The 51,410-nt window shown below is 40.3% G+C and overlaps 1 protein-coding gene across 1 annotated transcript; it reads right to left on the bottom strand.

The window, feature by feature from the left end:
• Positions 1-4,881: 4,881 nt before the first annotated feature.
• LOC308702295 (uncharacterized protein) lies at positions 4,882-31,157 on the bottom strand. Its single transcript, XM_081385005.1, has 6 exons — positions 30,999-31,157; positions 19,453-19,770; positions 18,155-18,466; positions 16,855-16,965; positions 15,274-15,341; positions 4,882-6,349 (listed from the first exon to the last, which is right to left on the bottom strand). The coding sequence occupies exons 1-6, from the start codon at positions 31,048-31,050 to the stop codon at positions 6,296-6,298; spliced, it is 915 nt and encodes a 304-aa protein (XP_081241131.1). The 5' UTR covers positions 31,051-31,157; the 3' UTR covers positions 4,882-6,295.
• Between the last annotated feature and the right edge of the window lie 20,253 nt (positions 31,158-51,410).

Raw genomic sequence — 51,410 nt, 5'->3', positions numbered from 1 at the left:
CCTACTTATGAACTTTTGCATGTGACAGTGAAACTCCACAGAGTCAATCTCTTGGAGGAACTGATTTCCCAATTCAAGGATGAAGCGATGATGTCCTACCCTGTGAAATACAGCTTCATTCATGAAATGGGGGCAGATGCTGATGGCGTGTCCAGGGATGTATATGCTGCCTTCTGGACAGAGTTTTTAGACTGTGCAGCAGAGGGTGCAGATGTGAGGGTGCCATCACTATCCCCAAAATGGCAAGAGGAAGAATGGAAATCTGTTGGTAGGATAATGGTCAAGGGATTAAAGGACCATGGATATTTTCTCAAGCCTTTACAGCAGCAATCACATTTGGTGAACACACTGTCTCACCTGATTTATTGTTTGACTCACTAATGTTGTATCTTAGTCAGTCTGAGCGCGATCTCTTGTCCACTGCTTTGCAAGACGCCCTTGATGGTGATGATGAAGATGAGCTTCTTGATCTTATGGATCGCATGGGAGTAAGAACAGTACCAACACAAGAGAACTTGAAAGCTGTGCTTCTCCAAGTGGCCCACAAGCAAATAATCCAGCAACCAAAATATGCACTGGATAACATTGCAGCAGTCGCAGGACCAACTCTCAGGGAGTTCTTCCCCAGGTTGCTGGTTATGCAGAAGATGTATGAGGATCTTAAACCATCAACCCGAAAGGTATTAAAGTTGATCACGGCCTCTCCAGCTACTCTAGCAGAGAACCAAAGTTTGCGATTTTTACATCAGGGGATTGGATGAGATAGGCCTCCGGAAGATGTTGAGATTCGTGACAGGGTCTGATGTCATCTGCGTTAAAGACATTCAAGTCATATTCACCCCTTTGGAAGGGTTATCAAGGCAGCCTATTGCACATACTTGTGGCCCAACTTTAGAGCTGCCATCAACTTACAACAGCTATCCTGACCTCCGAGCTGAAATGGAGGCTATACTGTCCAGCGACTTCTATGCAATGGACATTGCATAAAAGTGTCTCAATCACTCACATGTACACACTCTTCCCTCTTGCCCAGTTATAGCCTTATCAGTGCCATCTGTTTACCTTTAGATAGTGTGTGAATGTGAGACAGAGCACATAGGGGAAGTAATTAACTCAGGTGGTGCATTATGAGCGCAGGGTGATTTATTTTTTTATTTTATGTTTTTCAGTTTCAGTTTTATCCAGCATGTCATTACCAAACTTACTGTGGAAACATGTTTACTGGCTGATGAACATTTTGTTGATGGACTCCCAATATATCCAGTCCATAGAAACATGTACACATGATAACAAGATACAATAATGATAATGATACAGGACCATTCAAAAGCCATTTAGGTTGCCCTGTTTGCAGTGGGCCCAAAGTGTGTCAAATCACATTTGTGACCCTGGATCACAAAACCAGTCTTATGTCGCACGGGTATATTTGTGGCAATAGCCAACAAAACATTGTATGGGTCAAAATGATAGATTTTTCTTTTATGCCAAAAATCATTAGGATATTAAGTAAAGATCATGTTCCATGAAGATATTTTGTAAATTTCCCACCTTAAATATATAAAACATTTATTTTTGTGAATGGATGCAGCACTATCGCCAATAGAAATGGACAACTTAAAAGGCGATTTTCTCAATATTTCGATTTTTCTGTACCCTCAGATTCCAGATTTTAAAATAGTTGTATCTCGGCCAAATATTGTTCTATCCTAACAAACCATACATCAATGGAAAGATTATGTATTCAGTTTTCAGATGATGTATAAATCTCAATTTTTAAAAAATTACACATAAGACTGGTTTTGTGGTCCAGGGTCACATTTGGTCATGCTGAATAGTTCCACCATGAGGACAAATTTGCCATTTTGACAATGGCAACATGTTTTGCAATGTTTCATATGCAGTTGCTGTTATTACCAGACTTAAACTGTCTGTAGAAACATATTGAGTGGCTGAACATTTTGTTAATATACTTTAAGATCCACTTAACCAAAAAAAAAAAAAAAAAACAATTATAAGCCTTTTACACAATGTATGTTATAAATGCATGTGGATACATTTTCATTTTTAAGTGATTTAGATAGGTGTACCAATATTTTAAATGTACTTTTATGTAAGCCATTATTTCTGTTAGCAGTTTAGGAGCATACTTTTTGAGACAATTTAAAAGAAATGTTCTTGTAAAGTTGCATTTTCATTGAGAAATTATAATTAACTTGGACCCTGAGGTAATGTCAGCTCATGTTAAATCTTAATATTGGCATTGTTTGGAAATCTGTTCTAACATACAGCACTGTACATTAGAAGGTGTTCTGCTTTTTACAAATAAAAAGCACAGGTTTCTCTCTTGTTTTGTACAGATCGTACAAATCGGGTCTTTACTGCAGATAACACACATGGATCTTGTCTCACACAGTAGAATTACTGAGTTTTGACAACTGCACTGCAGTTCCTGCATTCATCAGCACTCTTTAGACAACATATTTAAACAGTCATCTCTACAACCAAATAGGCCTATTTCCTACATACACAGTAAATCACACTGGGGAGAAAAAATGTTGCACTGCACTGGTTTAGCATGTATTTATATGATGCCAAATTACTGTGTAAAAAAAAAGTGCTTTATTTGCAGCCCAGAGACACATGATAACAAGATACAATAATATGTTTGATATAAAGGCCATCCAGACCACATCTGGTGATACGAAATAGTTCCACCATAAGGACAAATGTGCCATTTTTGACAATGGCAACATGTGATACCTTTCATTTGCAGGTACAGGATTGTTCCCAGTTCTGTGGTTGAGATGTACTTTTTACATAATGATGAATAAAAAGAGATGATATGGAGCTCAGTTGGGAGATGTCAATTATGAAAGAGCTGTCTATTACTGATTGCTTAAACACAGTACTTCTGTCAAACATTTACAGTGAATGTCATGGTATATAACCTTTTCCGTCCAAACTGCAATTCTGTTGTTTTTTTGGCTATGAGTGTGTGCTCACATTCAGTCGTGTGGGTACGTATGTAAGCACGTAAGAACATGTAAAGATCAATGGCTTCCTCTTCAGAGGTTGGTGGATGAAGATGGCAAGGCAACAAATGTCAAACACTGTATTATCACAGGGATATGGTCCTCTCTCACGACATTCCTCCCTACAAGCCTGTATCTTCTGTTGGGATGCCTCTTTAAGGTACTCCCTAGCACCAAAAAGTTGGGGTAGGGTGTACATCATCACTGGACGTCCACCTGGAGACACAACATTTCTGGATGGGCGAATTCTGTGAGTGTTCCAGAGGTGAACAACATCCTGCAGTTCTCTCTAAATATAAAGAAAAAGAGTGGGAAGAAAATTAGTCCACACCGTTGCAATACCACCTGCAGGCAAAATAAATGCTTATGGTCCAGTATGATGCAGTAGAGCCGTTTCTCAAACAGTTTCATGCATGTTAAATTCTATATCTGAAAACAATAAATCTCTGTATGTTAAGATTTGTGTTATATGATCAGGGTCAGTCATAAGTCATCCCCCTCTCACATACTGTGTCCCACTAATGCAAAGAAACAATTTTCTTTCATCAAAATGTACATAAAAGTACCAGAATGAAATGAATAAAAGTAGGCTACTCATAGTGCGGTACATTTTCCTTGTCAGTGCTTTACATTGTTGTAGATGTAGGCTGATGCTAATTCTAACTACTTATACTGAGATCCACTTATCTCTTAAAAAGTCAACTATATGTTGGAAAAATTGTGATCTACAAATTAATTTAATAATCTAATTAAATAACTAATGGTTATCGCCCATTTGCTTCTGTTATGGAACAGTTGTTAGACCTATGAAATGAGATAATTATGCTGCATGTCACAACATGTTGGCGTATTGACAAAATCTATAGCTGAATAAAATATCCCAATTTACAATTTACTAAAGCACATTTCTTACCTCTATTATTTCAAGACATGTGAACTGTATTAGACTTTGTCTAGGAAGTCACCGGAGAAGTCGTCAGAATCTTTTAGATCTTGAAATAGGTTGATCCAGAACTGTGCATGCTGCTTCCTCAAAAATCCCCACCAATGCTCTATCCGTTGGTTATGATTGCTTGAGCCATACAAATAGCAATTTCTCGAAAAGTCGTCCGTATGATCATGTCTCATGAACATCTGCATCTGTTCCATGTAACTAAGTCTGAGCGAATTCGGGTGGCTGTCCCATTCCTTGATAACACCGCATCAAAGTATCCAGCGATGACCTTGGGATCACTACTTGTAGAGTATGCATGTAGCCATATCATCATTCGTGAAAACCCGTCGATTGCACCATTGATGCAGATCCCATATGGTTTGAGTTATAATAAAATAAAATAAAAAGTTCGGGCCTGGATTATGATACAAACGTCGCCGAAGACGATTCCGGCGCCTCAGTTGCACTCCATGGGGATCCAGTATTTTCAACAATTGCCTGATTGTCTCTTGTGTCACCACGTAGCCAGCCTGAATGCATTTCAGATGCATCATCTTATATCCGTGAAGCATACCATATCGGTTCAACTGATCCTGGAGAAACACAGCAATGTCAAGCAGATCAGAATGTTCTTTTCGTCTGAACAGGCGCAAAGTGTTGAGGTGTCTGCGCAAAGTTGACACACTAATAACAATACCATTTATATTACTTAAAGACAGCAGTATCTCCCAATGTCTCAAACCCAAAGTAAAATAAAACCGGATTAAACTTGAAAGGCGGGACATGTTTACTTCCATGCAATCCAGCTAAAATAGAGCTCCTGGCAGGATTTTGAGGAATCTCATTAATTCAGAAAACCGAATTTATGAAAAAGGATCTCATAATTCTGAGATAATTAACTCAATAATTCAGAAAAACAGAGCAAATACATTTTATTTCAAGAAAAAAATATCTCATAATTTTGAGATAATTAAGTCATTAATTCAGAAAAAACAGAGCAAAAACTTTTTATTCATGAAAAATGATCTCGTAATTCTGAGATAATTAACTCCTTAATTCAGAAAAGTAGAGTAGATTTTTTTTCCTGAAGTGAATGCAATTTAACTTGTAACTTGTGTAACTTACCCCCCAAAATGAAACTAAAGAAAATATTAACAACCATCAGTCATTTACATACTATACCATGAATATTACAACAGTAAATCATGCATTTGCTTTATTAAAATGATTGTTAAAACATTGACAGATAAAGACGTGATATGATTTTTAAAGGGTGTGACATCTAGAATATCTTTAACGTTTGTGCATCGAATCTTAACTGCTTGATTTTTTTTATATTTTGTGGCAAAATGTATTGGCCAGCTTTTTATATAAATTGGGATTTATAAGCATGTCCAACTTTATTTGCACACATACAGTATACTCACGTAGAGCAAAAATAGCAAATCTCAACTGCTTGATTGCTTGTATCGTCACAAGTTATTATCGCCCAGCTCTAATCTGATAAATGTGACTATAAGGCATGAATATATTATAAACATTAACATCATGATTTTCTGTAAAGCTGCATTGAAACAACCTGCATTGTAAAAATCGATAAAAAAATGTATTTGACGACTTAAACTGACTATATGATATTGTATTTTATCACACACTGAGAGTTGTTTATCTGTTAGATTCAGTATTTCACAGAAGTCAGTCTTTTTAAAGCTAAAGTCAGACTGTGAGTCTTCATATGAGCAGGAATGGAAATAAAGCCCTTCAAACACAGTAACGAACGACACCTCAGTGCAGGGATGGGCAACTTCGGTCCTGGAGGGCCAATGTCCTACAGAGTTTAGCTTCAACCCTAATCAAACACACCTTAACAAGCTAATTGAGGTCCTCGGGATTACTAGAAAGTTACAGGCAGGTGATTTTTTCAAGGTTGTAGCTAAACTCTGTAGGACAGTGGCCCATCCCTGCCTCAGTGTGTCTGTCAAACATCGACCACAAACATCCAGCAGTAGAAGCTCATGCAGAACCTGTTTGTCCAACAACAAATCAATATTCTTATATTTTTTAAATGAGGAGGCAAAATGTTTCTTGTTGTTTGTTGTTTTGTGGATTTCTTAAAAAGGGAGAAAAAAGGCGGCTTTAAAAACAAACATGAAAAAGATTTGAATCATTTGTTAAAAGTCCTTGTATTAGAAGCACAGAGAGAGTTTCATTAGTCCGTCACTGAATATCACACTTCAACAATATCAAAACTAAAAACTAAAGAGCTGAGAGGAACTCCAGCGGTTCCTGTGAAAGCGATCACACCGCTGGTCTGGTTCTTGAAGTTTGATCATTTTCTCAAGGCGATCGGCGCATACACCACATGATCCTCCTCTTTATCATCCTGTCAAACACACAATATATAATAATAAATGTCCTTGAAGTCATTTTACAATATGCAGATATAAAACCAGCCTCAAGTGTTTCATAAAACATTGTTTCCTTCCGTTTGTTTTTTAATGCTTCACTCTAAAAACTGCTGGGTTGTGTTAACCCAATTTTGGGTCAAATATGGTCTCACCCAACGTTGGGTTAAAAAATGCAATTTAAAAATGGACAAATTGCATTTTGGACAAAATCAAAAATGGACAAAAATGCAATTTAAAAATGGACAAATTGCATTGGTTACATTAAAAATGTAAACCAACGGCTGGGTTTGTCCATTTTTAAATTGAATTTTTAACCCAACGTTGGGTGAGACCATATTTGACCCAAAATTGGGTTAACACAACCCAGCAGTTTTTAGAGTGTTGTAAAATAAAAACAAATCCAATTCAAATGACAGAATTGAGTTGGACTGTGATGTCATCAACTGACACAGGGAATACTTCATCAGTGGCTCATTTCAAACACTGAAAATATTAAAGGGGTCATGAAATGAGAAATCAAAATTCCGTTGATCTTTTAACATATAAGAGGTCATTATACTATACTATAAAAACATCCTGTAAGTTTCAGAACTCAAAATGTTCTTGTTGGTCTAAAAACAGCTTATATTGAAGCAAATCCATCTAAACGACTGATTGTGGAATATATGATACTTTATTATGTAGTTGTAACGATGAGGCAAGGAAGAAGTGGAGAGAGAATCCACATGCAAGCACTACTTTAATGAAACAAACAGGTAATCCAGGGCAAACAACAGAACGTGGAACTCAGGACAGGAACAAGGAAAAGTTAACAGCAAACAGTTACAACGACCGACAAACAACAGCTGAAGCAGAGAGGTTTAAATACACAGGCAAACAAGCTAAACAAGATAACAAGGGGGCGTGGCTAATTAGAAAAACCTGGAGAGACTAATAAACAAGAAAAACTACAAAGGACTACAAAACATGGCACAGAAAAGGAAATAACAAAAGTGCACACAAGACAAGGAGAACACAAGACAGGAATCATGACAGTAGTAGGGTAGCTAAACACCACCTCTGGAGAAGAAGATCAACGCCTGCTTCTTGCTTATTTAGCAATAAGCCCCGCCCACTGATTCCTGCATGCCAGTTAGTGGGTAAATAACGAGAGACGCAAACGTAGGTCAATGCAGAAACCGTACTCGGTTACTAACGTAACCTCGGTTCTCTCTAGAAGAGGGAACGAGTACTGCGTTTTATCAAAACGCTACGGGAAAAGTCTCTTTTCACGAAACACTGAAGCAAAAAATTATCCTTTAATTTTCATATATGTAAAACGCGTTGCGGCAGCAGCAGACAGCTATGGCGAGACGGCTTGCTCGCTCATTGGCTGCTCTGCGGCAACTGCTTAAGCCTATCGAGCGAGGCCTGGGATGACATCAGGCCAATGAGGGCGCTTCGCGCCCTCCTCGCCACTTCCCGCCGAAACGGGCGTGGCTTACCTCTATAAAAGGAGCTCGAGAAGGCTGACTCACTTGATTTTGATCGCCGAAGCGAACCAGAGTGAACCGTACGCACGGCAGAGAACGCAGTACTCGTTCCCTCTTCTAGAGAGAACCGAGGTTACGTTAGTAACCGAGTACGTTCTCTTACGAGAGTCCTCTCGTACTGCGTTTTATCAAAACGCTACGGGAACCCCTTGCAAAACGCCGTGCGTGCTGGGATAAAAACACTGATCACCGGAAGCTTTTTCAGGCATACAGTGCATAATCACCAGATAGACTCACACAGAGTCAGGGAATAAGGGTGAGAGCCTTAAATCCCTATATTTTAGCGTCGTAGAAAAAACATGTCCACAGACGCAAGTATAATCATCACATAGACAGGGTAGGGAACCTGAACTAATGTGGAAAATGTGGGTCTTACACAGTTCTGCCCAAGATAGTCGGTAGCGCATAGCGCATGAGTTTCAGCGGTCTGATTAGACGGCTGAACAGATTACACCGACAAAAGCTTAGCCTGCAAGGCGGGAACCTCTAGGTTATAAAACCTGATAAATGTAGACGGCGAGGCCCAACCTGCCGCCGTACATATATCCTGTAGGGAAATCCCGCTGGACCAAGCCCACGAAGAAGCGACGCTTCTCGTAGAGTGCGCTCTGACTCCCAAAGGGCATGGAATGCCCTTGGCAGTATAAGCCAGCGCTATGGCGTCAACTATCCATCTGGATAGACTTTGTTTCGAAACAGCCATTCCTTTGGAACGTCCGCTGAACGAGACAAAGAGCTGCTCTGTCTGTCTGAAGACAGCAGAGCGGGACATATAAGCTCTTAAAGCCCTAACAGGGCAAAGAAAACTCGAGTCCCCTTCCTCACTCGATGCCGGCAGGGCAGCCAGGGATATAACCTGAGCCCGAAAAGGCGTGTTGAGGGATTTCGGCACATAGCCATGCTTAGGTTTGAGTATGACTTTAGAGTCATTAGGACCAAACTCCAAGCACGCCGGGCTCACAGAGAGCGCGTGCAGGTCGCCTATGCGCTTCACTGAAGCGAGAGCCATCAAAAACACTGTTTTGAAAGACAAATGTTTGAGGCTAATAGACTGGATAGGCTCGAAAGGGGCACCTTTCATGGCCGCTAGGACCGTAGAAAGGTCCCACAAAGGAACTGAAGGAGGTCTGGGTGGATTCAGTCTCCTAGCTCCCCTGAGGAAGCGGATGACTAAATCATTCCTTCCCAGCGACTGACCCAGCGTTGAACCAAAGAACGCTGAAATAGCCGCCACATACACTTTGAGCGTGGAAGGGGATCTGCCCTTATCCAACAGCTCTTGTAGGAAGGAGAGAACCTCCGTTACCTCACATTCGAGGGGTGAAATGCTCCGAGCTGCACACCAGCCGGAGAAAACCGACCACTTCGAAGCATAAAGCCGCCGTGTCGACGGTGCTCTAGCCTGAGTGATGGTATTCACGACTCCCTCTGTGAGACCAACGGGTATCCGTTGAGCACCCACACATGAAGGGACCACAGTTCCGGGTGTGGGTGCCAAATCGAGCCCCCGGCCTGCGAGAGGAGATCTCTCCTCAACGGCAGCGGCCATGGAGCGATATCTGCCAACTGCATCAGAACTGGGAACCATGTTTGGTTCTCCCAGAACGGAGCTACAAGCAGGACTGGGCATTTCGTTTCCCTGACCCGTTCCAGCACCTGTGGCAGGAGGGAGACGGGGGGAAAAGCGTATAACGGGCAGCGCGGCCACCTCCGGGACAGCGCGCTGTCGGTCTTTGAAAAGAACGCGGGGCAGTGCGCGTTTTCGCGGGACGCGAAAAGGTCCACCTCCGCTCTGCCGAATCTCTCCCACAACAGCCGGACTGTTTGTGGGTGTAGAGACCATTTGCCCGGGGGAACATTGTTCCTGGACAGTCTGTCTGGGCCCACATTCTGAAGCCCAGGTACATGCACTGCTCTCAGCGAGCGTAAGTTGTGCTGAGCCCATAGTAGGAGGCGTTTCGCCAGCCTGTACAGGGATATGGATTTCAGACCGCCCTGGCGATTTATTGCACTGCCAGCATTTCTAGGCAGTTTATGTGAAGGAGCTTTTCTCGTTCCGACCACAGGCCGAAGAACGGTCTGCCCTCGAGCAGAGCTCCCCATCCCGAGGTGGATGCGTCTGTCGACACCATCCTCACTCTCGAGGAAGTCCCCAGGCTTACACCTGATTGGTACCAGTCGTCCGCCGTCCAAGGCGTCAGGGCTGAAACACAGCTCTGATCGACCTTGAGGCGTAATCGACCGGTCGCCCACGCTCTGCGCGGTACCCGCGTTTTCAACCAGAACTGCAGCGGGCGCATGACGGAGCAAGCCCAGCCGGAGAACTGACGATGCTGAAGCCATGAGACCCAGCATCTTTTGAAACTTCCTGAGCGGGGTGACAGCGCCGCGGCGGAAAGACCTCGCCGCGCGCTGAATGATCAACACGCGCTGTGGTGACAGCCGCGCTGTCATAGACTGTGAGTCCAGAACGACGCCCAGAAACAAAATCGTTTGGCTGGGGTTCAATGAACTCTTTGTCCAGTTGACTGTGATACCAAGATTCTCGAGGTGATCGAGTAAAATGGTTCTGTGCTCCACGAGCTGTGATCGTGATTGAGCTAGGATCAACCAGTCGTCCAAATAGTTCAGCACTCGCATGCCTCTGAGTCTGAGAGGAGCGAGCGCTGCGTCCATGCATTTCGTAAATGTACGGGGTGCTAGGGACAAGCCGAATGGCAGGACTGTATACTGGTATGTCTGACCCTCGAAGGCGAATCTCAAGTATCGCCTGTGGTGTGACGCTATTTGTATTTGAAAATACGCGTCCTTCAGATCTATTGACATGAACCAGTCTTCTCGGCGAACATGCGCGAGAATTTTGCTGGTTGTGAGCATTTTGAAACTGCGTTTCACCAATACTCTGTTCAACCGTCTTAGATCCAGTATGGGTCTGATACCGCCGTCCTTTTTGGGGACTAGAAAGTATCTGCTGTATAGCCCCCCTTCGCTTAGAGCTGGGGGAACGCGCTCTATCGCCCCTTTGCTTATCAGTTTTGATATTTCGGCTCGAAGTAGGTGAGCTACTTCCAACGAGACCGTAGTTTCGACGCGCGCTATGAAGCGGGGAGGGCGTCGACAAAACTGTAGCGAGAAGCCTCTCTTTATAATGCCTAGCACCCAGTCCGAAACCCCTGGGAGCGCTGCCCATGCTTCTGCATGGCTGGCTAGGGGCTGGATACGGAGCGCACTCTGATCGCCGTGCGACAGAGGTGCTTCGGGGGATACAAACATAGGCGTTATGCCTGTGGCATTTAAGGCGGGGCGCGCGCTTAACACAGCGGGCGAGACGCTCGTCCTCGACCTTACTACAGTGCTTAGCTGAGTGAGGGAGGACTGAGAAAGTCTCATAGGACCCATGTGAGCGAGTAGATGTGGGCTGGGAGCGGGCACATTTACTGCTTTGGGCGCGGCGTCTGCCTGAGCAGAGCGCGCGCTCACAGTTCTCGTTTTTACAGAGAGCCTGTGATGTGTTAGACATAGTGTTCGTGGGCACTGGGAAGTGGGCACTCTCACTATACTGGAAGCGCAACCGATCTGAGTCGATTTTATGTGCGCGGGCCCTACGTGTAGGGCTGTGCTTATGTGTAGTGATGGGCACTGAGGAGTGGGCATCGAGACTACATTTATAACACCATCGGCCGTGGCCGGGACACCAGAAAATACACTCTTTTCGAGATTTATCTGGGTAGCCGTGAGAACGGCTTTTGTGTGCAGGCAAGCGGGCGGCAGTGCAGGCTTGCTCTCTGCAGAAAACACTGGAACAGTCGCAAACCTTGGGACTGAAACAGCGGGGCGCTTGGGTGGGAGGCCAGCCGCAACGGGACTCACACACCTGCGCTTTCCCAGGCTTGCTAGGACTTCTTCGGCACTTCCGGTTTTACCACAACCCTCGATCGCGGCCCGCGCGAAGAGGGGCGCCGGGCGCTGGACCGAGAGCGGGGCCTCGAGCTGCGCTGTTGTGGCTGCTGCGAAGAGGCGGCCGAAGGCGGGGGCTGAGGCTGAGAGCTCCGCGGGGTCCGTTTGTCACGAACCGCTGCAGAACCGGAGCGCTTCGGTAGGAAGTGCTTGAAGGCTTGAGACGCTTTCTGGGCCTCGGTAAATCTCTCCACGAACTCGGAGAGAGAAGAACCAAAAAGGCCGGTGGAAGACAGCGGGGCATCGAGAAACGCAGTGCGCTCGGAATCGGCCATCTCCGTGAGCGTCAGCCATAAGTGCCTCTCAGCGACAGTGGCGGAAGCCATACACCGTCCCATGGCTTGTGCGGCGGCTTTAGTAGCTCGGAGCGTGAGATCTGAAGCGCTCCTTAAATCCGCGATGCAGATAGCGTCAGGTCCCATCTCGTCCAGCTTACGGAGGAGATCACCCTGGTAAATCTGCAGCGTAGCCATGGTGTGTAGCGATGACGCGGCCTGCCCAGCGGCGGAGAAGATTCGCGCGAGCAGCGTCGACGTCATGCGGCAGGCTCTGGAAGGCAACACCGGTTTAGTCCGCCGTCCAGCAGAGGGCGGGCAAAGGTGGGTCGCTATCGCCTGTTCCACCGGCGGAAGAGAGAGGTAGCCTCGTTCACTGGCATTATCCAGAGAGGAAAATGCGGGTGACACAGATGAGCGCGTCCGCGCAGAGTAGGGCGCGTTCCAAGCCTTCGCAACTTCTTCGTGTAACTCAGGAAGAAAAGGAGCGGGCTTAGATTCCGGAGAAGTGCGCTCACCAGGGAGGAAACTACCATCCAGCCGGGTTCGAGAGGGGGGCTCCGGTGCAGACCACTCGAGGCCGAGGCTCGCCGCGGCCAGCGCGAGTACCCGCATGAGCTCCGTCTCAATGTTGGCTCTCGTTGAAGGCTTGCGGGCAGGGGGCGCGAGATCCTCAAAGCTCGCCCAATCCTCGCTGCCTGAAGCTAGCAGAGAGCAGGAATCCTTCTCCCCCGACGCGGCCTCTGAACCGACTTCCTGTGATGAAGCGGCGGCAGACTGCGGGCGCTGAGCATCAGGAAGTGATTCGAGAGAGGCCGGTGAAGCTGGCGGGCGAACCGGCGAGCTTGGTCGGGCTGGAGCGGGTTCCGGGACCCGCTGCGAGCGGCGCTTTTTACGGCGCGGCATCGCGGCGGTGAATGCAGGCTTGGAAAAGGATGCCAGGCGAGTCCTCAGAGTCACCATCGGCAAAAGCTCGCAGTGAGGGCATCCGCCGTCAGCGAGCGCGAGCGCTGCATGGTCCTCACCCAGGCAGGAAACACAGATGACGTGCTTGTCTCCCTCGGTGAGTGGGGCTCGGCACGAGCCGCAGGAAGGCATCTTGAAAAAGACGCAGCTCTTTTAGGGGTGAGTGTTGCGAAGAACACACACACACACACACAGAAAAGCAATAATATGAAAGGATATAGGCGTCGGAAAGCGCAGCAGGTACGGCTGTAGAAGGCGGCGTTGGCCAGCGGCTTCGAGGGCTCGTCCCGCTGATGTGCTTGCTTCAACGACGCTGCTTCCGTGATCCAGCGATGCGTGCGCTTCGCTGAAGAGATTAAAATCAAGTGAGTCAGCCTTCTCGAGCTCCTTTTATAGAGGTAAGCCACGCCCGTTTCGGCGGGAAGTGGCGAGGAGGGCGCGAAGCGCCCTCATTGGCCTGATGTCATCCCAGGCCTCGCTCGATAGGCTTAAGCAGTTGCCGCAGAGCAGCCAATGAGCGAGCAAGCCGTCTCGCCATAGCTGTCTGCTGCTGCCGCAACGCGTTTTACATATATGAAAATTAAAGGATAATTTTTTGCTTCAGTGTTTCGTGAAAAGAGACTTTTCCCGTAGCGTTTTGATAAAACGCAGTACGAGAGGACTCTCGTAAGAGAACTAACGGTAAAGACAGAAAGATGCTGTGCAGTGCCAAATTGTGAAACAACACAGCCTTTGCATTACCTTAGTTCTGATTCCAACAAGGAGTGGATTAACTTTATTTTTAATGAAGTTCCAGACCGCGTCAGTAAGAACTTGGTCCTTTTATTCACTTAATTTCACAGCGGATTCATTTACAAACAAGGCACAATTCAACGCAGGATTTTCTGTAAGATTGAAATTAAAAGATGATTCTGCACCGAGTCTTTTGGATCCGACAGTAATATCGCACCACACAGTCAGTTACTGTTTTTATTACGTGGGCACTATTATCGTTATTACAGATCGTTTGACCTGTACTGAGTATGCATGCGTTTTTAACCCGTCTGGCTGAATTTCACCGGCTGACATCTCTCAACATCGGAAGTTTGAAAAACAATCCCACACTTCCGAGTCTACAATCTGCCACGGCTATTCAAACCATGTGTTTCGATGAGGGAGGTCAAAAAAGGACAGAAAATAACCTAATACTTCTAAATTAAGAGGTTTTTTGATGTAAAAATCTTGATATTATTATAAGTAAAAAAAATAATAATAAAAAGGCAGTTCATAACTGTTGATCTGTTACTCTTTGGTTACATGGTAGAATGAGTGTTGTGAGTGTTATGGCATATGTTTCTCGCATTGAATGCTGATTATACATATTTAATATGGTGGTGTTTTGTGTTTTTATATCTATAAAAAAATAATAATAAATAAAAAATAAAAATAAAAATAAACTAAATAAAACTAAACTAAATATAAAAATAAACTAAAAATAAACTAAATAAAAAATAATGCAGTAACATTGTATTAGACAATTTAGAAAATTCAGTCTGCCCATTTGTGAGGTTTTGAGCAACATTTTGTCATAAATATAATACTTTGATTTTTTACTAAAATAAATGTAGATTCTGGGCAAACAAATTACAATAAGGTGGTTATTTTACACCAAGGTGGAGACAGTTCTGTTTGTAACATGAGGCCAGAACAAGTGACAGGTGAAGAAGAGACAGGTACAAGAGATATATATATATATATATATATATATATATATATATATATATATATATATATATATATATATATATATATATATAACACTAGTACTCCACTTTACTTAGTGTATGAGGCTGATGATAACGTTACTGGTGGAAGGGAGAGACAGAGAGATATTAGGGTAAATGAAGAGAAGGAAAAGGGAAGTGAGGATACTGTTCAAGAGAAAGCCTTTAATTATTTTACACGGCCCCAGCCTAAGGATTTATACCAATAAATGTAATTTAGGAAAAAATAGTGTTGTCCATGTTTCTAAATTTTATTTAGGTGCATTGGATGGCCTGGATGGGTGTAGGATTTCCCGGCCTGAAATTGTGTCCCAGTCCGGCCTTGTTTGTCTGTATAATGATCTATCACACTCACTGCTGAAATGATACACATACACAGACATGAATTAGTAATAAATGATCTTACCGATTTCTGTGCTTTTCTTTGGTAGAACTTTGGCTCGGCGTAAGTGATTTCTTCTTCATGAGTCTCAACTGTTTCAATGATAAGATGTAATATAATAAATAGGTGGATTAATACAACAAAACTGAATGTTATTAACTATATCAGTTTCTTTACATCATATATGTTTTGTATAAAGCGCTATAAAAAATAAAGATGACAATGTATTTTGCTGTGCAGAAAATCCTTTAGCTAATTTGATGTTCCTAGTCAAAAATGACCGGCCTTTTAAAAATTGCTTGTCAATCTCTTATTATGTTGTATTACCAGCAAAGCTTGGATTCAATCTTCTTGTCAACGTTTTCTTTCAGTTAGCACAGGTTTAGTATTTATTTTTTTAAACTGAATGATCATAGGCCATTGATCTGAGCTTATGAACCTCAGTATCTGAGTGAAAAAAGCATCATTCTGGATAATGTTGGCATTGTTCACTCAATTAAATCATGTGTTTGGTAATAATATAGCAGAAAGAGAAAATTATAAGAATTTTTTTTGGAGGTCGGTCATTTTTGACCAGGAACAACATTAGTGTAACTAACAAGTACAAAAATAATCAGATTTTTTGAGGTAAGTTGTTATAGCCTGTGTGAGCAAAGTCGGTAAGTTCCCGTTCAGTCAGTCACATTCAATGTTACGACGGACTAATGTCACGGGGTCTTGTCTGGGACCCAATCGCCTCCAAGTGATAACAGATGGACATTAGCCAGTGTATTTTGATTGCTAAAAAGTTTTTATCTCTCAGGAGATCTCTCCTGCCGGTGTGTCGACGACGTTTGGCAGTATGGAGGCAGTTTAGTGCCAAAATCCGTTCAAAGTTCTTCCTCTCTCACTACCCTCGACTGTGGGGCGGGGTTCTCCATTTTATAGATGACTGGCTCATTCTGGCCCAGTCGAGGAAAGATCGGGATCGAGATGTCATTCTTCTCCATATAAGGTGCTTGGGGTTGAGGCTCTAGTCCAAAAAAAAACCTAACTATCTTCTCAGCAGAGAAATACGTTCTGGGAGCAGTGTGGCACAGGACTACGATGCGGGAACAATCATTTCCTGATCGTATCGAGACAGTCACCAAGATCAAGCTAGGCCAGGCCAGCACTGTCAAACACTTTCTGAGAGTGTTGGAGCTTATGGCGGCTGCGTCCAACCTATTGCTCCAGCCTATCAAAGCTGACATTATTGTGCCGGCTTCCCTTTGTAGCTTTCCACGTTACGCTGTCACATGTCATGAGGTGAGGCCGCAACAATCAGGATTGGACTAGTTGCACAAGTGCTTCAGACACAGTCATGCTGAGGGCGTTCCCCAAAGTGTCGTCATACGATGCAGCATCTCGTTCCCTTCTCAGGGAACAAGGGTTACAGTTGTAGTCCGAGACATTTTAGTTCAATGTGATTACATTAAATAGCATTTTCAGGAAAAAGAAAATCCTCTCTTGGTCAAAATGATCGCAACACAACATGCGGGATAAAGGGAACTACACTATTAAAGTATTTTATTATTTGATATAACACATTACTTTTGTCAATTCAGTAGCGTTTATAATACTTGCCTTCTTGATCAGTTTTTCTACATTTCTTGCAGATGCAGAAGATCCCAACGACTGCAGAAACAATCATCAGAGATCCAGCGGCAGCAGCAGAGATCAGCACTACTGTAGACTCTGAGAGAAACAGTTATTAGTGTCAGCTAGTGATAAGAGAACATCACAGTTACTAGTATTTTGATGCTTTACATTTAAATTCATTTTAAAGTTTCTAGTCTATTCCATTCTATTGTGGGTTACAGTACAAATCAAATTGTATGTGTTTCATTTCAGGATGAAAGGCAGCAAAGGGTGGTGATGTTGTATATGTATGTATATAAATATGATCAGGGTTCTCAAGTCTCACGCATTGGCCGTGAGACACACGCAATTCAAACAGTTCACGCTCACACGCCACACCGTGTATTTCTCACGCTGAAAAGGCAATGCCAACCAAGTTGTCCTGCAAGCTTTATATATAACGTTGTATACGAGGCGCAGGCACACAAACTGAAGTTTCCTGCCGCCAGCACGTATCTCGGCCAGATTGCGTCATAGATGCGCGAACCATAGGCACGAACACACGGAAGTTGACGGAAAATTCTCGGCCGCCGTACGTTCGTTAGTTACTAAGTAACCAACAACATCACGCCAACACACGTCGTGATGGAGAAGGTAAGTTGGAAGAAAGAAAGCTCGTCTAACATTTTTAGGTTAGAACATTAAATATATCAATGTTATCAAGGCGTCAAAATGTGCAACAAACACTTACAACACAAAACACATTTCATTAGCTGGAGTGTGTACTCTTGTGTACACACACACACACACACACACACACACACACACACACACACACACACACACACACACACACACACACACACACACACACCTTAATACTCTGTCATTTGTTCACAATGTCCCACCACACAATAAATCATTATACCATTACGACTAGACACATTTAAAATGCAAAAAGATTTGTTTTTCCAAACTGTTTGGAGCAATTTGTTATATTTTTGTAATTTTTGTATATTTGTAATTTTGAAATATAACATTAAAGAGTATATTTGATGTGATGAATTGCTCTGTCATTTATCAGATTTACCAATTGTTATAATTTCAATTTGTGCTGGTTAATTATGAACAATAGGTAAAATTGGGGGGCGGGGACGGACGGACGGGGGCGGGGCTCCATTAGGGCTCCTCCCCTAACCGCATGTGATCTCACTCCAAGCTTTTGATAAAACTTGAGATCCCTGATATGATAAACAATCTGAGGTATGCTGACTGTTACGATGAAGGGAACCAATAATAAACTCACTATAGATAATGAGTCTGAAGCTTTTTCTTCTTGCACCGCTGTTCAGTGAACTCCAATAAACTCCAGCATGTTCAGATCTGATGTCTGTGATGGTCAGAGATCCAGTTTGATTGTCCAGCTTCAGTCTGTCTCTGAATCTCCCATCAAGAACATCATCATATACAGTGAATCTGTCAGCCGTTACATTGATTTCAGCTATTAAAGTGTTTTCATCTCCAATCTCCACCATCCACTGAATCACATCATCATCCTTCATTTTAGTAAGACGGGCTTTTAGAGTGACTGAATCTCCCTCACTCACTGATATTTCAACTGAATCATCAAACACACACAGAACAAAGAGAAACAGGCTTTGTCACAGATAAACAGATTATAATTGTTTATTAAAGGTTTAAAGGTGCTATATGTAGTTTTTTAGCGGCCTCTAGCGGTGATGTTTCAGATTACAATCAATAATTTTTCAAGCGAGTGCTCGTGCGCATGCTCGATCTCATGAGCGAGCACTCTGGGTACCGGCCAGACTGAGACGCAACACACCGGAGAAAGCATCACACAACATGCTGGAAACTCCCACTGCAACGTTGCAATAATAGGCTACTTTTATCAGCTTGACGTTGAACTAATGTTCCATGCTCGTACCATGATACGTTACATTGACTGCATTTAGCTGTCCAATAGGATGAAAGCCAACTCCGGGTCTGTTTTTATACCCAAAACAAAGCGTAAGTTTCTCCATGATTCAAAAGCCCTGCCGATGTTGATCTATGTTTTCGTCTAAAGTTGATCCGATTCACGTCTGGCCTTACGAGCTTCAGCAGATAAAACTTTTGTTTTTGTTTTTTATCAATATGTGGAGTTTGTGTTGGAGTCTGTGTTGTGCTGGGAGCAGGTCGTTTCTTAGTGTTATATCATACATGTCATAAGGTTGCAGTGTCGTCGCTGTTGAGTGCAAAGTCAGTAGACGAGGCGAGAGGCTCGGGAGCGCGCATGCAGGTCACGTCACTGGACTTTGCGGTAAATCCGACCCGGCACCTTCACATAAAAATAAGAATACTTGCTTTCAGAGGTAATAGCAAAACCCGCAAAGTGGATCATTTTAATGTGAGATTACAACCCCTTCACACACAAGCAATAAAAAAAGGATTAATTTTAGTAGAAAACCTACATATAGCACCTTTAAATTAAAATTTTAAATAAACAATACCTTAAAACAACACAAATAAACAACAAATGGTGTACAGTATGAATTAATTTAAATGTTGTCATTATAAAACAGGAGTAACTGTTTTTGAACTCACCATTGACAGTGAGAAAGAACTTCTTTCTCTTACTGTTGATCTGTAGTTTATAACCTCCTTCATGTTCAGTTCTGGTGTTTGTGATGGTCAGAGATCCAGTTTGATCGTCCAGCTTCAGTCTGTCTCTGAATCTCCCACCAAGAACATCATCATATACAGTGATGTTGTCTGCCCGTTTATTGATTACAGCTATTAAAGTGTTTTTATGTCCAAACCTCCACTGAATCACATCATCATCCTTCATTTCAGTAAGACCAGAGTTTAGAGAGACTGAATCTCCCTCCTTCACTGATATTTGAACTGTAACTCCAAACACTCCTGAAAACAGAGTTTTTCAAATCACTTGATGTTGGTTTGATGAAGCTTCACTAAAATACTTTTATTCATTTAAATGTGAAATTAATAATATTCTGCAGCATTACAAAGACAAAAGATGATGAATGAAAAGAAAAATAGATTTATATATCGAACAATAACTAAAAAAATATACTTTTACTGTAATGTTTAATGTCACACTCAAACTAATGCTGTTGAGTATCTGAGCTTCATTTTTATTTTATATTTAATAAATCACTAATAACTGAGTTTAGAGCTGAATTCAAGCTTGATCTGATAGTAAAATCAGAGTTCAATTCATTTATGAGAATAACAGTGAATGTTGATCCTCTCTGACTAATTTAACCAGTAATTTATCACATGGTACCAGAACAGAAACAACTGAAGACATAAAAACACATTTAAAACTCACCAACCAAACACCAAAAACACAAACAGAGCAAAACTAATTTGACAAACATTTTCTTCATCGGTTTCAGTCGATGAATATGAAAAGACAAAAAAGACATTTCCCTTTCGAAAGGAAACTCGCACTGCATCATTGCGCTATGGGGAACGCCTTCGCATGAACCAGTGTCTGAAACGCTTATCTAAATCATGGCAATCTTATTGGCTGGCGACAGCCTATGACATCATCACTAGTGCGACCCGGAAGTAAGGGGAGCCTGGAGAACATGTCAACAAGTTTTAAAAAAAGACTGTTTAAAAAAGAAAAAAGAAAAAAAACACACTTAAATGGCAGGGCATACGCGGTGGTGGGTCTGGCTGGTGACTTGCACACAATGACGGTGTATAACTAACTCTTTTCGTTTTCATTTAAAGAAATCTTAAACAATATAGCCACACAAATGTGGTTCAGGCAACGCGTATTGATTATATTCACTGCATATAACGTTAGCTTATTTATAACAAGACGAAATATAAAACACAACCCTGCCTCTTTTCGTTTAAATATAATATAAAAATATTAAACATTTTAATATGGTCCAGGCAATATGTGCATTTTGTACTAAACAACAGATGTTGCAGTAAACAACATTACAGATCATCTTCGTTGTATTAAAATTTAAAATGACAAAACTCAACCCAGTCTCTTTTTGTTAAATTTCAGTTTTATCAATATTAGCTATTATAAAAGTATAAGTAAACGTACAAGAAGCTATACAAATAAAGCAAACAATTCAGTCAAACATACAAAGTCAGCGCTCTAGACTAACCATACAACGGTAAAGTTAAATAGCTTATAAAGTTATGAAACTTCCCCTCAGCCAAAACGATTGGCCAGGGAACAAATTATAGATTCACGAGACCAAAAATCGCCCGTTAGATATAGACAAGACTAATCATATCTCATGTTTAACCATTACAGAGACGTCAGAGTCAGCGGCAAACCTCAGAACAACTAGCCGAGGAAAGGCTGTTCCAGGCGGGGTACATGAGCGCCGAGCGCCCGGTGATCGTCTGGATCTCACAACCTGGATACAATTTTCATAAATCTTTATAAATAAACCACAGATTCATTTGAGCTTTAAACAACTACATTCTCGCCTGAAAAACTCTTAAAACTACATTTCATGATACAAAAACAGTAGTATTATATTTCAACTGTATATTAAAAAATGGCGCTTCTTATGTTGTCATTCTCCTTGGCAGCCTATGCTTGTTATCAGCTGTCAATCAAGCTGTCAATCAAAGGTAACCACGCCCTTATTTGTCATACATTTTATATCTAAATACGATCTAAACTAACGAGTTAGAAAAAAATTCACCCCCCTCACAGTTGTCAGGCACTCGGAACCTGTCGAAAAATACAATAAAAGTCCATGGGACCAACCTGTAAAAACATGAATTTATGCTGTGAAAACGGACATTTTAACATGGGGTCTATGGACATTTGCTCCCTTTTGGGACCTGCCCCTAGCGGATTTTCGATGTATTGCAGTTTTTCGCACTTCCGGGTAGGCTTCATTTTTCAGATAAGAATGTTGCCCCTTGTATATAGGTAGGCTATGCATACCCTTCGCATAGGCCTCCTCTTATGTTTGAGTCATCAGGCTTATATAACGAGTAGTGCCAATCTGTAGTAGTGAACAAGTTGGCTGTATGGAAAATTCTCTAGTGAGGCCACCGTTCATCAGAGCACCAAATAGACATTTTCTGTGTGAGATGGCTTCCTCCCTATCGGGAGTTATTCTACTGAGGCCACCGCTCTGTCAAGCTCCAGACAGAACTACAAAGTCAAGCGTTGGCCCTCTTTGGGCCACCTTGATTTCCACCTTATACTAGAGCAGCAGTTCTCCTCTCACTTTAGAGAGTCGTTGAAATTATAGCTCTGACCTTCAGTCACTTTATATTCGTGTGTCGGCCTCGATTTCTGGCTTAGGCTTAAGGCGAGACATGGCAGGCAAAAACATAGTTTTTTCTTTCACTGGTCAATTTTGAGATTTTGGGATATTTCAATAACATGTCTTCTTTCAGACTTGTGGTGTAAAAAAGTCGAAATACACATTTAGGTCTTTATTTGACTGCACTTTGTCTGTTTGCGTCTGTAGATTTCTCATAAATTCAACAAAAGTTCATCATCCCGCTGCTCCGCGATCGCTGTCTGCACCCTGTCATCACACACACCGTTAGAAAGCTCTCTCTCTCTCCTGTGCAATGCTGTCGGATCCAAATATGGTCATTTCCTTTTAATCAGCAACCAATCGTGAAAGTAAAAGGGGGGATTTAACTCTAAATGCGCAATCTCATAAATCTTTAAAAGCCTGTTTTCTCAAAATGACCTCTTCTCTCATACTCCAAGTCCGAAATCTCCACTTCAGTAGCACCTATATACACCAAACTTTCCAGTCTTGTACCTATGAAGACATTTACAGAGGGATTTGTAAATATATTATTCCTTGCCTGATTTATATAACATTTTATTCCAAAAAACATGGCGAAAATAAATGTTTTAAGGCTATCGACAGTATTCTGATTTACAGGATAACAAAAGTAGATATACTGTAATTTTCCCCCCATCTAATATGTGAACACAATGAAAAAATTAATTTGAACCTGGCTTTATCCAATACTCAGAATTAGCGCATATTTAATTAGATAATGCCTAATTTGCATATTTAAACATTAAATTACAGAAAACTTGTAATACATTTTTTTTCTCATCTTGATGTAGTTTCATGGTGATATCTGCTTGTTAACAATTTTACCCTATTCACCTGTATTGTCTTGCCTTAAAGGAGAACTTGGTAACGTAATAAAACTGTCTAGAAATCATTTGGATGGTTAAACAACCTGTTCTGGTGATATTGGTGACTTTCCCCGCTCCCCCCAGCGTTCCCAGGCGGAAAACCAACCTTGCAACTTGGGGACTATCGTCCCGGCAAGATAGAAATTGGAAGTCTCGTGAGAAGCGAGAACGAGAACGAGCGCGAAACACGCGGTTGAAGGGTGATATCATAGAGCTATGGGTAGCAAAGTACTCTAAATAAAGACCCTAACAAGGGGAGTACTATCAGCATGACCCTGAGGAATGTATCAGGGTCGAGGCCTATTATCTTGTGTTTTTTACAAGACAGATTGGTAACACTTTACAATACGGGTGCACTAATCTGCATTAATTCATGCTTAACTAATGCACAGATAATCATGTGTTAATGTATGACTCATGACAAACTAAACCATTAATTAATGATTACTGCATCAGCAACTAATAAAGATTCTAAGTGATTAATAGATTAAGTAATATATGAATTGTTATTAATTAAATGTGTCATAATGTATTAATTCCTTAATAACTTATTTTATTAACTAAAAGTGTAAATTAATGTGTTAATTACCACAGTTGGTCAAAGCAATGTACTTCAACTTCCATCTGTCTGCTTTAATTAATCATTAACTAATGGTTTGCAAATGTATCATTATGTTATGACTTTACTTGTTGAGGCACATGACTATTAACTAATTGTTAAGTAATATGCCATTTATGGGTTTACATGGCACCAAAATGGCATATTACTTAACAATTAGTTAATAGTCATGTGCCTCAGCAAGTAAAGACACATTCAATTAATAACAATTCATATATTACTTAATCTATTAATCATTTAGAATCTTTATTAGTTGCTGATGCAGTAATCATTAATTAATGGTTTAGTTCGTCATGAGTCATACATTAACACATGATTATCTGTGCATTAGTTAAGCATGACTTAATGCAGATTAGTGCACCCGTATTGTAAAGTGTTACCAATCTGTCTTGTAAAAAACACAAGATAATAGGCCTCGACCCTGATACATTCCTCAGGGTCATGCTGATAGTACTCCCCTTGTTAGGGTCTTTATTTAGAGTACTTTGCTACGCATAGCTCTATGATATCACCCTTCACCACCCAGGCTCAGGTAGAGACAGATTAGTTACTCCCTCCCACTTGCGATGGTTGAGTATGCTCCCTTAGAGCTGAAGCACAGCCTGGGCTGACGCCCGTGACATTCGAAGCTGTAGGCCTTACAGCAGGCCTCCTCGATAGTCCGGTAGCGTAAGATTGTACTCCCCATGCTTTAACCCTTTCACACGTAAGTTTAAAATATTCTGGCTGACCCCCCAGCGTGAGTTTTTCAAGGCGACCGTTATTTAGAATGTGTCACTTTTGTTTAAACACCTTTATAACGATCGTGTTAGTTGATATGTATCTGTATGCGCCATCTTAGTTTGTGCCGCAGATGCAGTTCAGAGAATCGGATCTGTTGGATTTACAACACGTGAATTCATCCACTTTTCCCAAAATACATAAAAGTAAGTGGCTGGTGAACAGGGAGAGGAAAAGAGTAAACTTTAAAGTTATTTACACAATGTGTATCTGATATGAATTAAACGTGTCTAATTATAATGGAAAGGATTATTATTGCCTCTTCCTTCGACATCAGTGTGTGTTTTACAAACTCTAAATGTATTGTTTTTTTAGTACTTATATGTCTGAAACCTAAAATAAACATTATGTGGTTGAAAACACTGAAAAGTTGTGATATATGACAGCTCTGATCGCGCCTGTCTCTGGCTCAGCGCCAGCCAACGCGCGAAAGCACATTTTAATTTAGCAGTTGATCACGTCATGCACTGACCGTTCTAATCGCACCGGTGTGATCGTACGCTCCAGGGACCAGCCTAGACTGATCACACCGGTGTGATCGTACGTCTGAAAGGGTTAAGGGTCGATAGCACTTCTGCTGAGTACACTGCCTTTTGGCAATATAAACCATCAAGCTGGAGGCGCTCCCCTTATTAGGGTCCCTTTCAGAGTGCCCAGCCTCCACAGGGCTCTGAAGCACTGTGTAGATCTAGGATCGAGTAGCGTTACTCCCCTCGTTCACAAGGGTTAGAAAGCGCTATGCTGAGTTCTAATCTCCAGGATGCCCGTCTTTATGATCCGGTCTGTGAGCGATCACTGCCACTATCTGCAGTCCTTCCTATCAGAAGCCTCCACAAAGGAGGCAAAATATGACAGAGACTCTGTTTACGAAACAGACAGGTTGTACAGACGGCAATAAAATCACTGACTAACCCCTGTAAATGTTGAAAATACCGTACGACCCCATGAGAAACAATTAGCGTCCGAATAGGGCTTAACTGACAGTAGGCCTATGGTTTCACTGGCCTTTGAAAGGGCTCTGCCGTCTTTCAGTTACCACAACTATTCGCTGTATCGCTGCCATAGTTTGAGCAATCATTCACAATCATTCCTTTTAAATAGACTCCTAAGCGTTTACTGCCTTATGGTTTGCCAGCTAATGCACCTTTGGTTAATATAATTAAAAAGCTAACAACAATCAGTGTAATTACAATTTTATTCTGTGCATGAAAACACTTGAATTCGCCTAAATGAACACTGGGTGTATTAACTTCAGAATTATATTCGTATACTGAGATGTGAAGAATTTTTTTTTTTTTTTTTTTTTTGCAGTGGTGGCCACCTGTTAACAGTGATAAGGTAAAGCTAAGAGTGGTCCAGACCAGCCTTCCGAACATATGACTTACAGAAGGTATACTTAACTAAGAACGTTTCGGGAAACACGTATTAACGATAAGGTATAGCTTAAGGTATAACTTAAGAACGATGTAGCATTAAGAAGGTTTCGGGAAACGCAGCCCACCCTGTTACACTGGTGCTACTTTAAATCTCAAGCAAATGTCCTAAATCACATGACTTGCTAGAAGTGAAATTTTCTTGGAGGGAAACTTCTCTGAGAACACAGTCTCAGTCATAAACTCTCTTTTCCTCATTTTTTAAGGTTTATCTAATAGCGTAAAACAGAAGCCCATATGGGTATGAAATGGGCTGATAAACTGGGCTCTATATAGGATTGTCCGATAATGGCCCCGATGCCAATCGTCCACATGGATTTCATGCAGGATTGCTCTTGCCAACAGTTGGGATTCACCTGAGTAACATGTGCAAGACCCATCTCAGTCCAGCTTTAGGTTTTATGTGGTTCTACAAGGTTACTACATGGGCTGAAATATGGGCTGTAAGTGGGTTTGTCCACGGGTGCCATGCGGGTTTATGCAGGATTTCACTGGGCTTTAGATGCGGACCAACTATGGATCATGTGCAAAACCCATGAAATTACCCATGTGGGACATGTCCACCCTGTTATACTGGACATGAAAATGTTTAATTTATTAAATCAAATTGATATATTTATTACTATTCTTCCTGAATGTTCATCTTCTGCTAGCATGTTGTTCTTTCCTAGCTAGTAATGGGCTATATTAGCTTAAAACATCCACTCTGTTATGATACACATTGCATTGTAACAGGGTTAAAGGACAAGTTCGGTATTTTACACTTAAAGCCCTGTTTACAGATCGTTTCTGATGAAATAGAACGGTTAAGATAAAATTTTGGACAAATGCTGCTGGCCCGAGAATTTTAGGTTTCTTTCGCTTCCCCCCCACCTCCAGACTGGTTGTATAGGTGCACTTGAACAATCCTTCCTAAAACGCATTAAACTTTCATTTACAAAGACGTGAAACTCACCGAGTGGTCAGGGGTGTTCACTGATATGCTCACACAAAAATCGCTACAAAATATGCTTCCCAACAGGTGTTTTACCATTCGTTGTAAAACTGTGGAGTTATTTTTCCAAACGTCTCACACCCGAACATTCTTCCGTTGAGAGCTCGAATAATAGACACTCCAGCCCAGTTGGTGGCGATAATGCACCTTTGCAAGCAAACCACTGGCATTTCATTGTTTGCGATCCGCCGTAAAAAAGAACAAGAAAAAGAAGAAGAAGAAGAAGAAAACAACCCCATTTCAGTTTCCGGCGGAGTAATAGCGTACTTCACAGCACATCCAATACAAGTCAATGGAGATGGACAAAAACTACGATAAAACCTGTTGGAAAGCATCTTTTGTAGCGATTTTTGTGTGAGCAGTGAATCAGTGAACACCCCTGACCACTCGGTGAGTTTCATGTCTTTGTAAACGAAAGTTTAATGCGTTTTAGGAAGGATTGTTAAAGTGCACCTATGCATCCATTCTGGAGGTGGGGGGGGAAAGCGAAAGAAACCTAAAATTCTCGGGACAGCAGCATTTGTCCAAAATTTTATCTGAACCGTTCTATTTCATCAGAAACGATCCGTAAACAGGGCTTTAAGTGTAAAATACCGAACTTGTCCTTTAATGCTAAAAGGCCCGAGACATACAAAGCCGACAGTCGGCCATCGACCAACATCGGGCCGTTGTTGAGCGTCATTCGCCTGTTTCTGCGTTGAGTTCTGAACCATCAGCACCAGTCAGACTTCATTGCTCTGTTGCGAACGGCTTTCAATGGACAGTAGCTAAAACTGCTTGCTACATGTCGCTAGATGACATCATACTGGCGAGTCTCGGGAACTAGATAAGGTTTGTCCAAGAAGTTGCTAGGTGAGTTTTTATGAAAAAGTCACTAAAGGGGTGGGAAAGTCATTAAATCTAGCGACAAAATCACAAAATTGGCAACACTGACTCATCGTTTTTTTTGGGGCCGATTGAGCATGTTAAATCAAAAAGAGAAAACGGTCGGATTGGTTGTTCAGTTTAGTGAACGAGTCAGTGCACGTAATTAACAGTAGCGAGGCGACGACACATTCAGCTTTCGTTTACACTAGTTCTTTTACATCAGCTTGATGCGTCACGGCCTTAAGTGTGAGAGTGACTACTACGTTTTATTTATTTGTAATTCTGTCAATGTAAAATATTGAATTAAATATGCTGTCATAAATACACAAATATTAACTAAAGTAAGTTACAGTACAGACTAGTGCTGCACGATTAATCGTATCGCAATCGCGATGTCAAGCCTACGCGATTATATGACGCAAAATGCTGCGATTTTATATTAAATAAACAAATTAGCGCTGTTAACGCACTTATTAATGCAAATGCTTTTAAACCATTCATGCGCGATAAGACATAAAAGAACGAGCTGCCTGTGAATGTCCTCCTGACACACACACACACACACACACACACAGATAGACACGCGCCAGTATCAAGTTCTCTTTCGCGGTAGAACGTTCAACACACATGTATGCCAAAATGAACGCGCTGCCTGTGAATGTCCTGACTGTAACAGACAGAAAGACTCGCGCTAATATCGTGCGTGCGCACAAAACAGCATGACAGTTCTCTTTCGAGCTTGAACGAACAATAACACACACAATTATGCAAAAATGTCTTTTTGTCGAGTGTCTTCATAACATAAGAGTAGTCTTATGATGAACATGAAGAGTTGTGATGACTCGTGAAAGAATGAGGCGCGTGTGAGATCCGCGTCTCTGACAGCGGCTGGTCTTAAAGGGACAGTACAGTAGCCACAAATGTCACTAAAGTTATTCTTTGTTTATTTTTTTTATTTTTTTATTTTTCTATTTTTTTTATTTTTTATTATTATTTTTCTTTACCCCTGACATGTATGGTTATATGTACTCTTGTATGTAAATTATGTTTTGTTATTGTTAAAATGCAATAAAAAAAATTAAAATCTGTCCTAAAGTTAATCAAAGAACAAAGGGAACAGAGAAAAACACTCACTGCTCTTGACTAAAGAACTTTTTTCTTTAGGCTGATTATCACTAATCTGTGTGTGCATTTATTTTCCTTGAGAACCAAGCAAGTTGACTCATGAAACCATTTGTTTATTATATTGCATATCGCAATCGTAATCGCAATATTGACCTCAATTATCGCAATATGACATTTTCCCCAAATCGTGCAGCCCTAGTACAGACAATCTAGAGAGACTGAAACTTAATAGATGTGTTTTGTCAGACGGCACCAGGGCTTGACATTAACACACAACAACTAAAGTTAAGTCTCTGTTAAACTACCTCCTTGTCGTCATTTACCTTTACCTTACATTACAGAATTTATCAATTGAAGTCAATATAAGCTGAAAACCTTAATGTCCATCCCTGAATAATTCTTTATTTTACAGTTATAAATGTATGCATGATTAGAAATGTAGCCCAATGAAACTTCTTGAGCCGGCAAACAAAATATTTCAAGCAGAAAACACTGATTTACTCGCAGCCAGTAAGCTTGTAAATTGCGCAGCTGATTGTCTTCAAAAAGTTAGATCAGAGGAAGTTTAATGAGCTTTGGAGAATTAGCTGTGATCTGATCCTAACCGAAACCAGACCAAACAAAAGACAACACATGATGAGTGACAACTTGAAGCATTACTCTGTTGAGGAAACTGTATTAAAGGGGTCATGACATGAGAAACCAAATTTGCCTTGATCTTTTGGCATATAAGAGGTTTTTGTACCATTAAAACATCCTGCAAGTTTCATAGCTTAAGACGTCCTCCCCATTATAAACAAATCATTTATTTAATCAAGCTCTAAATACAGCTCGTTCTGGATCCATGGTATGAAGTGACGTCACGGTACGATGTGACGTAGCAGTCGTTTGCATATGACCGCCTCCAGCGTAGACAACTACGCTTCAAGCGCAAGATAACTACGCCTCATTTCATCATCGCATCTGTCACGCGCTTCACATGTGTTCAGTCGACGTGCAGCGAGTGGGTCTGTTTACAAGAAGATTGCGATGTCACGACACGCAGATGTGCTGTTCCTGGCTGTGGACAAACAACATGTTTGAATAATACGCTGCTGAAAGATAGACGTCAGGGGAAAATGGGTGCAGTTTATTTTTTGCGGACGTCCCAGTCACGGCAGAGTTAATAAGCGTGTGTTCTCCACATTTCAAGGATGAGTGACAGTTGAGAACAATCGCAGTTTGATGCTGGCTTTGCCAGAAAACATTTGTACAAGATAAGGCCGTGTGGACTATTCTGGGCTCAACAACGACGCAAACTGTAAGTAATGTAGGCTATTTAAAACTTAAAACTTTTTTAAAACGTTAATTGCAGTTTAATTCATTATGAATAATCACCGTGTTTTTACTTAGTTTAGCCTACTTATTGTTTTATGACCGTCATGTTCATGCCCCGTAGGCTTTTAAAAGATGTAGGCTGTTAAATTGACAAAATAGTTTCACACTTTCTATATGTGGACGGGCTGATGCATTCTTAGTTGTGTTGATGGTTCATTTCCTCTGATTCCGACTCAAACATCATTGCAATCGCCATCGCCTCGCACGCATCACCCGTTACTATGGTAACGGTAAACACAGCTCCGCAAAATCCGCACGTTTTGACAAGGGGGCGTTAACAATTGATGCATAGGCACTGACGTTATCCAATCATAACAGTGGGTGTTAACACTGAACTCTTAAAGGGAAAACACCCCCCAAACAGGCTGTTTGAATCAGAGCATGAGAAACAGGGTGGGGAAAGGTCATAAATCACTCAATTTTAAACGTTTTTTGTCCAAAAAACCTATACTATAATTGCACCTAAGGGAACACAATAAAAGAAAAGAAAAAACCATGTCATGACCCCTTTAAGTGAAATGCAGACACCTCCAACTCTACTGACTGTAAGATTTACTGTTTTTCATTATATATGGATACACCTCATGCAACTATGTGGTTCTTTTCTGTGTCTGTAGTGGATTTAGTAAATGTTGTTGTGGTCTGTTTAGCAGTTGTGTCCAGGATTACATGTTGCAGGAGTTTTTTCATACTGTATAAACAGCATCCCCCTATCAGTACTGGCCTGTAACAGCGAATGTTAAATTAAAACACATTTAAACTCACCATCCAGACTCCAGAAACACAAGCAGAGCAAAACAGGGAGAAACATCTTCATCGGTTTCAGTCCACAAATATGAAAAGACAAACTCTTCAAAACTGGTTCAGTGATAAAATGACAGACGCGCTGATGTGAAGCTGCTCTGTAGTAAAGTGAAGTGAAATTCCACCGTCGGCTAAAATAACTGCACATCTTTAGGTGTTAATGCATGTGACCATCTAGCACTTTTTAGCTGATAAATTCACACTCTGAACATTGTCAGTTTGTCACTTTGAGCTCCAGTAGGCCTCAACTTCCTGTAAGTCAACAATGTCACTTTCAAATGAAATAAACTGACCAATAACATCTTTAAAAAAAGTCTTAAAGCAACAGTTTGATCTTATCAGGAGATCCTGTGAGTGTTTGGCTCTGCTCTCTCCTGTAACTCTCTTCAGGACGTTTGTTGTTCATTTCTGATCAAATGTCTCGATTGTTTCTCCTCTCAGACTGATTTCAGAGTTTCTCTAATGGTTTTATGGAGCAGGAACAGATCGCCTGCTATAACTGTGTGTATGAAAGTGTTCTCTGATATCTTCATATGATTAAGATTCAACAGCTATGGATAGAGATAACATGTGAGTTCAGGGTGAGCCACTAGATGGAGGAGTTGCTCCTCAGACGAGACCACAGAGACAAATCACACTAGAGATTTTGGGCCCTATCACACACTCAGTGCAATGCAGCGACAGGTGCGACACAAGTGTGTTTTGCTAGTTTCAGCCTGACGCAGTTTTCATTTTCCCGTCCTGCGTCACATTGTTTAAATATCAAATGCACTTTATAGACTTTATCGTTCCCTGTTGGAGGAAATGGAGAATCGATATGTTGTGTTAAAATATACATAAAGTCTGTATTCCTCCAGAAGACGCTCAATATAATAAACGTAATAAAACATGGAGAGACTCTTGAACCTCAGAGTGAGAAACTTTATTGATAAAGGCAAGAAAATACATACAGCAAATATACAGCAGTAGTAAAGTGAGATCTGTGTGTCTCTCTATTCATTTGTTTTATGTTTCTGCAAAAAAAAAAAAAAAAAATGAACAAAGCCATACATATTGGATTTTGTAAAATCTGACTCTGAAAGAGAGCAGAAGCTCAAGTAATAATCAGTATTTATTATTAAAAAATAAATAAAAAAACACAAGAACAAAAAAAAAACACACTTGAACCTTTAAAGTTCAGCGTTCTGCTTTAGATTTCAATACTTCCTGAAAAAGATGAACATATAAAGCCATTAATATATCTGACATACATTTATAAATGCAAAATCAATTTGTAAGAAATGAGATCATCATTTATGTACCTGATGTGTGAATATGTGCTTGATCTCGTTCAGCTCTTCTGGATCTGATCTCATAAACCACAATAATGACAGTAGCCACACCCACCAGAGCAGAGAGGACCAATCGGATCACAGCTTCAGTAGGACCACAGCAGTGGACAGAGTCTGAGGAATAAACACATCAAACTGAGATCAGATCAGTCCATAAACACTATATCAGCGCTGACATCAACTAATATCAGCGCTGTCGTACCTGCACATGTGTGACAGAGTGTGTTGATGTCCAGATGTGTGGTCTGGTTGCTGATGGGATTGTTCAGCACACAGCTGTAGGTGTTTTTATCCTGATATTCCACCTCCAGAGGTAGAGAGAGACTGATGCTGAGATCAGACGCACTGATGCTGGACAATACACTGATTCCTGCGTACCAGGACCACATTCACCACTGATGAACACACCAATGAATCTGTGGAATAAAATGTGTACGGACCTAACGTTTCTCTCTTTTGTTACAGAAGGCCAGACCGATTAACATGAACACTGTGGGGGTTTTAGCTTCAAGTATGGACCACCGATTGGCTGAGATGGAATCATGGGAAGATATTCTGTCCTCCATCAATCATGGCCACATTATTGAGATGTATGTGGTGGAATTTGTCCAGTACTGCCATTTAGTACCCAGGGATGACCAATCTCTCATGGATTTTTTCTGGAATGGATTAGACCAACACCTTTTACAACTGATATCACCAGGCAATCCGACCCTCTCCCTGAGGCAATATCTAGACTGCACACTAAAAGCTCCTGGGTTATTTCTTCAACCCATTTTCTGGGTTATTTGTGTTGGGTTAAAATTATGGGTTATTTTTTCAGAGAGTAACCATTTTCTGGGTTATAGGGCTAATATTTTGACCGAATTCCTGGGTTATTTGGGTTTCTGGGTTATTTTTCAAAGGGTAACCCATGTTCTGGGTTATAGGGTTGGCTTTCTCTCTCTTTCTCAGGCCCGCCCACCCGCAGTTGTTCTGGAATTTTCTCACAACAATCGTTTGAAATAACCGTCGCTTCACCGTTGTTTCTTCGGTGCAACTTCATCTATATTCAAGGTAAGAGAGTATTATCAGTGTTGATGTAACGTAAACTTTTCTGTGTCCATGTCCCTGTTGCTAGTTTAACACCATTTGCTAAAAATATTACCATGGCTTAGTTGCTACGTTAAGACTAGCGTTAGCCGTGGTAATTCTGTAGTTGGCATGTAGCCTTGGCTATCGCGACAACATCTAGGACAACTCGAGGTATCGCACACTGGACGCGCACTTTCTCAGTTTATGGTCAGCAATATTGTTATGTTTAAGGACATTATGAAATTAAGATAATGCCTGTACTATGTTGTGATTGTACTGTACAATTAAATACAATCGCTGCTAAGTCAAAACAGCTTACCTCAGATCGTCCGTTAACTGAATGAATTCAGAATCTCATCTATAAATCCGATAACATCAGCAATTTTCATTCAATCAGCTCATTTCTGTGAGTGAATGTAAAACTAAATGTTTTATGACGAATGTTTATATTTGTCTGAAACGATGATTTTAGACAAATATAATGTAAATTTAATATAAAACTATGTAAATGCCGCGGCAGGATTTTGAACACGGTCCTGAGCCGTTGCTGGGCGCCTCGGACAGACGCCGGATGGCGCCGCCGGTGTGTGTACACTCATAGAGAATAATGTGTTCGAATTTTAAAGACATGGCGCTGCACGGCCATAAACTGAGAGAGTGCGCATCCGATGTGCGATACCTCGAGTTGTCCTAGACGCAACGCGGCGCTGTGCTTCTCCTCCGGTGTTCGACCCCCCTTTAGCCGCGGCTACAGAGCGACGAGGCAACACAATAGTTGAGTTATGTTTTCCAGCTGCGCCGTGCTTATCATATTATGCAGTGCTCTCCTGGCTGAAGTAGTGAGAGTTAAAGAAGCCGGTCAAGTCTTCGAATTGTTGCTAACCTCCATATTGCTATGTTTTCTCCAGGTCATTTTGAATGGACAGCTTTGTCGCTGAAAAGCTAACTGAGTGGCGGCTGAATTTTAGAGGTGAGCATTTTACTCTTACTGCCCGTATATCATCTCTCTGTACTGTGTCAATGCAAGATTTTGTGAAAGTCACAACTTCTTCGACAGTGGGGTATGCATATCTATATAACCCTAAAAGATACTTGTGCCCTGTCTTTAAGCTGTTATGCATAAGAATGGGCCAGATATTCACCTTTGCATTAATGTCATTACACTTGTTAGAAAGAAAAGATGGACAGACTGTCATTCACACAAAATGGGTAATGCTGCAAAAAAAACACATTAGTTAACTAGCAATTTGGGCCACGTGTATAAAAAAATAAAATAAAAGCCACTGCATTCCCTTAAAAGTGATTATTTGTTAGCTTGATAATGAAAGAGTGTCTGGTGAGTGGTTCACAATTGTCTCAACTTATTAACAATACTCATGTTGTCTTGTTTTCTGTCTTTCAGATGAAGACATAGATGAGGAGGCATTTCTTCTCTTTGATGAGGACACTATCAAAAATCTTGTCCCAAAGTTGGCCCCAGGCTTAAATTCCTGGGGCTCTTCAGAGAATTGTTGTTTATTTTTCTATTTTTTTATTTCTAATATTTTAGGTCACATTGTAATAACAATATTAGAAATAAAAATTTTTTGAATATTTACTATGGTGATAAGCATATGGGGATTTTTCTTAAGTATTTAAGTATAAATACTTAAGAAAAATCCCCATATGCTTATCACCATAGTAAATGATTCTGCCATATTTTCGGTCTGATGTTGGCAATGGCAATGTCCAGGTTAGATGCACGAAAATCACGTGACACCCTGTAGACCGGGCTCCCTCCAAGAAGTGAATGAGTTTTGAACACAGGAGAAGAAGTGGCACTGCTCCTCTTAAAAACGGCATTAAGGACAGGTAAAGTGTTTTGTGAAAAATATAGTCTACACAGACATATTGCACACTGAACGGCATAATTGTGCCTTATGAGATCAATGCACTGTGTTGTCATTCATAAAAGGACATCATACATGAAACAGTGCGTCTGTCATAACTCCACTGAAATCTCCATGCTAAGCAAGCGTTCACAATATAACATCCATCTGCAGTTTTTACATGTTTTTAAACGTATTACATATGAGAAATATTGATATTCCGTCGGATTTTGCATAAAATAATCATCAATCCTATTGTTTTTCAATAATTGTGCACGCAGCGTGATTTTACTACGCGGTCAGGGCAGTTAGAGTCTCGTGTGTAAAACAAACCCACACATATTATGATTAATATGATTATTTTTTTCCCCCTGGAGTACTAGCCTATCCCCAACATTGTCTGCAGTAACGTTAGTTCTCCACTGATCTGAGCTAATGAGCTGATTACCCAGTGAGGTAGGGGTCTCGGGAGAATAATATATATATACTACTCTCAAAATCTATTTTAAAGGTCAGGCTATAGGCCTACTGTAGTAGGCTTAAAGGATTCATTTAAAGTCCCTGTAAAGGCAATTCTAAAAAAAAATTCTAAACACATTATAAATGTTAGAAATGTATTACTAAAACATATTACAAAGACTGTGAACTGAGAAGTACTGAATTGTCGAGTTAGACCGTTAAACAGTTTTTCACCATTGCTGTGTTCCGGATTTTTTGGGCGGGGCTAAAACGGGGGCTCGATGACGCACTGAAGCCCCTGATCTCCAGGACACGCCCCTACTTGATGACGCACTGGAGCCCCTGACGCTGCCCCTCCCCTAACAATATAGCACATTCATTCACATCAGTTTGCCGATCGCGAGTTACTGTCAGTACTATTAGTTACTACAGCCTACAGTTTGCTAGCTAGCTATGCCTTCGTCACGGAAATGCGTACTACCTGGATGCGATCACGTACAAAACAGATCGGTGTCCTTATTTAAATTTACGAAAAACGATCACATCAAGAAGAGGTGGATTAATTTTGTGAAGAGCCACCTTGATGGACAGCTGAGGATCACCGCCAAAACCCGCCTCTGTAGTGATCATTTTACACGGGATAGTTTTATAAACTTTCGTCGGAGACAACTGGGATTCACTGATAATCCGCTGTTACTGGTAAATGGGGCTGAACCGATTATCTCCCGCCTCGGCATTCATCCTCCCGTCGCGCCGACAACTGGTGCCATCGTCGGCAGTGCGAGCCCACTAATAAGTGTAAGTTGCCTTGTGTGCTTATGTTATAATTATAGTAGGTAACGTTAGTCCAGGCTCGAACATGGCTTTGTAAAACCTAGGAGCATCCATTCCGGCTGTATGCAGCTTTCCCGCGAGTGGGCGTGGTTTCAGCGCAGCCAGCGGACACGCCCCCAGCGTTTGAGAGCAGAGACTACTGCTCATTTTTTCAAGATTTTGATAGCTTATTTTATGTACTAGCCGGCTTTTTTTATCATTCAAATTTGGCTGGGTGGCTAATAACACATGTTTCTGTGGTGTGACAAACTCAGAACACATACTTAATTTTGACTTTACAGGGACTTTAATGTACATTCAGTAAAGCAATATGGTGTGCATTTTCTTTTGCAGGCATGGTCTACCCCCCTCATAGAAGGGGATTAAAGGCCCGTTCACACCAAGCACGATAACTATAAAGATAACGACAAAGATAACTATATATGCGTCCACACCAACGAACGATAACGGTCTTTTTATTCTAAGCACGCGCGCGCGCCCCATTTTAAATGCGTGAGACCTTTAAATTAGAATGGATTCTGATTGACTGTCAGTGTTTTATCGTTTGACAGCTGAAAAAAAATCGTTCTGAAAGTGATCCCAACGATATCGTTCCTCATATCTTTATCGTTATAGTTGTGGTGTGAACTCTGTTATTCTTTAATATGGAGAACGATTTTTAGAATTATATCTTTATCGTTATCTTTATAGTTATCGTCCTTGGTGTGAACGGGCCTTAACTCCTGAATTATTGGAGAAGTTGGTTGTACTTAAAAACAACTAGCCTAAATGGCAATGGTTTAGTTTTCTCTTTTGTATCATAGTTGTGTTATTGCTACTATTTCTGTTATTGACCTTTCAATAAAGTTCCTCACAAAAGCTGTTAGTGCACATAACATAAATATAGATTTATGGCTGTTTCCCCTCCCTTAGCCAGTGGTGAGGAAATGTCTCTCTACGCTCATTCAAGCCTTAAGGCACGAGTAGAGTAACGGTGATAATATATATATATATATATATATATATATATATATATATATATATATATATGTATATGTATATGTATATATATGTATATGTATATGTATATATATGTTAAACCTTTATTTTTACTGGCAAGTCATTAAGAACAAGTTATTATTTACAATGGCGACCTGACAAGTGGAATAACCACTTAGCGAAAGGGAAAGAGGGCTAAAATAAATACATTAAATACATAAAAGATAGTTTAAAACACAACACAATAGACAACAGACACTTATAACCAGCTAAGTGTACAGGTACATAGAAGTGATAGTGGGTGATAAAAAATAATAACTATTGTTGAAAACTTTTCTTCCTTCATCGAAGCAAAACCAGGAGACGTTTGGGATCTCGTTCAAGAAGAAGTTATTCTTTATTGAGCGTGCTGCAGATCTTCCAAAACAGTCTAACTAAGGGAACTTTCCATGGTTTCTTTATAGGCATTTCAGTGGGCTGTCCTTAAAGGTGCTGAACTTACACACAGCCTTTAGGGACGACTACTGAATCTAATCATCTAAAGACAATAGAGGCAATTACACCCAACTGAGATAATGGTACCCCCCAAATTGTATAAACAACACCTGGTCACGAGAACTAAGACTTTGTAACATTCACACATAGTTCAACTCTTAGTAGGAAGATCAAAGACTAACAAAACCCCTTCAAAGGAAACTGTTAAATCTAATCAGTAAATGGATGCCCTCATGTTCACCTTGAATGCCCAATACAGTATAGTTCACCTTAGTTTTTTATGTGATGTTATGTAAGGAAGTAGGATCAGCAGGTCTAACATATTCTTAAATTTGTAACCCTTCAGTCCCCTCTTTGAGAGTTCTTAAAAACTCTCACAAAATACAAATTTAAACACTAAAATGTTCATTCTTGTAACTTGTGATCGTTACAGGCACGTAGCATAGTATCTGTGTTGTTCATCTGTAATTGCATGCTGACACAGAAACAACCATGCAATTAGGGTCTGTGAAGTCCTTACGAGTAATAGTCTTTTCTGGTTTGAACTGTTATTTCCTTGTGCTGGACGTGAGTCATTTGTTGGTTGACACACTTGATACTAACAGGTTTCCGAACCATGAAATGGTTTTTATCTTCAGTCATCTGGAGTAATTTTGTTGAAAGATCAAGAATGTCTTGTTGTATTTTGTTCAAGTTCTCTGATGGATGACTGAAGTTCCCGTAGAGTCTCTGCGTTGTGTATTTTTTCTTTTTCTTTTGGGATAGTTTGTTCAGCAATGGGTCTAGTTGTCTTCTTGAGGTTGTGGCTTCATATGCAGGTGAGACGGTCGTTGCATAAGGATCTCGGAACAGCCATCAAGTGGTATCTGCACAGAGAAAGAAAGAAAACAAGAGACGACAGAGCAGTATTTGTCCAAACACTAAGGTTGTAGCAGTATTTGTTTAAACACAGGTTGTATCGTTTTCAGAGTCTGCTGTTGTTGTTTCATTCTTTCCCTATTTCTTAATTTATTTGACACCTATGAACCAGTGAGGCAAGGATGGACTAAATGGGGAAAGGCCTATGAGGTAGTGTCTTCACCCTGGGTTCACCTCCCAGGGCACCTCACTTGTCCGTGTGTCCTAACCTAACCCTGTAGGTGCTGTAAATAAGTTAGCAGATGACAGAAACGTATTGTACTAAGTAACAGCATATCCTGCCTGATTGTTGCCTTTCAATAACCTTATGCAGTATGCAATTATCCTTATGCAATAACATTTATATAAATTTACGGAAATTCACAAAATAATGCAATTATGAATTGCCACATTTCCATTCTCCAGTGAAACATCAGTCCTAATAGGCATCATACAGTGAATGGGTGTCTGACTGGAATATTCTGTGGTATAACATTTAAGGCTGTAAGTCTTACTTAATGTCTCCCCAAGAAAGGCTGAGACAGTCACTTTCCTTTTGTTCTATTAAACAAAAATAAGTATTTCATCTTTGTTGTGAGTTACTGGGGAAATTAAGCAATCACAGCCTAAATGGTTAACACCGTATCAAGTTGCCCCACGAGTTTAATGACGAGGGGAGGGGCTGCTTCAGAGTATCAAGCAGGCTGAGCAGAAGCTGCGTAACCTTATTAAAATGTCTGAAAACTCTCAGATTGTTTGAACTGTGATATTTATCCCACTGTCTTTCCTCGCCTATTCGGAGTGGATTAAACTCTAAACACCCATAGTCATACAGGTGCACAATTACACCTCGGTCCTGGTTAATAGCGCAATAGCGCAGTATAACTCCGCTCAATAGCGCAAACCAAAGTATCACTTCCTCAACTATCTCAAACTCTTCTAACCAGACAGCCCTAACCAAAAAATAAATCAAATCTTCCTTCCTTGTTAGTTGATTAGTCAGGGATGCCACCGGAGAATGATTGCCCGCACATTCTCCACCATTAACTGTAGGGGAATTTACAGTTAAGACCAGAGGACCAGATATGATGAATGAAGACCAGGAGTCAGAGATGCGATCAACTGAAGCATTTTATAAATAATAAAAAAAAGTGCAAATATGCATCGTGCAGCAATCAGGGTAACATTCAATGAGGGTAATGGGAAGGGAAGTAGTTAATGCATAATGTATTCTTCAGGAGTCTGATGACTTAAGGATGAAAAAGTATTTTTGTCCTTGATTTCACACTCCTGTATCGTCTCCCAGGCAGCAGCAGTGTGAAGAGGTTGTGTTGTGGATGTTTAATGTCCCTGATGATGTTGTGGGCCCTTCTGATGACCCTGGAGCTGTAAATATCCTGAAGTGATGGGAAGGCTATTCTGCAAACTCTGGAGAGCTTTCCTATCCTGAACACTGCAGCTTCCAAACCACACTGTGATCGAACTGTTAATCACACTTTCAACAGAACATCTGTAAAAGTTGCTGAGAATTTTGGTTGCCATGCCGAATTTCCTCTAGCCTGGCTCCGCCCTCCTACGTACTTCCGCTCAATTTTATTTTCCTTCAGTACTACGTCTGGGACTGCTGTATATTCTTAGGTTTCCAGAACCAAATTTTTTGTAGGACCAATCAGCGAACAGAGGGAGTGGCTGAGAACGATGACGTTGATGTAGTGCGTCAGTTTGAGTTGGAATAATGGCAGCGGAGAAAGACGTGAGAAAAGCTATTCGGTCCTTTGTTGCAAAACGCCCGATTATACAGAAGTTAAAGCCGGAGCAAGAACAATGTTTGCTAAGTTTTATTGGTGGCAATGATGTTGTGGCCCTCCTCCCCACCGGGTTCGGGAAAAGTTTGATTTCCAGCTCACTCCGTTAGCACTAGAATTCGTGCCAGAATTCCATAACTACTAAACTGCCGCAAGCAGTCATTTTGATCGCTATTCAAAGCTCTGGGCTATCTTTAATGATAAATCCCTAATTGAGAGATTAATACATTTATTGTACTAGGATGTCTTTTAAAAACAAAACAACACCATACTGTACATTTAAACAAGTTTAATTATAATTTATAAATAAATAATATTTGTAGATGCCCTGAACAAAATAGCCTATAGCCTATGTTTTCATGTTTCCACTGTTTGATCGCGCCCGCGACACACACACACACACACACACACACACACACATGTCTGGTTCACTATCTTTGTGGGGACTCTCCATAGACGTAATGGTTTTTATACCGTACAAACTGTATATTCTGTCCCCTTACACTAACCCTACCCCTAAACCTACCCATCACAGGAAACATTCTGCATTTTTACTTTCTCAAAACAACTCATCCTGTGTGATTTATAAGCCTTTTGAAAAGTGGGGACCGCTGGCTGGTCCCCACAATGTAGGTGATCTCAGGTTTTACTATTCTTATGGGGACATTTGGTCCCCACAATGTAATATAAACAAGGGCACACATACACACACACACACACACACCATATTCCAGCATTGCAGCCTGTTCATTATAGCCATAATAAAATATAATAATAAAATAGTCAACCTAACATATAGATTCAACTGCTTCTCAGTACTAGTAGGCTACAATTCGTACCATTTTATGCGTGTGATGATTTTTTCCGTCGATATTGGAACGTGAGTGAAGTTCAAAATCCTATGATAAAGAATAGTTTAGCGTTTAAATACATCGCAAATGTTGAAACATTTGGATTCTAATTAGAGAGTTGCGTGAGCCTAACGCCGCTTACTTTCACTTTCGCTTATAAAGCATTTCATTTTGGCTTTAAATGTAATGATATTCAGAACAGAACAAGAATGAAAAAACATTCACATTCTTGTTCTGAATATCATTACATTTAAATGATTTGTGTTGAATATGTTTAGTGTATTTTTTACCACATTTTATTGTTGCGTATATTGGTATAATACCGCGAAATTCAGTGCGGTCAATATGACCGTTTATGACCAAAATAGGTAAATAATAGGCTATGTTCATTTGTTTTTTGTTTGTTTTTTTGCCTTATGTGTAATTTATATGAAAAACATTTTAAATGAAAATACAGACACTTTTAGGAAAAGTCAGGTACCAGAAGGATTGTATTTATTTTTTCAACAAAGTTATTGCAGATATAAAATTCAAAACGGTAAAAATGACTGGCAGTTCTAGTGGTGAATGAGTTAGCTAAGGCGAACGATAGGGATGCAAAGCCGATTGTTGTCTTCTCCCCTCTTGTTGCACTAATGGAGGACCAAGTGAATGAGGCAGAAAAGTTGTTTCCATATCGCGCAGTAGCCGGTGATGACTGTACAGCATTTGCGGCAGATCCGAAACGACCGCAGCGGCGTATTGTTAATGATTAGACCCAGCTTCGACAGTTGACTGAATACATCACTGTCCTTAGTGTCAAATATACATTTAGAATTTACAATTGTTCCTTGAACTCTTAAATTCGATTAACAAAACCAGCAGCTCTCGTTGACAGACATCTTATTCTAAACATAATCCTCTGATCATTTGGACTTCTTGTTTCCGCCGGCCGGTTTCGGCGCATGACATACGTCACAGTCAACTACACGTTAGCGATTGGCTATGGCAGATCCTGAGTGACTCTGGGCAGATCCAATAGTTTTGAACTTTAACAGAGAACCCGCCTACAAGGAAGTAAACATTTCTCAATGGAGCGAGGCCAGTCTCTCTGTACAAATGAAATGTACTAGAGTCTGGTAGAACCAGGCTAAATTTCCTCAGCCTTCTTATTGGGATTTCCTCAGGAGCTGCTGAGTGTTGTGAGACCAGTGAGATCTTCGCTGATGTAGGTTTGAGGAATTTAAAGGTTTTCATGCTCTCCATCTCTGTCTCACCAATGTAAATTGATTTATGCTGCTCCTTCCTCCTCCCAGGATCGATAATCATCTCCTTGGTCTTATGTACATTTAGGATGTTATTATTTTCCTGACACCAGGCCATCAGTCCTGCCACTCTCTTCTGTATGATGTTTCCTCTCCACCAGTGATCAGTCTGGTGACTGTAGTGTCATCTGCAAATGTTATGATCCTGGTATTTGTCTGAGAGACCACACAGTCGTAGGTGAAGATGGTAAACAGCAGCGGGCTCAGGACCGAGCCTTGGGGGATCCCTGTGCTCACAGTTCGGATGCCTGATGTCCGGTCTGCTACACTGACTGACTGAGGTCTGTGCGTCAGGAAGATCAGCACCAAGTTACAGAGGAAAGGTGTCAATCCGAGGGTGAGGAGCTTTTCAGAGCCTCTGTGGTTTGACTGTGTTGAATGCCGAGCTGTAATCAACAAATAACATTCTCACATGTGTCCTTATCCTCCAAATGTGGTTTGCACACCTGACAAAACGGATATATTTTGACAAGATCTGGCGTTTAAGGCTGGATTTGACTATTATTATGTTTTATTTGCAGCAACTGCGTGATGCCATGATGTCAATACGGAACAAAATCTTGGAGGAATGTTTCCAGCACATTGTTGAATATGTGCCATGAAGAATTAAGGCAGTTCTGAAGGCAAAAAGGGGGTCTAACCTGCTATTAGCAAGGTTTACATAATAAAGTGGCCAGTGAGTGAATTCATAGTTAAAGCTAAACTGTAATACTTACAGTTAAAGCTATTATTTTTCAAGAGTCTTATTTTGGACACTAGATGGCGCTCTAGTTATTAGTGGGATGTTGTTTTATTTGATGAAATTTGTCATGGTCTGTTAAACAATTGCAAATGAGAAAAATCAAAGTATTCAATTTGTTGAAAATGTAAAAAAAAATTAGAATAATTGAATTTTTATAGAATTGAATTTTCATACTATTTCTTTTCTGAATATGAGCATATTTCCTACACTCAATTGTAATGTAGAAACGTTCATTTGTTAGCAGTGTTGTTAGTTACTTACCACCCAAAATGAAACTAAAGAAAATATTAACAACCATCAGTCATTTACATACTATAAATACCATGAATATTACAACTGTAAATCATGCATTTTCTTTATTAAAATGATTGTTAAACATTGACAGACAAAGACATGATATGATCTTTAGGGGTGTGACGTCAAGAATAGCTTTAACTTTTGTATATCGAATCTTAACTGCTTGATTTTTTTTATATTTTGTGGCAAAATGTAACTATTATTGGCCAGCTTCTTATATAAAGTTGGATTTATTAGCATGTCCAACTTTATTTGCACACATAGAGTATACTCACGCAGAGCAAAAATAGCAAATCTCAACTGCTTGATGGCTTGTATCGTCACAAAATATAAACTATATTATCGCCCATCTCTAAATTGATAAAAGTGACTATAAGGCATGCATATATTATAAACATTAACATCATGATTTTCTGTAAAGCTGCATTGAAACATTCTGTATAGTGAAAAGCAAAAAAATAATGTATTTGACTTTGCTTAAATTGACTATATGATATTGTATTTTATCACACACTGAGAGTTGTTTATCTGTTAGATTCAGTATTTCACAGAAGTCAGTCTTTTTAAAGCTAAAGTCAGACTGTGAGTCTTCATATGAGCAGGAATGGAAATAAAGCCCTTCAAACACACAGTAATGAACGACACTCAGTGTGTCTGTCAAACATCGACCACAAACATCCAGCAGTAGAAGCTCATGCAGAACCTGTTTGTCCAACAACAAATCAATATTCTTATATTTTTAAATGAGGAGGCAAAATGTTTCTTGTTGTTTTGTGGATTTCTTAAAAAGGGGGAAAAAATGGGCTTTAAAAAACTCTGGGTTGATAATTTGTTAAAAGTCCTTGTATTAGAAGCACATTATTTAAGAGAGAGTTTCATTAGTCCGCCACTGAATATCACACTTCAACAATCTCAAGACTAAAGAGCTGAGAGGAACTCCAGCGGTTCCTGTGAAAGCGATCACGCCGCTGGTCTGGTTCTTGAAGTTTGATCATTTTCTCAAGGCGATCGGCGCATACACCACATGATCCTCCTCTTTATCATCCTGTCAAAAACACAATATATAATAATAAATGCATGCATGTCCTTGGAATCATTTTACAAATGCAGATATAAAGCCAGGCTCAAATGTGTCACAAAACATTGTTTCCTTCCATTTGTTTTTTAATACTTGCAAAATAATACTGGCTTAAAAAAATGACATATAGAATTGTGTTGGACTGTGATGCCATCAACTGACACAGGAAATACTTCATCAGTGGCTCATTTCAAACACTGAAAATATTAAAGGGGTCATGAAATAAATTCTAAATTTATCTAAATTCCCTTGATCTTTTAACATATGTGACCCAGGACCACAAAACCAGTCAAATGGGTCAATTTTTTTTAATTGCAATCTAAACAAAACATGAAAGCTGAATACATGTCCTTTCCATTGATATATGGTTTGTTCGGATAGGACAATATTTGGCCGTGATACAAGTATTTGAAAACCTGGAATCTGAGGGTGCAAATAAATCGAAACATTGAGAAAATCGCCTTTAAAGTTCTGCGAGATTGTAGTTTTATAATATTTACGGTAGGAAATTTACAAAATATCTTCACGGATCATGATCTTTACTTAATATCCTAATGATTTTTGGCATAAAAGGAAAAACAATCATTTTGACCCATACAATGTATTGTTGGCTATTGCCACAAATATACCCGTGCGACCTGTGACTGGTTTTGTAATCCAGGGTCACATATAAGATGTCATTATACTATAAAAACTCAAAACGTTCTTGTTAGTCTAAAAACAGCTTATATTGAAGCAAATCCATCTGAACGACTGATTGTGGAATATGCTACGTTATTACATAGGATGGGTAGCTAAACACCACCTCTGGAGAAGAAGATCAACGCCTGCTTCTTGCTCATTTAGCAATAAGCCCCGCCCACTGATTCCTGCATGCCAGTTAGTGGGTAAATAACGAGAGACGCAAACGTAGGTCAATGCAGAAACCTAACGGTAAAGATGGCTCTTTATCAGTGTAGTGCCAAATTGTGAAACAACACAGCCTTCTGATACCAGCATTAGGAAGGAGTGGATTCACTTTATTTTTAATGAAGTTCCAGACCGCGTCAGTAAGAACTTGGTCCTTTTATTCACTTAATTTTACAGCGGATTCATTTACAAACAAGGCACAATTCAACGCAGGATTTTCTGTAAGATTGAAATTAAAAGATGATGCTGCACCGAGTCTTTTGGATCCGACAGTAATATCGCACCACACAGTCAGTTACTGTTTTTATTACGTGGGCACTATTACCGTTATTACAGATTGTTTGGCCTGTACTGAGTATGCATGCGTTTTTAACCCGTCTGGCTGAATTTCACCGGCTGCCATTCTCAACATCGGAAGTTTGAAAAACAATCCCACACTTCCAAGTCTACAATCCGCCATGCTTATTCAAACCGTGTGTTTCGATGAGGGAGGTCAAGACAGGACAGAAAATAGACTATTACTTCTAAATTAAGATGTTTTATTATGTAAAAATAACATTATAAGTGGACCTCAGAGAACAGTACAAAATAATAAAAAAGGCCGTTCATGACCCCTTTAACTGTTGATCTGTTACTCTTTGGTTACATGGTAGAATGAGTGTCATGAGTATTATAGCACAGGGGCGGCGCTAGGGCTGGGCTAAGGGGGCTTAAGCCCCGAATGTTTTTAGTAAAGCCCCGAATAATTTGTTACCTTGTCTTTCTCATAGAGCAAAACAATTAATCAGAAAAACAAATGTGAATAAGATTAGCCTACAGCAGCCGCGATTACCTAATCATGAAAAGTGCATATTACAGTTTTATTTATTTTTCCCTTTGCATTAAAGGTACTTACGACGTGCTTTTGCAGCATTGAGCATTGTAGCCAATCACAGACATGTCTGTTGAACGCATCGGCCAATCAGAGGCGTTTAAATGAGTTGCTGTGCTGAAGATGTATTTTGCGCAATCTCACAGAGTTCTACACTTTCGCAAACCTGTCATTATTATTGGCAATAAACTTAAGATGAAAATAAAAGATTCACTGCAATGTATTTTATATTCTTGATGCTGCTCTAATCCACTCCATTACGCACCGCTCTGTTTGTTAGGATGACTAAAAGTTCAGCGGTCTAGCTAGCTCATCAATGTCAAAATGATTAAAGAAGTGAACGAATGCCTGGTAAAATGTAGATAAACATTTAATATTTGACTGTTTTACAATAAAAATGTCCAACTACCGACAGTATCCGGGGACGCAAATTAGTCTACTTTTTTATTTAAATATCAAAAATATTTAAAATAATCTAATTTAATACAGTTATAATTTTTCCATGTAAATTATTTAATTTGATTGGTAACAGCTTAGTGTCTTATCATTTTAATTGAATATATTGATCAAATTTAAGAATTTGAAATGAAAGATGGAGCAAACATTTAATAAAATAAAACCTTATAAAGGTACAAAAAATTATTCTGAGTGTTTTCAAACAGTGATGTAATGAAACATTGACCATTTAAGTTTGAAAGGAGTAAAGCCTCTGTTTAGGCTATTAAGGAAATGTAATTTTGCCAAAAGAATAACTTTTATTTTAAACAAATGTTAATTTTTAATTAGCCAACTTCAGTATGATATGTTACCATTATCATGCTTAACCCTGAGAATTTGAATAATTGTAATGTGATCAGATGCAGATATCTAAATCAAAGAATGTGGGCGGTTTGCGGGTGGATTATTTATTTTTAACTGTGGATTTGGGTGACTCAAAGTGCACCAGATTAATGAATTTATCTTTAAAATGTACCAAAATTTCTTCCGGGGGGCCATGCCCCCGGACCCCCCTAGAGGTACCAGGCTCCACCCAAAAAAAGAATGTCGAAAACACGTTAGGCTATATGATGATTTATGAAAAATAACATTTAATTACCTTATTATTAAAATACATTATTAGGATTTTACCACCTCCGCCTCATTTTGAGCCAGTAAAAACCCTGTCATACAATAAGCCTTTATTTCTCTTTATTCCCATACATCGCTTTTATAAATAATTAATTAATTCCTTTATATAAAAATACCCAATTTTAGTTTGGGCTAAAGCCCCGAATATCCACTGACCTTAGAACCGCCCCTGTTATAGCATATGTTTCATTCTCACATTGTGGTGTTTTGTGCTTTTGTCTGTATAATGATCTATCACACACAGGCTGAAATCATACACTGACATTAAGTAGTATTAAATGATCTTACCGATTTCTGTGCTTTTCTTTTGTAGAAGGTTGGCACGACGTAAGTGATTTCTTCTTCATGAGTCTCACCTGTTTCAACGATAAGATGTAATTTAAAACATAGGTGGATTAAAACAACAAAACTCAATGTTTTTACCTATATCTATATTTTTCATTACATGTTATTAGGGCTGTCAAAGTTAAAGTGTTAAAGCTCTCATTACTGCATTACATTAACAAATTGATTCACTTTGACTTTCACTCACTCACGGGTCACTAGCAGGGTCACGTTTGAACATTCATTCAGAAAGACCTTCTTTGCAGATAATTCAAACCCAGAAAAATGTTGAAGTAAATAATAAACAAATTTTTTCTATGATGAAATTAAATATTAATTGAAGCTCAGGTGAAATGCCCAGCATCACTATAGATAGGCCTAACTGCTAAACAACATCTACACATATTATTCAGTGATCTTTCCATTAACCCTTTTTATTATAACCCTTGCTGTTTTTAAACAATCTGTATTGTATAAAGCCCTATAAAAAAAATAAAAAGTAAAAAATGTCCCGGCCTTTCAAAAATTGCTTCATCTCTTATTATTCTGTATTACCAGCAAATCTTGGATTCAATCTTTTTATCAACTTGTTTTCTTTCAGTTAGCACAGTGTGGCGAGCAGGACGAGGCCGAGGGCTGTGGGAGGACGGCGCGAGACCGGTGGCGTGATTGATAATGAGCGACACGTGCGCGACGCACCGGTCTCGTATCTCTCACGGAGGAGCGGAAGCATAAAGGAGGAGCGACGACTGTGAAGATCGAGAGAGGACCAGGCCTGAGTTGATTTGATGTTTTGTTCCTGTTTTGTGTGGCCAGCAGTCGTCCGCGAGGGGCTTCTGGCTTATACTGTCATTTTTGTATTTGTTTATTTATTAATTAAAATATTTGAATGTCCGCCCGTTCCCGCCTCCATAACGACAACGAACCTCGTTACACACAGCAGGTTTAGTATTTATTTTTGAAACTGAATGGTTAGGCCATTGATCTGAGCTTATGCAGCTCAGTATATGAGTGAACATTACTTATGGATAATGTTGGCATTGTTCACTCAACAGATCAATGAGGTCAACCTGCGATCAACCTGTTCCATAAAAAAAAAAAAAAAAAAAACTGTGCTAATTGAAAGAAAACTAGCTTAATCCTATGTTTCAGAATAATATAGCAGAGAGAGAAAAATATAAGAGCAATTTTGGAGGTCGGTAATCTTTGACCAGGAACAACATAAGTGTAACTAACAAGTACAAAAATAATCCGATTTATTGGGGGAAGTTGTTATAGCCTGTGTGAGCAAAGTCGGTAAGTTCCCATTCAGTCAGTCACGCCTCTCCGTCAGTGCATTCCTGGATGCAGTTGTTTTCTGTCCTCATCTGATGGCCATGATTGCTGTCTCACATGACTGGAGGTAAGCATGCTGAGATGGCGTTCGTGGGGGGTTCATGTTCTCGCATGGGTACATGACCACTGACCATTTTCAGGAAAAAGAAAATCCTCTCTTGGTCAAAATGACCGCAACACAACATGCAGGATAAAGGGAACTACACTATTAAAGTATATAATTTTTTAATATAACACATTACTATTGTCAATTCACTAGCATTTATAATTAACACTTGCCTTCTTGATCAGTTTTTCTACATTTCTTGCAGATGCAGAAGATCCCAACGACTGCAGAAACAATCATCAGAGATCCAGCGGCAGCAGCAGAGATCAGCACTATTGTAGACTCTGAGAGAAACAGTTATTAGTGTCAGCTAGTGATGAGAGAACTTCACAGTTAGTAGCATTTTGATGCTTTACATTTAAATTAATTTCAAAGTTTATTCCATTCTATTGTAGGTAATAGTAAACGATCTAATTGTATGCGTATCATTTCAGGCTAAAAGGCTGACGTTGTGTATGTATGTATATAAATATGATAAACAATCTGAGGTATGCCAACTGTTACGATCACCAGTTGGAGTGCCCAGGATATCCACCAGAGGGCGCTCCTCCCCAGACCAGTGTCATTCCACCATGAACTACATTTCCCAGAATCCTTTGCCCAGACTCATTATCCCCAGATTAGTTTCAGCTGTTTCTCATTTACCCTTGTTAACTCTGTCTATACCTGGTTTACTCAGTCACTCTTTGCGAAGTCTTGTTGGTGCTATTTCTGTTTTCTGTTTCATGGTCTTGATCTTCTGCCTGTCTCCCTGGATTCCCTGTTTGCCTGTGCCTTGGACTTTTGTTTTTATCTGGATGGTTTGCTCTGTGCTGAATAATAATACAATGCTGAACATTTGTTTTATCACCAATCACTGAAACCAGTGAAAGTCTTTAAAATAATCAGCTCAGTCAATAAACACTAATATCAGCGCTGGCGTACCTGCACATATGTGACAGAGTGTGTTGATATCCAGATGTGTGGTCTGGTTGCTGATGGGATTGTTCAGCACACAGCTGTAGGTGTTTTTATCCTGATATTCCACCTCCAGAGGTAGAGAGAGACTGATGCTGAGATCACACACACTGATGCTGGACAATACACTGATTCCTGCGTACCAGGAGAGAGTCACATGACTCACATTCACCACTGATGAACACACCAATGAACAATTTGATGAAGAACAGTCTCTGTTGATGACATGAACAGGCAGACGAGCTGAGAAAGATTAGAAATAAAGTAAATCATACTTTCTGCTGAGGGAGTGTTTGTGATTTTCAGATTTATAAACAAAATGACACAGAGATGCCAGTATCAGAATAATTAATCCAAAGAAAAGTGTTCAGAAGGTTGAAAAGTGAACACCAAAAATGATGGTGTGTCTTTTTTAAATTTAGGATATGTATACTTCAAAGTGATTAACAAACAAAGGGAACCAATAATGAACTCACTATAGACAATGAGACCGAACCGCTTTCTCACATCGTTGATCAGTCGTTTATAAACTCCAGCATGTTCAGTTCTGGTGTTTGTGATGGTCAGAGATCCAGTTTGATTGTCCAGCTTCAGTCTGTCTCTGAATCTCCCATCAAGAACATCATCATATACAGTGATTCTGTCGGCTGTTACTTTGATTTCAGCTATTAAAGTGTTTTCATCTCCAAACCTCCACTGAATCACATCATCATCCTTCAGTTTAGTAGGA

The sequence above is a fragment of the Scardinius erythrophthalmus genome (assembly GCF_964197995.2).
Source record: "Scardinius erythrophthalmus genome assembly, chromosome: 14".
Classification (NCBI taxonomy): domain Eukaryota; kingdom Metazoa; phylum Chordata; class Actinopteri; order Cypriniformes; family Leuciscidae; genus Scardinius; species Scardinius erythrophthalmus.
Note: the sequence above shows the minus strand (reverse complement) of the source record. Positions and strands in the feature narration are given on the sequence as shown.

What these genes read in the sequence shown, in the direction of transcription:
- LOC308702295 (XM_081385005.1), bottom strand. Translation starts at nt 31,050, where the DNA reads ATGAAGATGTTTCTCCCTGTTTTGCTCTGCTTGTGTTTCTGGAGTCTG. An exon ending in GTTCTTTCTCACTGTCAATG is followed by an intron (nt 18,467 to 19,452) that starts GTGAGTTCAAAA and finishes TTGATGATTCAG; the next exon opens with TTGAAATATCAGTGAGTGAG. An exon ending in CTTCAGACTCATTATCTATA is followed by an intron (nt 16,966 to 18,154) that starts GTGAGTTTATTA and finishes TGTTTCTCTCAG; the next exon opens with AGTCTACAGTAGTGCTGATC.